This window comes from Camellia sinensis, chromosome 12, assembly GCF_055761805.1.
Source record: "Camellia sinensis isolate YWXY chromosome 12, ASM5576180v1, whole genome shotgun sequence".
Lineage (NCBI taxonomy): Eukaryota > Viridiplantae > Streptophyta > Magnoliopsida > Ericales > Theaceae > Camellia > Camellia sinensis.
This window is the reverse complement of record NC_138972.1, coordinates 99,965,497-100,037,585: the sequence shown is the minus strand read 5'-3', so window position 1 is coordinate 100,037,585 and position 72,089 is coordinate 99,965,497. Positions and strand designations below refer to the sequence as shown.

Below are 72,089 nucleotides of genomic sequence, written 5' to 3'. Positions count from 1 at the left end.
GCATAGTGGCCATACTTAGTCAAATTCCAGGTCCATGCTTTTACACCTCTCAACACTTTTTACATTTTTGGCTTTCATTTCCCAACTTAATTTTTTATTTATCAACACCCTTACAACATGATTTACAACTTCATTTTTTGGCGTGATTTGAAACTTCACATTTTTGACATTCTTACATGCTTCCTTTACAAGTAAGATTGTCTTCTTACTTATCAACTTTTACAAGTCAACCTTTTTCCTTACAAGTCAAGCCTAATTTGAATAAACCATTCTCATTCATTTTAGACTCACAAACATAAAGACAGCAGTGTGACAAACACAACATCATAATTTTATTCATTCCCAAACTTATACACAAGTTTATTACAGCAATTCAAAAAAGAAAAAAAAAAAACAACAACAACAACAACAAAAAGAAAAACAACCAAAACTTTGAGTACAAATTTTGTCCACTTCCATCATTCCTCCGCACTTGACACGAGATCTTCTTCTTCAACGCCCTCGTTTAGGGGGGTCTGGGCCACGTCGTCTTCGTCGATCTTGACACTGCTAAAGTCTAAGTCTGGGAGCAACTCTTCAGCCTTACGCTTGAACATCTTCCACCCACTGTCCCAGAACTCAGCCATTTCGTGTTTGTAGAAGTCCGACCGTTGGAAGCTCTGGATTATTTCTTTTTCACTCATTCTCCCAGCGGTCGCCCCCGACGGGCCAGCCCTCCCAGACCCTTCTCTCGCCAGGTGGCTGGCGATCGCAGCATCGATAGCCATCTGAAAGTCAACAGACCCCTTGAACTGCTCTACTGCTGCGATGGACATATCAGGGTATGATGCCCTCTCTGAGGCCGACTTGGTTTTCTCCTCCCCCAACTCCTTCTCCAGCGCTGCCTTTTCTACCGTAGCCTTGGCGCGTTTGTCCGCAAGATCTTGCTCCAACCCAATGATCTTCAAGTCTGCTTCTTCCTTCTCTTTGATCCACTAGGCGCGCAGATCTTCATTGTTAGTCATGGCCTCTTCAAAACGCTCGTTGGTGATCGTGTAGGCATTTTGAGCATCTTCCAGCTTCTTCTGCTCACCAGCCAGCTGGAACTCAAGCGACACCATCTTGTGACGTTCGTCCTCCAACTCCACCTTGGCCGCGCACAGCTCAACATGGGCACGATCGACAACATTGCCCTGCACGATCGCCAAAACCTCCATCTTTTTCGCCTTCTGAGCCTCTTCCAACCCCCTGGCACACGCACTTCGCGCAGCCTTCCTCCAACCTGCGCTCTCCTTCTTAAAACTTTCAAGTTGGGCCTTCGCCTCCTCCAACTTTGCCTTCACAGGTTTTACTTCACCCTTTGCAGCCGCCGCCTTTCTCAGAACCCCTACCAAGGTGGTCGCCTCTATTTGGGCAGAGCACAGCCCCCTTAGCAGCTCAGCCTCATTGAACCTAGCCGTAGAGCGCACGGCCACTTCATCCACCACCCCCAAAAGGCGATCTGCGGCCGCCCTGGCTGGGCCTTCTTCTCCCTCCAGTCGCCCAGACACTGCGCGAGCGTGGTAGATAGCAGTCGTCAGCCTGACCCCTTCTCCTTGGGGTGCAGGACCCCCCTTGGGCTGCTGCTCCACCCCTCCTTCAGGACCAGTTGACCCACTCTCCACTTGCATCTTGGGTGTGGCACTCATGTGCTTTTTTTCTTCTTGGTCCCCCTGACCTTTCTCCCCCTGCACCTTTGGGGCAACCACCTTTTCTGGGGTAGCCCTCACTCCCTCCTCCCCTGCCTTCTCCACCACAGGGGTGTCCTCACCACCCACCCTCGCCTTCTTCGATCTAGGCACATCTGTAGCCCCCTCAGGGGCAACCCTCCTCTTCTTCTTCTTCTTCTTCAAAGCCTCCCCCTCTTTGTTTGCCTTTTTCTTCACCGGATCAACTGGGGGCGGTCATGGCTCAAAACTGCCCAAGTCTTTTTCCCCCAACGGCTTGGGGCGCGGTCGGATTCGCTCCCTCGCGATCGGCTTCGGAGCAGGCCCTAGTTGGGTCTCTTTGTACTTGTCCGCTCGGGTGAACAATCTCCTCTGCTCCTCCTCTTGTGCCTTCCTCTGCACCTCTAGCTCCTCCCTTGCTGGGTCCTCCCCCAATGGTTGCGGTCCCAATTTCAAGGTGAACAACGTTGAAGGTAGGGACCAACTCATCCCACCTTAACCCTTTCTCTTCCCTCCATTCCCTCACCTTCTTCACTCGGTCTTCGGCCTCAACACCCAACTTAGGCTTGACTGATTTGGTAGAGACCTTCCACTTTGTACGCACCCCCAACTTCATCGTTCTCCGACACAAAAAACCACTTCGGTCTCCACCCCTTCACTGACGATGGAAGACCTGCCACCAGACCTCTCCCTGCCACCGCTTGCAACGTCACCCAGGTCTCCTGTTGACCGGAGGCCTTATAACAGGAGAAGAACTCCTCCACTGTCATCACCGCCCCTCCGGTCGCCTGCGGCCAAGCACTCGCGCAAGCCATCACTATCTTCTAAGCGTTCGGCATCAGTTGCCCTGGCGCCGCTTCTAACTTTTTCAGCACTTCCACCACTACTTGGGGTAGAGGCAGCCTCAAGCCTCCTCGTAATGCTTTTTCGTAGAGGCTAAATTTTCCTGGCCGCACATCTGATGCCCTCTCTGTGGTTGTGGGCAGTCTTAGCCCTATCTCTGATGGTATTGGTACTTTTTCCTTATTCCCTCTAACTCCTCTGCTGTCAGTACGGATTTATCCGGTTTGGTGTGCCAATGGTCTGGCTCCACCTGACTGATAGGTCTCGCGGCCGAGATTATTGTCTTGGGGCGAGCCCGTACCACTTGACTCACTCATTCCCCCTCCCTATGCTCTGTACGGTATTGTTCTGCTAGGTCAATCGCGTCATCGTCGCCTAGGGGATCAACCCTTGCGGTGGTTGCTTCCTCTTGTGCCATCTCTCTTGTATGTCTGCGAATCGCTTCAGATGCGGGCGCAAGAAAATTCAAAAAGTGTTACAGGGGTGTATCGTTGGCAACGAAGGAGTTTACACTTGGAATATTTTGGTTGTTTGCGAAGAGATACGTGAAACAGATAATCCCAAAAGCCCAAGATTTGCCCGTATTCCAAGGGTCCCTAATAAATTTCGCCAGTTTGAAATTTTTTCAAAAATCCGCCAAAACTGTCTTTTCAAACACCTTATAATGACCTATCGTTTCACTTATTGCCCAACGTCTAACCTCCCCCACTACCAAATTCTGCCACGTGTACGATCACGATCCACCACCCCTTTCCCCTCCCTTGTCTATTCCACTTCACTTCTACACGTACCATGCCGCCTCTCGAGCCTCGCTCCACTCGGCCACCTCTCGCGGTCGACCCTCCTCTTGGTCGGCCTCTCCACTCGGCCACCCCTCGCGGTCGGCCCTCTTCTTGATCGGTCCCTCCACTCGGCCACCTTTCGCGGTCAGCCCTCCTCTTGGTCGGTCCCTCCACTCGGCCACCCCTCGCTCGACCTTCCTCTTGGTCGGTCCCTCCACTTGGCCACCTCTCGCGGTCGGCCCTCCTCTTGGTCGGTCCCTCCACTCGACCACCCTTCACGGTTGGCCCTTCTCATGGTCGGCCACCCCTCTCGATTGGCCTTCACCCTGTCGGTCTCTCACAACCCTCATTTTCTTCATTATTCCCTTCGTTGGACTAAAGCTGCACTTGGGAATGGGGGACTACTGACATGGGTAAGCCCATAAAGATTATAGCCCACCATTTAGGGCCCAATACATATCTCAAATACTAGAGCCCAGCACTGCTGAAGTTCCGTGTAGCAATAAGAACCAATGACATCAAGACACATGGCAAGAGAAGGGCAAGCCACATCAGCAGACAAAGATCTGCAAAGTTATTGCCACAACACATGGCCATTAATGAGACCCCCTTACAGCATTTATTGCGATAACCCCTCTCCGTCGGGATGGCACGCCCTCACCCTGAACAAGGGAAGCTACAGCATAGACTTTCGGCCAAGGTAACAGGCCGGAAGGGACAACGAAATGATTACCAAAGGATATAAGCAGACGTTGGAGACAAGAAGAATGTTAAGCTTTTCTATCTCTAATCTATCTCTACAATCCACTTCTCTTTCTAACTTGCTCGTTGGAGGGTTTGCTGGGGGATTCCCCGTTCCCCGTCGAACTCTTGTGCAAGTTCTCTGGTGGACTTGATTACTCGGATACCGGTTAGAGAAGCATGGATGAGTCCGACTCGTCCAAGTCTCTTGTATTATCATCAATTAGTAAAAAATGCTCACGACTCTCTTATAGCTGGTTCACGTCCTTTCGTTTTTGGGAGGCCTAATTACTTGCTGAAATATTAGAACCAAGGGAAAGTATGTGGCAAAATACCGGAATGACTTGTGGCTAGGGATGAAAGGCCAACCAAGATCAGTTTTAGTTAATTGAAATTTATTTTTGTAGTGTATGATGTCGATAGCCCGATGGGTTAGGTTTGGAGTTATTTTAATTACAAAAAAATAAAATAGACTTTTTAACTCAATAATACAAAGTATTACATCCAACCTATAATCATTATATTCTTTCTCTTACAAAAAGTCAAAAAAAATTTCCCAAACTAAACTTTTTAACCCTAAACTAAGGGATTGTTTGAGATGATCTAACTTTCTGATTTTTTTATAAAATATGAGTTGGAATTAGGTTGGGTTTAAAGTAATGTATTAGAGAGATTTTTTATAAAATATGAGTTGGAATTAGGTTGGGTTTAAAGTAATGTATTAGAGAGATAATATGACTTAAATAAGATGATGTGACTTAAATAAAATATTAATTTTTAAATTTTTTTTAAATATGCAAATCAACCCTAAAATAACTAAAAATCAAAAAATTAAAAAGCCGATCCACCCCCAAGCCAATGGCCTAAAACATCGGTGTGGGATTCTTTATGCCCCTCTGTCTCATCGTTTATTTTTGTCCTTATTAAGAAGTGAGATTGACATATTTTCTGTGGGTTAAAAGTTATTTTTTAATTTTTTTAAAAAAAATATGTAAAAAAATTTAAAAAGTAATATGATCTAAAAAAATTAAAAAATTAAAAAAAATTGACTTTTAATTCAATTGTCAAAATAAGCCGTGAGAGATAATCTAAACTCTAAAATATTTGTAATTTTAGAGTTTTAAGAATTTAGAATGGCAAATTCTTTTATTTTATTTTATTTTTTTGATATATATTATTATAATGAAACTTAATGAATTATAATCATAATAACAAACATAAAAGCACAATATATAATTAACACAATTTATATAACTTTATACATTGAATTGAAGATCTTCATTTCTTGCCAGATATGGAAGAACCAAATGCAGGGAAGTACAGCCATAATGGTGACAACAAAACAAAAACAAAAATCTTCTTCTTTTTCACTGTTGGGAGGTAAGTAATAAATGTCATGTTTGGTTTGCATATGGGGATACATTTTGAAAGAAAAAAAAAAATTCAAAAATTTGTTTGATTAAAAATTTTTGAAAAAAAAAAAAAAATTTTAAATCACTTTTTTCTTTATTACACATCAATTAATCATTTTTTCTCTCTCATATCTCTTTCTCTCACATTCTACTTATCAATCAATCACTTTTTTTTTATCACACCCATCTCTTCTACTTAAAAATAAAAAATAAAAAATAAAAAATTAAATCATCCAAAACTCCAAAATTATTTTTAAAATATGCAACCAAACAAATTTTTAAATTTTGTAAGCTTTTTCTAAACAATTATTTTTTCAAAATTGCTTCACAAATACAAACCAATTATGGCCTTATGAGGATAACAAATTTTTTTTTTAAAACAAAAAACCATATCATTAACCAATCAAATTCTAATTAATTTGAGCACATTTTTTTATTTGATTTAGTTTGTTTTATTTTAACATCAAACAGGATTGCTATTCAAATTCAAAAATTAAACCCACCTTCTTGACATTTTGAGTTGCCAAAGGAGCTGTCAAAGCGATAATTTGTCAAGAGTGACAAAAAAAAAAAAGAAAGAAGATTCCTAATGGTTTGCTATTCTTCTTGTCAAAGATAACATATGTCATTTCTATTATCAAATTTGGCCGGTTAAATAGCAGGTGCTAAACATGCCACATCATTAAATATCAACAAATTTTTTGTTCCAAATTCAGTTGAAAAAATAGAGTTCATTCACCGGAAAAACCTCCCAAATTCGATTTCATTCACAAGTTTCACAAATTTCATACTTAAGCAAATAGAATCAACAATTCGATTTCATAACGATCATTCAATTTCAGAAACAAAATTAGATTTTAGTTCCATAAACAAAATTCGATTTCATAATGATCATTCAAGAACTAGTTCCACAAATTTCACAAATAGCAAAAAATTGTGCTAGTTTGTTCGTTAAAAAAAATATGAAGTTATTGAAATAAAGGCAATAATTTTTCAATGTATTTCATTTTTTTTTAATTTTTATATTTATTTAGTTGGGTAGAATGTAAATATTTAATTTTTTTTACAAAAAGTTCGAAAAAAGTAACGAAAAACAAAAAAAAAAAATAAACAAAAAAAAAATTACTAAAAAATCTATATCCAAACAATACCTAGAAAATTGAAGGGAAAGTTGGTTGAGATTTGCCAAAACAACATGTGACCATTATGCTGTGTTTGGTTAGGAGATTAGGGGAGGGATTTGAAAAACGAAAGGAAAAAGGTGTATGAAATTAGATGAAATGTAGGTGTGTTTTATTCACATTTCACCTACCTTTTCCAAATCCCTCCACAAATCCGCTAACCAAACACAACATTAGAATACCATTGCTATAATTTTTCAATTTATTACTGTTCATCGCCAAATTATAGCAATGCCAAATTCTATTATAACATTTGTCATTGGAGATGCTCTAACAATCAAAATAGAATAATGCTAGAGATCTCAAAATTTTACCAATATTTTTACCAAATGTGTAAGACTTACATGAGACCCACATCTAAATCCCACACCTATATAAAATATTTAATAAAAATATTAATAAATATTTAAAATCCCTATAGCCCCGTTTATTTTCAGAGGTAGAATGGAGGAGATTTATAGTTATGGGATTAATAGTGAGGGGATTGTTAGTGAGGGAATTGATAGTGAGGGGATTAAGTAAAATCGTGTTTGTCTTGATGATAGTTGTTAGTGTAAGAATTGTTAAATTATTTTTATAGAAAATAATAAAACAAATAAAAATATATAAAAAATTAAACATTAATATTTTTAAAAAAATTCCCAATATATTAAAAATAAAAAAATTTCTAATCCCCTCACTATTTTTTTAATACCATCTCCACCTCCACCTCCTCCTCCTCCTCCTACTCCTCCATCTCAATCTCCCTTCCAACCTCCATCTATATCACTTCCTCCATCCTAATCTCCTCCATAACTCTACAAACAAACACAACAGTAAATAATCTCAACTCTATCTTAATTTCCCCCCACCTATTTAACCCCAAATCAAACTGGCGTGACATTTTTCAACAAAGTATGATAGAATCACCTCATCGAGGCATTGGCAGGAAATAACCAGATTGCCCTTATTTATGATCCGCATCTATTTACACGCTTTGGTAGGCTTTGACCAAATTCCTTCATTTCGGGCACTCATGTCCATGACTACATTTAATTATATCCGAAAATTTTCAAATTAAAATTAAAATTAAAAAAAAAAGTCTATCAAAAATATTAAATGAAACTAATTTTTTTATTGAATTTTGTTAATCAATGGAGAGGAAAATGCATTTAAATGTAAACAAATTAAAAAATTTACTTTTTTATGGAAGTGTAAGTAGGCATGTATCCTGTATAAATGCAAATTATAACATGGAACTGGGCTCTCAATTACATTACACACACATAGAAAGGATGTGAACCATATTACTTTTTGGGGGTCAAATGTTAGGTTATCTTTTGATAATATTACAACAAATTATGGTTGAAAAATAAAAAATAAATAATATTGTCACAAAGATGTGTAATTCATAACTTTATTATGAAATTATATATCACAAAAATAAGCAACCTGTAACAACAAAAAGCGTAATAATATGCATATAATCCACATCGAAAGAGTTTCCCCGCATCTAACTAATTTAAATTTATTAACAAGTCCTCTTAGACATTGGTTAACAAAATTAATTTATTTCCAAAAAAAAAAATGAAAAATTACTATTCAGTCCACTTTTACAAAAATAATTACAAATTTATTGAAAAATTTATAAGTTTAATTATTAATATTGATAAAAATTGTCATTAATATGTAATTATTTTTTGTTAATCAATGTAGAGGAAAATGCATTTAAATGTAAACAAATTAAAAAATTTACTTTTTTATGGAAGTGTAAATAGGCATGTATCCTGTATAAATGCAAATTATAACATGGAATTGGGCTCTCAATTACATTACACACACATAGAAAGGATGTGAACCATATTACTTTTGGGGGGTCAAATGTTAGGTTATCTTTTGATTATATTACAACAAATTATGGTTGAAAAATAAAAAAATAAATAATATTATTACAAAAATGTGTAATTCATAACTTTATTATGAAATTATGTAGCATTTATCACAAAAATACGCAACATGTAACAACAAAAAGCATAATAGTATGCATATAATCCACATTGAAAGAGTTTCCCTACATATAACTATTTTAAATTTATTAACAAGTCCTCTTAGACATTGGTTAACAAAATTAATTTATTTCCAAAAAAAAAAAATGAAAAATTACTATTCAGTCCACTTTTACAAAAATAATTACAAATTTATTGAAAAATTTATAAGTTTAATTATTAATATTGATAAAAATTGTCATTAATATGTAATTAATTTTGTAAAAATACACAGGTGTGTAATTTTTCAAAATTAAAAGAGTAATGCTAGAGACCCAAATATTCTACCAAAAGTTTTACCAAATGTGGGTGTGGGACCCTGTGGGTCCCATGTGGGTCCCACACCCATGTGAGACATTTGGTAAAACTTTTGGTAGAATTTTAGGGGCCTTTAGCATTTTTGAAATTAAAAAGGATCAAAATTCAAAAACAAGTCGAATTACAGAGAGAGAGATTGGGAATGAGGTTAGTTTGACTTTGCTTGGGTTTGTGAGAGAAATGTGAGAGCGAGCAAAAAAGTAGGGAATATGCCTTAGAAGATACCCGAGTGCTGTGCCGAGCCCTTTGCATATAAATTTATGTCTTACATCTCACTCCCCCTCATGAATCCCTCTGTCTCTCTCTCTCTCTCTCTCTCTCTCTCACTCTTCCTCTCATTTTCTCTCTCTTGTTGTCCTCCGAGAAAGACAAACAGGTCAGGTCAGTGTGACAGAAACACACTCTTTTTCTCTGTTTTTCTATCTAATAAATCTTTATGTTTCTTTCATTATTATTGTTTAAAAAGCTTATTCTTGTTCTTCTACACACCCACGTGTGCCTAGACATGCATAGATTATGTTGTTCTTGTCTTGTTCATGCAAAGTTGGTGACAATACAGAGCTTTTTGCATGAAATTTCTTCTCCTTTGTATCTTGTTTAAACAAGTACTGAGATCGAATCAATTATTATATAGATGATACATGAAATCACTTTTCATTCTCTTTCCTTTCAATTATTGAAAAAGAAATTTAGTTTCCCCAGTATCACCTTCTTTCTAAAATTGATTTCAAAGCCCATCCTAATAGTTGCGGTGGAACAATCTGATTTCTAAATTTTATTACAATTTTCAGTATTTTCTTGTGATACTTTCTCTGGGATCTCTGTCTTATCTTGAATAGATTTGATTTTTTTTTAATAATTCGGTATCCGGCCTGTCAGACTTGCCGTCCATAAATGTTATAATACACATGAAGGATACAATTTTCAATAAAAATTTTATCTAAAAATATGAATGTATAATTCAGATCTACAACACACCATTACATCTTTATTCTGAGTAATATTTTTGACAATTTTTTTGAATACTTAGCATTAACTTGATAATTACAGATCCATGATATCTGTATTGTTTGCTTATGTGTATGTGGTTGTCACTGGAGAGGTAGACGTGCAATTATTATTCATGGCCAATTGTGGTAAGGCTATAAAGAAATTTTAACTTTTAATTTGTGTGGTTACACACACAATTAATAGTTTAAAAAATTAATGGTTAAAATTTATTTACGGTATTATTACATATGGCATGAAATATTTTTTCAATAAAGAGAGATATTGAGAGTTCTGGGCATTACACTTTATATTAAGTAGAGTGTTACAATTTTTTTATACAAAGATTGCTTCTATAATTATGTGACAGTGACGTATTAATAAATTATGATTTTAATGATAAAGATTGCGTTCTTAAAGGAATGAGTCATAATAAACCATATAATGGTTCATAACAATTCTATACATTTTTTTTCCCTGTTTTTATTGCATTACTTTTTCATTAATGTCAATTCTCTTCTTTCTTGTATTCATGTACTCTACACATGCTTTTTTTTAGAAGAATAGTGATTCTTTTCTTTTTCTTCTCTTTACCGTGCCAAGTTTTAGCATATGGAATCATTTGTCCCATTATTCCGATCTCCTTGTATAGAGAAATGGTTTGAGATAAGTAGGGGATAAAAAACAAATTTAATAGCAGAATAGAGAGAGATGATAGTCTCATATGCAAAATGAGAGGTCATTTAATTATATTAGCTATATTAGGAGGACATAAACTTTTCCTAGAATGAGACACTTATAAGAGAAATCTTTGCACTTAGATTTATCCTTTAACCATTATATGTGACAAATTAGAGAGAATTATTTAGTATAGTGAGTGGCATTGACGTAATCATGCCATAAATATATGAGTGAATATCATATCAAAAAAATATAAAGTTAAAAAAATTATTGTAAACTCATGAAAATACAAGTAGTTTATGCATTAAATTTGTGCAAATGAGTATTGCAATTATTTTTATAACTTTTACTTTTTTGATATTTTCTCTAAATATATCCCAAACCACGAGGGATCCTAATTACATCCGGTTGGTTGAGTTGAGTACACACACAAGATTTCCTTGAATTTGTAAAAAAAAAAAAAAAAAAAAATCATTCTCTTAATTGGGGTATATGCTAATATCATCCTTGTTCAATTCTTGCAGATATATCTACAAACACATTAAAAGACATTACAAAAAGAAGTGTTTGAGAAAGAGATCCATTTGGGAAGATAACTAGCCATGGCAGGCGACCAATTGCAGGTTCTTAACGCGCTGGACGTAGCAAAAACACAATGGTATCACTTCACAGCAATCATTATTGCCGGAATGGGTTTCTTCACCGATGCATATGACCTATTTTGCATATCTTTAGTCACTAAATTGCTCGGGCGCATATACTACCACGTTGATGGTGCACCCAAGCCTGGCACTTTACCCCCTAATGTTTCTGCAGCTGTTAATGGTGTAGCACTTTGTGGAACTCTTGCTGGCCAATTGTTTTTTGGTTGGCTTGGTGACAAGCTAGGTCGAAAGAGAGTCTATGGCTTGACCCTCATGCTCATGAGTCTTTGCTCTGTTGCTTCAGGTCTTTCCTTTGGGAAGGAACCAAAGGCTGTCATGGCCACACTCTGCTTCTTCAGGTTCTGGCTCGGGTTTGGCATTGGTGGTGACTATCCTCTTTCTGCCACCATCATGTCTGAATATGCAAACAAGAAGACTCGCGGTGCCTTCATAGCTGCTGTGTTTGCAATGCAAGGATTTGGGATTTTAGGAGGTGGGATATTTGCAATTATCATTTCTTCAGCATTCGACGCCAAGTTCAGTGCCCCGGCTTATGAGGTCAACCCTATTGCCTCGACAGTTCCACAAGCAGATTATGTTTGGAGGATAATTTTGATGGTTGGAGCACTTCCCGCCACGCTTACTTACTATTGGCGGATGAAGATGCCAGAAACTGCTCGTTACACTGCTTTGGTTGCCAAGAATGCAAAACAAGCTGCATCAGATATGTCAAAGGTTTTGCAGGTTGACATTGAGTCAGAGCAGCAGAAAGTAGACCAGATATCTGAAAAGCCAACCAATTCATATGCTTTGTTCTCCCATGAGTTTCTTCGCCGCCATGGACTTCACTTGCTTGGGACTACAAGCACTTGGTTTCTGCTTGACATTGCATTTTACAGCCAAAATCTATTTCAGAAGGACATTTTCAGCGCAATTGGATGGATTCCTCCAGCAAAGACTATGAATGCCATTCATGAAGTCTTTAGAATAGCAAGGGCACAAACCCTCATTGCTCTGTGCAGTACTGTCCCAGGCTACTGGTTCACTGTGGCATTAATCGATTCCCTTGGAAGATTTGCTATTCAGATATTGGGTTTCTTCATGATGACAGTCTTCATGTTTGCTTTGGCCTTCCCATACAACTACTGGACTCATCCAGACCACAGAATTGGGTTCGTCTTGTTGTATTCGCTAACCTTCTTCTTTGCTAATTTTGGACCAAATGCCACCACATTTGTTGTGCCAGCTGAGATTTTCCCAGCTAGGTTCAGGTCAACCTGCCATGGGATATCGGCTGCATCTGGCAAGTTAGGGGCAATGATAGGTGCCTTCGGGTTCTTGTACCTTGCTCAAAACCAAGACAAGTCCAAGGCAGATGCAGGGTATCCAGCAGGAATCGGGGTGCGAAATTCGCTCATTGTATTGGGTGTGGTCAATTTATTAGGCTTGTTATGCACTTTCTTAGTGCCTGAATCAAAAGGAAAATCTCTAGAGGAGATGTCAGGTGAGAATGAGGATGTAAGCCATGCCTGAATTGGTTCAGTGACCTATAATAGTACGATGGTTCCAGTTGTTTAGGTTGATTCAAAGCAGCTGCTCGGCATAATGTTGCCAGACTCTTCAGTTTATTATGAATGTGAATGAGCTCAAAAAAATTGATCTTCTCTCTCTGTATTTTGCATCCTTATTTTGAATTTTGTTCTTTTTTCAATTTTCTTTTTCTTTTTCTTTTTTATCAAGTGTCGTTGTAGCTCTTAAGGTCTATTTTGAATTTGTATTTGCAATATGAGAGAAGTATTAGCAGTTTGTTTCTTTTTATTTGGCATGAGCACTTGGAGAATGCATGTGATTTAATAGTCATATCAACGAAAACATTTTAAAAAATTACTTCACAGAATCATTTTTATAAGAAATAAGATGTTCCTTCATAAGAATCCTATAACACCCATTGCTAGGAAATTAGATCCATATCATTATGGGTTGAAAAGTCTTTGATCAAATTAATGCATTTTTAACGATCAGGAACTATTTAAAGACCATAATCAAAGATTTGGGAATGGGTTAGTAACCATTTTGGGGCTAAACAAACTCAAAAAAAAAAAAAAAAAAAATTGTACCTAGTAAACCCATGTGCTTTTTGTGATTCTAGACTACTTTCTATGTTCTCACTACTTTCTTTGTTCCAAAACAAATCTACTAAAAAGCATCTTTAATGCTAAATGTGAAATTAGGTATGTCAAAAACCATAAAGATTGGTAACCCGAATTGAACTTGTCCGAATGACCTAAATTTGTGCTTGCCAGTCGACTGCCCAGACGATCGGTGCAATACTTGTCTACTGCGGTTGTCACCTTATCGACCGCAGCTATCAATCTTCTTTCTGGACGACCAGCAAGTCAAAATTCAAGTCATTCGGAACAAGATGAAATTCAAACTACCAATCACGATTCTGTCAAAAATATCAAAATTTAGCAACTTTACTTCAATATTCATGCCATTTATTAGCAGAACCACCATCTCATTTTTCTAACCATCCTTAGATCTTTATAATATATATATATATATATATATATATATCTAGTCGGTGATAATGATCTCAAAATTTGATGATCTATAAAAATTTGTGCCAAATTTGACACCAAATATAACAATATCAAAATTTAACAATTTCAATAGCAACCCCATAAGAGCATCCGGCTGCTATAAGAGCATTCCTAAAACTATTCAAATCTAAAGTGTAAATTATTCAAATCTAAAATTTATGTCTTGAATTTTATTTTTTATTTTAAATTTTTGTGCATAGTATGGGTTTACTGCTAAATATAATGATAATGATATATATAATATTTTATGAATTTTAGATTATAAAATTATTTTTATTTTTAAATTTTGAGATATATGATAATGATATTTATTAACACTAATTGTATGAATTTTTGGATCATAAAATTTAGAGTAAAATCTATTTTACCCTATGACCTATCTAAGGTGCAACTTGGGTGAGCCCAACTTGAGTAATTAAGTTCGTAAAATTTTACGGCCTTAGGATCATTTTAAATTTTGGTCAAGATTAATGGAAATATTTACCAACACTCAAATTAAATTTAATCAATGCTTGTCACAGCACAATCAAAACACTATGATTTTTATTATTAATAATATTGAACCTGTGCATGCACCAAAACTTAAAAAAAATAAAAAAATTCAGAACATAAATTTTATTAGATTTTTTTTAATTAATATTATATTATAAAGGACGTAAAGTGTTATGTAGTTACTACTTTTAACTTCTATTTTTATCTATAATCATTTCATTTGAAAAATATATCAGATTTTAATTACAATTAAAGAACAATATCTAAGCATATTATATCAGTAATTAAAAATAAGTAATGAAATTTTGTTACTCATATTGTAAGGAATTTTATTAATTAATGAATCAATAATGACATATTATTCCGTTTTAAAACTTAATTTAATTTAGTTTCTATTAATTAAATATTTAAGAGAAGTTATCATATTATGAAACCCAATAATTTTATAATTTTTAAATTTAATAATTTGAAAAAATTACATTTAAACATCAAAGATCCAACAATATATTTGCTTATATATAATAGTACATATACATGATAATTAGGATTCCTTATCTTTTTGTTTTGCGATAATACCATAATTCAATTGAGTAATGTCAAAGATTTGGGATCCCTAATTTTACCCACAACGATGTGGCAAGAGGGGTAGATCCTATATAATTGAATATATAATAAATCAAAAAATAGCATGTGTCATGTCACATTAGTGTGAATCAAATTATGAGAGATTCTTTATGGGTCTTAAACATTTTTCAATTCAATTATTGAGATTTAAAATTTAAATAAAATAATTTTTATTTTTTATTTTTTAAACTACGAAGGCCCAACAAATTACTTAATTTTAAACTTGGATGAGTAGATTGTTGTAACAAGAAAATCCAAGATGATAAGGGAAGGAGAGAAAAATTGTTGAGGATCCTAATCCATATCTAAAGAGTTGAGAGATATACTGAATAAGAGGGAATATTGGTTTTAATGGGTTTTGACTGAGTGCTTATTGCAAAAATACTAAGAATATACCCCCTCTCTTTCTCTCCACATTCTAGTTTGTTACATAGTCCTCCAAAATGATTTAAATCCCCCATTCTCTCTCTTCTCCAAACCTTCAGTAAGGCTTGAAAACAGGTCAGTCTAGTGCACACTCCTTTCTCTCTTTCTCTGCTGACATGTTCAATGCATCTTTTTCCTTTTTCCATTAAAGAAATGTTCAATGCATTTTTTGTCCTCTTTCCATTAAAGAAATCTTATTTTAATTAGAATTAGCGAGTGTTTTTCTATTCAAGTTACGTTTTTTCTTTTATTTTCTTCACTCTGTTTTTTTTTTAATTTTCTTTTTTCTTGATGTTATTGTTGTGTGACCCATTTTGTGATCTGATTGGTTTCGCATTATTGAGACTTTACTTTTAATTTCTTGCACCACTTTGAAATGTATATGGAGATTTACATAATTTTAAAAATCTTGTATTGCACAGGAAGAGATTCATCACTTAAAAAAAGTGTAACGTCTGGAATAGTATTTGATTTATTGGAATGATTTTGGATAATAACGAAATGACTATTAATTAACCATTCTCCTAAATTAGTAAATGGTTATTTTACAATTTTTTTGCCCCTTTTTATCGAACCAAACACTGTCTAGGGTTTCATGAAATCTAATATTTACATATCAATCAACTTCTATGAGACATTCAAACACATTAATTGCTTCTGCTTATACCCTTTTTCCAATTCTTCAAACAGAAATGTGATACTTTAATATGATCCTCTATGATCCATTCATTTTTATTCTTTATGATGTCATATTTGGACCTTGGACTTATTAATGTTAAGAAAACTAAATGGAAAAGAAATAAATAAGTATAGTTTTTCCTTATATTTCTTGATTTTTTATTTGTCAAAGCACCTAATGGAAGTACCTTGAGATGTAAAATTTCAGCTTCTACCTTCAATTTCAGTCCAGACATGTTTTATGAATAATTCTGTAGGGCACAAAAAGTAAGTTGCCCCAAATTTGTATGAGGAAACAGCCACATCACAAGCTCATGTGATTATCTTCTAAGAGTAAAATTTGGGGAATTTTTTTAGTACTGTTAGGTCATATTTGTTTGGGCGGACTGGATTAGCATTCCCATGACTAATAGTCCTATCTTAACTAATAGTCAAGTTTAAAAGTTTAAAATAATTAGTCCGTACTTCAATTGTTTAACCAAACATCGGATTAATAATTTTATTAGACTATTAGTCCAATCCCAAGCTCATATCCACCCAAACAAACATGGCCTTAATGTACAATACTAGTGCTTTTATTCATACCTTAATGAGGTTTCATATTCCAAATGTTTGGTAATTCTTGCAGATATCTTGTAAAAAACTTAGAATTGTTTACAGAAGGGAGAGAAACAATGGCTGGGGATCAATTGCCAGTCCTGAAAGCACTTGACTCAGCGAAAACACAATGGTATCATATCACAGCAGTGGTAATCTCAGGAATGGGTTTCTTCACCGATGCCTATGACCTCTTCTGCATATCCCCTGTCACCAAATTGCTAGGCCGCATATATTTCCAAGTTGAAGGTGCAAAAAGCCCTGGTAGTTTACCTCCCAATGTAGCCTCAGTTGTGAATGGTGTTGCTTTATGTGGAACCTTAGCTGGTCAGCTCTTCTTTGGCTGGCTTGGTGACAAGCTAGGCCGGAAACGAGTCTATGGAATGACCCTATTGCTCATGATTATGTGCTCCATTGCTTCTGGTCTTTCCTTTAGCAAGGAACCTAAAGCTGTTATGACAACACTGTGTTTCTTTCGCTTTTGGCTTGGATTTGGCATTGGCGGTGACTACCCACTTTCTGCCACCATCATGTCTGAATATGCCAACAAAAGGACACGTGGTCGTTTCATTGCTGCAGTGTTCGCAATGCAAGGTTTTGGAATTGTAGCAGGTGGTTCGTTTTCACTTCTCATCTCAGCTTTATTTGCTGCCAAATTTCAATCTCAGCCTTATGGATTAGACCCCATTGGCTCAACTGTCCCACAAGCAGACTACGTTTGGAGGATCATATTGATGGCTGGTTCAGTCCCCGCTGCACTCACTTACTATTGGCGGATGAAAATGCCAGAAACTGCTCGTTACACTGCGCTCGTTGCGAAAAATGAGAAACAGGCCGCGGCTGATATGTCAAAGGTTATGCACATTGATCTCAAGTCAGAGCAAGAAATGGTTGAGAAGATGGCTCAGAAACCAGCCGATGAATTTGGTTTGTTTTCCGTGGAGTTTGCTCGTCGCCACGGGTTTCACTTGCTTGGAACCATGAGCACGTGGTTCTTGCTCGACATTGCATATTACAGCCAAAATTTGTTCCAAAAGGACATTTTTAGCGCAATTGGGTGGATTCCTCCTGCATATGCTATGAATGCCATTCAGGAAGTTTATATGGTAGCCAAGGCACAAACCCTTATTGCTCTTTGCAGTACTGTCCCTGGCTACTGGTTTACGGTGGCATTCATTGATTCGATTGGAAGATTCAAAATTCAGATTCTGGGTTTCTTCATGATGACAGCTTTTATGTTCGGATTGGCTATTCCTTACAATTACTGGACCCAAAAGGAACATCTAATTGGGTTTGTTGTACTATACTCGCTAACTTTCTTCTTCTCAAATTTTGGACCCAACGCCACCACATTTGTCGTGCCAGCTGAGATTTTTCCAGCTAGGGTGAGATCAACTTGCCATGGCATATCAGCTGCATCGGGGAAGTTAGGGGCAATAATAGGTGCATTTGGGTTTTTGTATCTGGCTCAGAACCAAGACAAGGCCAAGGCAGACAGGGGTTATCCAGCGGGTATTGGAGTGAAGAATTCACTGCTTGTATTGGGTGCAATCAGTTTTGTGGGCATGTTGTTTAGTTTTTTGGTCCCCGAATCAAAGGGGAAATCACTGGAAGAGATGTCTGGTGAAAATGAAAATGCAAATGGAGCAGAGGCAGGATTGGAGCAGGCACCAACAAATAACCAGACAGCTTTGGACATTTAGGTCGGGCTTTCATCCATTTCTTAGAGCATAAAACTCTAAAGCGTTCATCAGTTTTGGTGGAGATATCTCTGATGGTCCATTTTTTCTCTCCTGTACAAATTTTATTTTCTTAGCTAATTTACAGTTTTAGTTCCAATAGTAACTTGAATGTTTATTTTGTCAATTGAGATTGCTAGTATATTAGTTCCAGTTTCATTTTTGTTTTTGTATTTGTTTTTTTTTTTTTTCAATTTTCTTGTGTGATTTCCTTTGAATAATGCTTAGAACAGTCACAGCATATTCTAATCTAATGTTCTGTATGGCCATAGTAGTTGCTTTTTGCTTGCTTCTGCTAATTAGTTTGCACCATTGTTATTTATTTGGTGAAGTTTGATAATGCTGGTGTAGAAATCTGTTCTCTTTGGTTCATTACACTTTCTGGTGCTCATGGACGGGTTAAAATTCTTCAGCCTTATTCGTCATACATTACAACCATTTACAGACCACAAATTCTTAGACAAAGCTTTAACATTTCAGATAAAGCTCAGAAGTCTTTGCTTTCCATCGGAAATACTTACAATAAGTAGTATCTCTTTTCGTCCATATTGGCACAACACAACCAGAACTTTGGTACTTTTTATCTTTTATACAGAGCTATATGGTCCTTGAATTTAGCTTCCATCTTCTTAATCCCTTATTATTTACATTCTTCTTAGCAGTCCCACTGTCCTTCAATTGCAATGCAGTATGCATGTACCTGCTTAAATCAGTGTACATAGGGTGCAACCATGACTTATTGAACCCACTAAAGCAAGCTACTCCTTTTTATTATTATTATTATTACAATTGGTAGGAAGGGAATAAGGGACAACAAAATTGCATAGTGACTATTAGTATGAATTTAATTATACAAAAATAAATTAGTTTAGCAAAACAGGAAAAATACACGTCACAAATCACATCAAGATTTATGTGAAAAACCGTCCAATACAGAGGAGAAAAAATCACAAGACTAATATAGAACCTCCTCTGTTATCTAAAAAATGGGTATACAAAAATAAAAAATAAAAAATACCAGCTCCATTCACGGTAGGTACTTACGAACTCTCTCGGTATACCCTCCAAAGTTGGTACACACAAAAAGAAGCTTTTCACTGAAATTTTGTCCAAACTTGTACAAAAAAAAGCACTTCACTTGAATAACTATCATTTATTGTTACTCTACTCATCTCTACTTTGTAAGCATTTGAGAGAGGGTATTTAAACTTGAGAGTTGGGGTTGTGCAGCCAAGAAGTCCTCCAAAAAATCTTCCAAGTCAGTATCGCAAATTTCCTTGATCCCCATTTTGTAAATATATATGGGTAATAAATCTACATGATGTTGGCAACTCATTCATTATGTTGCACGTCTCACCCTCTTGTCAATATAGCCTACATTTCTTTTTGTTGCATTAGCCATCATTTATGATTGTTAAAGCCATCCCTCGTTTATGATAGTTGATGACATGGGTCACAACACGGGCCTGGTAAGGGAGAACCTCATTCGCTAGATCAACTCCTTGGCCTTTAAGGTACTGCATTTGAGTAGCCCAAAGAATGCTTCCTTTGGTGAACATGAGTAGAGGTGCCTAGAAAGAAAAAATAGGGAAAAAAATAACAAAATAGGAATAATAGGTGACTTGCTAATCAATTTACTAGGCCCTATTTGGTTCTTCTCTTTAAGTCCTTATGATGAGAATATAAATCTTTGCTTCAGGCCCCCAAAAAAAGCTCTTTGCTTAGCCAACAAAGACGAGGAAAAGGGGAAAGTGAAAACAGTAAGGCCATGTTTGTTTGGGCGGACTGGATTAGCATTCCCATGACTAATAGTCCTAGGACTACGAATTCGTTGGATTATATATCCTATCTTAATTAATAGTCAAGTTTAAAATAATTAATCTATACTTCAATTGTTTACCCAAACATCAGATTAATAATTTTATTGCACTATTAGTCCAATTCCAAGCTCATGTCCACCCAAACAAACATGGCCTTATTGCACTATTAGTCCAATCCCAAGCTCATGTCCACCCAAACAAACATGGCCTAAGGGGATTATGAGCATGCCAAGTCTGAAGGCAATTACTAAGGTTTCTATTGTAAAAAGAAACAAAAGAAACACAACAGGAGAGACTATAGTTGCCAGAAACAAAACATATAATTATCTGTTTCAGAGTACATAAATACTGTTAGAGAAGCAGCAATGATGACATAACCTTAAAAACAATTGAATAACATTAGCCCAGACCTTCATATCAGAATCCTCGGTGCCAATTATTTAAGCAATACATTCTTGTGCCAGAATATGGATTCTGCAGATGAGATAATAAGTAACTGGAATGGAAGCACTTATCCATAAATTGGCAAAATCCTATTCATTTTCTATTCTTCCATGAAACAAACCTTGCAGACACTTTAGTGTGCACGGTCTCTAATAACTTCAAGATCCATCTCTGTAGGGTCAGTAGCCTGAATCTCATAATGGATACCATCAAGCTCCCGTTTAAACCTGTCTTTGGATGTGGCATACAGCATCTTTGCACGAATTCGGGAGACTGCAGGTGACCTGATCAACATAAATATCACACATATGAAATTAGAAAATAAAAAATAAATCTGAAACTGAGAGACTAATGGCATAATTCTTCAAGCTGTGATAATGAGTGATAGAAAAACGCCATCACCATGGGAGTAGGAGAAAAAAAATAAGTAAAGACATATTAAAAAGTGTGACAGAGATTGATCCTCATCACATTACTCAATTTTACCCAAAAACATCTTCAAATTCATTCTATGTCTGAACCCCACAATACACGAATTAAATCTCAATCACACATTCTCATTACTGATAACATTCTTGACAAATTTCATGGTGAGTAGCTTTATCGCATGATTTGCATCCCAGCCCGAGGTTTGGAAAGTGCCAATCACAATGGTTGAAAAAGCCTATGTGACAACAGATAAATGATGACTCAAAACAAAATGTCAAGAAGTTATTGGAGAAATATAGACTTCTTTCCACAAAATGAAAAGGCTGGAATGTGCCATTTCCCTTCCTAGAATGCAAATATAGAATCTTAATTATTTTCCAAAAGCAGAGCATCGATACAAATATTTAATATATGATTCATAAAGATCGATATGACTCAGGACAAGGTATACTTTTAATTTGGGGATTATATAGGCATTAAAGCCTTAAATAGGACAGCATTGAGAAAAAAATTATACCAAAAGAGTGAACTACAGAACCATAAAGCATATCTCATTTGCAGGTGATAGCAATACATCAGCATAAAAAATAAAATAAATAAAAATAAGTTTCAAAAGAAAGAAAAAACTAATAGTTAGATATTTTAGCAACAAAAAAATATATATGTAGACACACCATATCAACATGTATGTGTGTTTATCCAAAGTTTTGATTTCAAGAATATCTTGAAAGCTTACCATGCGATGAAGAATATCTTGCTCTTCTGACAATTCTCAGAAGTCACAAAATCGAAGTCATAAATGGCATATCGGCAATCATTCTCAGGCAAGGACGCAGTGAAATCGTCATAACTCTCAGCTGGACCTCCAGTCTTCTCAACTACAACCTCATTTTTCTTCTCATCGATCTTGAAAATTACATAACGATAAACCTTCTTCCTCTTCAGCTCCAAAAATGTGTTTTTGCTGTGATCAGCAACACCCATGCCTGAAGAAGCATTTGGCTGACACCAAAACCAGATACATATAAGACGTTCAGAAAAATGGGAGAACAGAAGCAATATTCATCAGAAAAGATTGATGACTTTGAATCCCTATTTCACACAGCAAGTTTTCTTTAGAGATGTGATCACAATCTAATACACAAACACATAAAATGCTTAATCGCTCCTTGATTTGAAAAGAAACTTTACAAAGACACTCATGCAATGGTTACCAAATTTTGGGAACAAAGAATAAGAATGAAGTGCCAAAAACATAAAGGGCTTGAATTTGATCACAATTTGCCTCAATATATATTTTAAAGCATTATCTAAACCAAACTTTTTATTCAAAAATTAATAATCTCAACACAATCCTTTAGAATTTATGCAAGCAATTTATCTGAAAAACAAAAGGGGAAAAAAAAAAAAAAGTATGGTCCCAAAGAAAAATAAAATAAAATTTAAAATGTAAATAAAACAGAACAGAATTAGTTATAAAAGGTGGAGGCAAAACTAATATGGGAAAGCCCCTTGGCCAAAAAACTTGCATCTCATTGGGAATTCGGGATTCGACACCAAACCCTCCTAGGTCTTTAACAAATGTTTTGGGGGTTTTCTCTCCCACTCCAGCATGCTGTAGATATTTAGAATTTGCTTCATATGCAACAAGAACAAAAACAAAAACAAAAAAAAAAAATAGTGGAAAGCGGAAAAATCAATCATTTATTCATTGCCCCACTAGAATTTGCATAGATATCACAAAAGTTTAATTCTTTGCAAGTTGAAGACTAAATCATCATTTTTTTTTTCTTTTTTTCCTTTTTTTTTGTGTGTGTGGGTCTCTATCTGTTAAATTGGTCTACTTAATACAAGAAATCAAAAAATAAACACAACTTATACAGACAAATATATACAGTTATCTATGCCAGGAACTCTCTGTATATAAAGAAGATCACTTGTGATCCATATGGAACAAAATTTCATATAAACAGTGAGTTCATGATATACCCTGACAAAAATTATGAAATTCTAATTATTCAGTAATGCTAGGATGTGACAAATGGAAAATCAACCTCATAACATAAACTCTATGATGAATTGATATATATATATATAGAGAGAGAGAGGGGGGGAGAGAGAGAGAGAGAGATGTACCCCCCTGATTCTGAACGACATGGCTGGTATCTGTAATCAATGAAGAGAAGTCCAAGAAATTCAAAGAACAAAGAGAAGTGACTCTATAAAACCTGTGTATTTACTCTCATAAACTAAAATGTGGTTTTAAAGTTTTGGATGGGAAGGCAAATAAAAACAGAGTGAGAAAGAATAAAGGCAGAGCCATAGGAAGAGAAAATTGAGACGTTCTTATCTTTCTTTTTTTTTTTGGGTTTACCTTTTTTTTTTTTTTGTCTTACTTTTTCTGAGGCGAGAAAGTGAGACAGAAAAAGATTCGGATTGTGAGGGAAAGAGAAAGGAAAGAGGAAGGAGGAGCGTGTTGTTGTTATTGTTACAGGATGCCACTGTCAAACTTTGCAAGTTTTTGTATTCTTCTGCCAACGGTTATGGATCTCTTGCTGTTTGGGAAGTGAAATGTTAGCCTTTTTTTGTTTTTTATTAAATGTTAAAAACTACGAGATAAGATAGACTAAAATAATTAATAAAATAAAATATTATATTAAATTCATAATTATTTTATTTTTTCTCTCACAAATATCACATCTCAAGAAATCTAATAATCTTCTTAAAGATAAAAAATTTTGCTTACTAAAATAACAACTTTCCAAACACTCACTTTTTATCTCCTAAATTATCACTAATTTTTCTATTTCATACTTTTTATTTTCTGAAAATTATTTCATTCTTAAACTATTTATTTGGTCTATGCAATCTATGAAGTTTCTAATTTTGTCTATGTAATCCAATTGGAGATTATTGGCTTGTTTGTCATCCTCTAAAGAAGTTAAAAAGTCAAAAAGTCACTATCTCATTTAAGTTACATTATACCCAATTCATATTTCATAAAAAGTTAAAAAGTACACTATTTAGATTATTCCAAAATCTTAAAAAGAGATAGTTTGTCTCCAATTTACACAATAATTTGTGGCCCATCAAAAGATTATATATATATATAGATATAGATGGGCGACTCAAGAGTTATTTTAGTGATTCTATTTATTCAACTTTTAAATTTTTGAGTAAATATTTTTAAAAAAATTAATATGATAATAGTATACCCTTCACATATTTTTATTATATTTATTTTCAATTAAATTGATATAGTATTTTTTAAACTTATATTCATTTTTAAATTTAAAAAAAATAAATATAATAAAAGCATATAAGTACGATTGTTGAATCTAATAACTTTTTTCATGTCTCATGTACATAGAGACTTGAAAAACTATATGAATTTGATAGTTAAGGTGAGCTATATAGTAAGCCCACACAACCTAATCAGACATCCAATCTATTAGATGTGTAATGCTCGAAATTTTAAATATTTTATTAATATTTTTATCAAATATTTTATATGGATGTGGGATCCATATAGGGCTCATATGGTGTGGTCTGACACCTATATGAGATATTTAGTAAAAATATTGGTAAAAAATATTTGGCATCCCTAACATTTTTCTTAAGAGATAATCCTTCTCCAAAATAAAATATAAGGGTTCGTTTGGGAAGTGAGTTGACTTTTTGACCTTTTAACTTTTTGATTATTTTATCTTGAGGTTAAAAAGTCTCGTTTGATAAAACTTTTTGATTTCTTGGACTTTTTGTAAAAGATAGAATGTAGTGATTATAGATTGAATGTAATATTTTATTTTATTGAATTAAAAAATTTATTTTATTTTTGTGTGACTATTTTAGCCGAAAAAGCCCCAATCTCAACTTTCTAAACGGATGTTAAATATAAATATAAATTTAAATAAAAGAGTGATGATGTTAAGTTGATCTAGAGGATGAGGATTTTTCGGCCTTGTTTAATTTGTTTTTGGGAGAGTAATTTTAGAGAAAAATTTTTAAAATTTTGTTTGGTTTAGTGATTTAAAAAAAAAAAATTCAAAATCACTTTCTCTATCTTACACATCAATCAATCACTTTCTCTCTCTCTCTCTCCTCTCTCCTTCTCAATTATTTTTTTTCTCATACACATCTACTCAACTACAATAAAATATCAAATCATTCTAAACTCGCATACTCCAAAACTATTTTCAAAATATACAATCAAACAAACCAAAAAAATTTCTAAACTCTCTTCTCAAATTTTTTTTAAAATTTTATTTCTCAAAACCAAATCAAACACACTTCATCTCTAAATTTTTTTTTTTCTTCTTCTTCTTGTATCCCATGTGATTTTAGTTGTTCAATAAAAATTTCAAAACACAAAAAAGAAACGATCTATTGAGTTAGACAAAGATTTTTTTTTTTTGTTACAGGAAAATCCTCCCTACCCTCCCGCAAGTTCAAGATAGCGCCCTTTGCAGAGATTACTAGGGTGTCCTGTTAGCCGTTCCGAGCGAGGAGACTATAACCTGAGAACTTGCCCCGGCCTCTCAAGACAAGCTCCGCTTAAGTCGGGATTCGCACAGCGGGAGAGCATTAAACCCACACCAAGTGCTGATTAGACAACTTGAGGTCCAACCTCCTAACCATTAAACCCACACTGATTAGACAACTTGAGGTCCAACCTCCTAACCAACTGTGCTGGGCCCAAGAGATTGACCCAAGAGAAAAGGAATTGAACTTATGACCTTGGGGTTTAATCCCCAAATTTTAACCACAATGCCACCCACCCTTGGCTTTAGTTAGACAAAGATTTTGAGATGGGATACCTTAGTAAAGTGGACAACTATAAAATGATAATTTAAGATAATAACTTAAATTTATTACAAAAAGTTTGGACGGCTATTAGGTAATGGCATCAAAATGGACCCCTGGTCGGTGCGTTCAATTGACGCTTCCATGCCTTTGTAATATGGGAAACGTCATTGATAAGACTTCTCCATATCCTCATCCAGTTGGGCAGGGGTGGAATTGTACCGACAGATGACTTAGGATTCGTTTGGCAGGAAAGTTTAGGTTGGGTTGGAATTATTTTAGTTACAAAAAGATAAAATATTATAAAAAATTAATAAGACAAAATATTATATTTAAATCATAATTATTTCATTTTTTCTCTCACAAAAATTAAAAAAGTCCAAAAAAAATATTCCAAGCAAGACTTTTTAACTCTAAAATAATCAAAAAGTTAAAAAATCAACTCATATCCCAAACGAAGGCTTAGGCTAAGTTTGGCATAACTTAAATAATACAAAAAGTCAAAAAGTCGCTATCTTATTTAAGTCACATCATCTTATTTAAATCACATCACTTCTCTAACACATCACATCAAACCCAACCCATATAAATCAATAAGTCAAAAAGTACACTTTTTTAGAACATCTCAAACCAAGCCTTAGTGTGTGTTGTGAATTTTTATTTGACAACGTATTATATATGTAATATGATTCAATAATTACTTAATAATTCTTCAATTGTAGGAGAAGAATAATGGGGAAAAATTGTAAACTCACGTCTTGTTTGGGAACAAAAAAGTCAATACAAAAGTCAATTTATTTTCTCTATTTTTTTAATATTTTTTTTTTTGTGAAAAATTAAAAAATTACTAAATAAAATCAATTCACAAACCAATTCTCAATCAACCTTAGTTGATGTCCTAAAACCTTAATCAAACTTGGGTCTTGTTTTTGTTCAAAAAAAACTTGGATCTTGTTTGGAAACAAAAAAGTCAATACAAAAATCAATTTATTCCCTCTAATTTTTTTACACATCTTTTTATATAAAAAATTAAAAAGTCACTACAAAAATCAATTTACAAATCAATTCTCAATCATGGGTCATGTTGCAGTGTGCACCCCCTAAAGGGTTGCACACCATATGCACCTTCATTATTGGCCATTGGATTACACAAATACATCATGACCATTGAATTCTTTCATTTTGAAAAATTGGACAACCGGAGAGCAACCGGTTGACCATCTCTCTTCTTCTTTCACAGGGTATTCTCTCTCTCTACTTTCACTCTTTCGTTTCTCTCCCTCCCTCTCCCTCTGCTACTCCCTCCTTCGAGTGATCTCTTCCCCTGCTCCTCTCTCTCTTCTCTGTCTATTGCGCTCATTCGTCTGTCTTCCTCTAGTTCGACTGACTGCAGATTCTAAGTGGCTGTTCGGTTTAAAACTCTAATCTAACCCAGTGAGCCTTTGTTTGGTTTGTCAGAAAACGAAAGGAGTTTTTTTTTTGAAGAGCAATCAACAAGGTATGCTTCCCTCTGATTATTTCTGAAACCCTAAACCCTCTTTTAAAACTCTCTTATTCCCCAATTTTTTACTCTATGTGTATATTTCTGAAATCCCCCCTCTTCTAAAACTATACTCTCTAATTTTTACCCTATTTTCTATCTCTAGTGCTATCTGAATTTCTATTCCAGTCTCTCTTGGCTCACACTGATTCAAAATTTGTAGTGAAGCAAAGCTTGGTAATGATTTTGTTCTATTTTGTTGTTTATATATCTCGGTTGACATTCTTAATGAAATAATCCATTTTTACATTAATTAATATAGTATTTTGTAACTATATTGTTGCTTCCATGACTTGTTCTTGAGTTGTTGCAAAATATTTCATAAGAAATTTTGGCATTAAAATTATAGGTCTAATTTTGTTATTTGAATTTTGATTGCAGTTAAGATGTTTGTAAAAATGCCTAGTTTGTTAGCAATTTAAACAAATGTATTTTGGAACTATATTTTCATTGCATTTAGATGTTGAAAACTTGTGATTGACTTTAACATGTTCTCCGAAGATTTATCCCAAAATATATTTAGTGATATTCACATGAAGCAACTATAACTTGTGGTTGGGACCTCCCAATTTGTAAGTGTTTTTGGTAATGTTTAATACTTGTTGTTCTAGTTGAATTAAATAGCCATCTCAAGTAAAGCATTTGTTTAATTGGTTTGTTAAAAACATACATATATATATATAAGCGAACGTAGTTCACATAGAATAGAAATACTTCTAAAAATGCTAATCAAATAGTGCTTGAACTTCACTTGTATCCTTGTTTAAGGATGAGCAGTTGACAAGATAATGGGGAAAAGACTCTAACCAACAAAAAAATGTGAAAAGCTAAAAAGAATTGAAGTATATGATTTTAATCTTAGCTAAAATGCAGTCAACATGCTTATGTTTAATAAAATGAATTTCCTCTGTTATACGATTTTAATTTTAATTTTTAATCCACATGAAGCTTATGTTTAATAAAATAAATTTCCTCCGCATACTTTTTTCGAAGTGTATTGATGCTAAGACAATCCATGAATTACTGTCTTCCCTCTAAGTGTGGAGGCTTTCTTAGCAACCATGAAAGATTAGTGTCGAACCTTAGGTTTGAAGTAGTGAAAAGTGTGAAAAAGGGAAAATTTTGAATTTTTTTTTCCCCTTGTTGTTTTGCGTGATAAATGATAATGTTGGAAATGTAAGATTGTTAAATTTTGTGTACAACTCATAGCAACATGGTAGGGTGCTTTTTAATTTCTTGCGAAATATACATAAATGTTTCTTGCAAAATATAAAGAATATCTTTTTCACTAGTTTGTCACTTTTGATTTTTGGGTCCTGTTACCATGTGCACCTTATATCTTAACCATTGAATCTCCACAAACTAATCTGAGCCATTGAATAATGTAATGGAAAAAACTTGAAACCCTCTCAACCAGTTGCTGTCTTGACTGAACAGCTCCTCTCTCTCTCTCTCTCTCTCTCTCTCTCCTGCTCTCTCGTGTTTTGATTGCATTTTTTTTAATTTGAAAAATGATTTACAAACATAATTGTTATACAGAATGTCACAAAAGCAATGTCAAAACAATATGCTTGAACAATCATATCGTTCAATTTTATGTATGAATTTTATATTCACATAGCATTAATCATTTTATTTTCCAACAGTGCCCTTTTTAAAAACCTTATCAATGAAAATAGCTCTGCAATTCGTAATGCTAATAGTGTTTTGTTTATTTCTTGGTCTAAAACCAAAAATGACCCAAAAATTCAAAGACATTTTTTTTTTTTGGAACAAAAATACAAAGGCAGTTGGGTTCATATAATATGGTCATTCCCCATTTGAAGTCTGTTTTCTATTCTAGGAATTGGAAGAGGTTATGGTCTCTTTTTTTAGCCCTAGTTAAAACTTAAAACCTATTTTGCAAAACATGGGGACTTTAACGTAATTGCGGATCCAGTGGCAATGATTGTGGAATATATATTTAAAAAATAATAAATTATCTGTTTATATTCAATCTATAGAAAATTTGAGCTCAAAGTAATCTTGGATTGGATTTATATGCAGTTTTACAATATATGGTGAAAGTAAATGTATTACTTCAAGAGCTAAATGATTATATTTGTGTGTGTTAGTATATTTGGTTTAGATTATATTTGCTCAAACCAAACCAAGCCTTAAGTCCCATCAGATTATATTTACTCAATGATTTTTAATTCATTTTGTCATTTTTTTTCTCTTGTTTATTTATTTTCTTTTGTGTATCAAATGCTAGTTTACTTATGAATTGCACACTATGTACACACATACATACATATATGCATATGTTCTAGACTATGTGTTTAATGAGTTGAATTATTTTTATTTTTTTATTTTTTTTAAGCCAGCAACAAAAGCCTTTTTATGTTGTTGGCATGCTAATGTGTGGCCCTGCAATCAAACTCAAGTTTTGGCTTGGTCAATACCTTTTGACAACCTTACTAATAGAAAAAAGGGCAAAATGCTCTTGGAATCTATCTTATTAATAATAATAACCACGGGCCTTTTATATGCCATGTCATTGTAAAGCTACAACTTAGAGTAGGCCTTACCTTCTATGAAATACAATTTCATGCACTTTGCACCCCTTTACTTTGACCTAAGTTTCACCTTGTTTTTAGTTTCAATTGTAACAATCAAAAGTTTACATAATTTTGGTCTAGTTTCAATGTCAATCCTCTATCGAATATCTCCCATCAACTTTGACGGGGTGTAAGCATATGAGTGGATAACACTTTCACCCCCAAGTTTGACTTTAGTGTTTAATGAGTTGATTTATATTGTAAAGTAGCTCAAATTGTCAGAAGTCATGTTATTGGGTTTACTTGTCTATATTCTGCTCTGTTTTCTTTTAAATTGTATTATTCTGGTCATGATTTCTTGAACTAGTAAATTGTTTGGTTGAGTTGTTATTTAATTGTAGCCTCAACTTGAAATTTTTGTTAAGCTGGTTTGTTTGAATAGGAAACAAAACAAAACAAAACAAACTGAAAAGACTAAAATGTTTCGCTTAAGAAAATTACTCCTTTTAATGTTATCTTGTAAACTTGTTTTAGAGCTTTATTTGGTATGGATCGGACAATTATTTGCTATGTTTGATGAGACAGTTTGTAATGGTGGTTTGTAGGTTTGGTTATATGTATCCATTGTTGAACTTTTTGAAGGCATACATAATGTTGTAATTATTGAAGTTATCGTTGCTTGGTATTTATTTATTTATTTTTGTTTCTTTGAGATTCATATGTTAGTGGAATTGCAGGTAGTGGCTGATTGAGTGTGTCTTAGTCTCTTGCCTACTAGTGAGGGTAGTTGGGTTATTGCTGCAAGGGCATTGAGGTATTTTTCTCTAATTATTTTATAGTTCGTACCTCTTGATGACTTATTCATTCCTGGCGCCTTAACGTTATACATTTCTATGCCATGCTACTTTTTTGGGTTTAAACTTCTTTCACGAAGTGTTCAAATGACCACTGAAATTTGAATTTCATTCAATGTATGTGTTCTATCCTCCCAAAACTACTCTATTATTAGCCTAACAACTTTGCCTTGCTGCGGAACTTGTTATTGTCTGGTTGGGCATTCTCTCAAGTATCATCACCAATCTCATCTAGGTAAATCACATGTTTTGAATCCGATGCATCTGTCTATGTTTGGTATAAATTGACTGGTTCTGTTTAAGTGTGCAACCCTCTTAAGGTTGTACACCATATGCACCCTAAGTATTAACCCTTGGATTAGAAAAAAAATGATCAGGACCATTGAATTGTTTAATTGGGGAAAATGGAAACCTGGGCAACCGGTTAACCCTTTCGTCTCTCTCTCTCTCTCTCTTCCCACAACAACTCTCTTTTTCTTCTCTCGCTTTTCTTCTATTCCTCTCTGCTGCTCTCACCGTTTGTGTAAGGTTCACTGTGTAACCCTTGATTTCCAACAACAACTACCAGCCTCTGTTGGGTTTCATTGTTGAATCTCTACACTACCATTGATTTCCATCGACAAGATAATAAGGCATTCTCTCCAACCAGATATCAGGTATGAAGCTCTGTCTCTCTGTCTTTCTCTCTCTATATATATATTTGCCCTCTTCACTTCAGCGAGTTTCCCTAAACCCTAAGCCCTCATCCTAACTTCAACCCCTCTACGATTCCCTAAACCCAAAACCCCTCCATCTGCAACAATAACGTCTATCCCTTTCTCAATCGATTTCTGGACTAATTAGTTTTTTGTTGGGAAGATATAAAAAAGAAGGCAAATTTTGGCCTGATTTGTAGACTAAGGAAATAGACGTTAGTAAAATTTTTTTGTTGAAAAAAAAAAGGGTAAAATTTGAACTAATTAGTTAAATTACTAAATTGATAAAATTTTGTGAATCTCTCATCATAATCTTAAATTAATCCAAATTTGGGATAGAATACACAATTTTAATAGCATAGTTTTAATATTGTCTATTACATGGTTTATTGAATTGTTCATGTTTTAAAACGTTAGATGAAATGAATCAAAGATCTTGAGCAACCAACTTCCAGTTAAGTGTTAGCTGTAAATTATGCTTCCTTATTATTTCTAGCTTCGATTCACATTTTCACTGTTAAGTGTTAAGAACTTAAACTTGCGAAGTCTTGCAAATCATGGGCTTGATAGTTTTGATTTTTTTTTTTTATGTCAAGTGTAAATAGTTTTAGGAACATCCTTCTATCTATGGTCTAATTCGACAAATTTATTGAACAATTTTGGAGGAGCTTACAACCATATTCAGACTAGAAGCCTCAACTACACTCACTCTTTCCATGGAGCAAACTAATTTAAACAATGAATTAAATCCCGATATGGCATACAGAAACTTAGGAAACTAATGTGTCTCTATTCTAATTATTTATTTTCCCTTGTAAGTATAAATTACCATTTTTTATTTTGTTACTCTCTCTCTCTCTCTCTCTCTCTCTCTCTCTATATATATATATATATATAAAGTAGCTCTTCACATGTTTGTGTTTGTGTACATGTGTCTTTTGCTTCTTTCTCATTTGTTAGGAACTGATTATGTAAGTTTATTTTCTTATTAAAGTAGACACATGTTTGTGCTTTATTTTGCTTGCTTTTGCCATGATCTTAACTTTTTCATAATGCAAAAATCATCCATATTGTGATAAGTTTGGAAGAAACAATAGAGGAATCTAGAAGTGAAACCGAAAAACAAGAGCAAACATGTGCCCCTATACTAAATGTATTAGGGCACTAATTTTATATTTTAAAAAGAAAACTTTAAGTTAACATGGGAATTGGCGTTATTATTGCATTATTTATGATGTGCATGATATGTGGGCTTAACTTGTGATTTGAGAGAGCTGACACTGGCTTCCAACTTTGTAAATTATTGATCTGAAGTTTTCTCATTTTCTATAGCTTGTATAGGGACATCTGTTTATGTTTCTCATTTTTCCATTTGTTACTATGTTTTTGTATGATATAATGGTTTTGGTCCATGGTGCATTTAGGTTTTTGCTAACTATAATATTCCCCTTTTGCAGTCATAGGATTAGATGAAAACTATCTGTAAATTTGATATCAGTATTATACAACATTCTATGTTTTTTAATTGGTCCATTTGAGAACCATTTCTAATTTTGAGGCCACTAGTCTGTAATATTGTTTGTTTTAGTGTTTTTCTTTAGGTCACTTGTGAAATTATATGAGTTTAATGCAAAATGGATAGTGTTTAAATAATTGTAGTGCACATTCTTAGCTGTTCTCTGAGGTTTAAGGCCCCATAAGATCACATTACAAATTCTTTCAATTCTTAGTTGCACTTGGTTGGGCCAGAGTTTTAGCCTGCCTTCTACCGAATATAAAAAACTTTATAGTTTCTTAACTTGCTGACGTACCAGCGAAGATAGTTAGTGCTTGTGTCACATCTTCAAATTTGAGAGGGGGCTTTCTTGTTTTTGCTTAAATTATAGGCGTTGAGGTGATGGAGCTAGAGAATGAAACAAAAGATGTGGGTTTCATTGACCAAACTGTCCAAGTTATTTACATTTTCCGTTTCTTCTTAAAATGGTAATTGTTACAATTTCTATGTTCAAGAAGTTGTCATTTTGAGCAATTGGCTGTCCTAGTTAACAATCTCATTATGTATAGTTGGTTATATGCACTTTTTTAATTTTATTTTATTTAATTCTATGATTAAAGGCTTGGGATGTTTATGATGAGGCTTAAAAAACTTGTACATCCTACATGAACCTTTCAAGAGCACTTTGAGGCACTTTGACCAATTATAAAACTCAAAAAGACTTTTGTACCAAATTTCTAGCACATTGCCTACACAATAGTCCTCTTTCAAGGTCATAGCTCTTACAGTATTTTCAACCACACTTTAAAAATTTTACATCAACTAGTCTCCTTTGTTATCTTTATTTTGACATAAGATGGGCCACTTTTGACTTAAATTTAAGGGAGAATTACCTATTTTATTATACTCGGATGGATTCTAACCCATTCCCATTGGTTTTTTTTTTTTGGCTATCAAATATCTTTCGAAACACAATGAATTCATGCAAGATCAATGGGGTTAAAAACTAGACTCAAATATATTTTTGGAAAGTGTCATAATTTTTCAATGAGGCAATTTGGAGAAAATGAATTCAAAGTCAACACCTCAAATATGTTTTTGTCCAAAATGACAAATGTGTGCATTTTAAAGTCAAACTTGTACTTATTCAAAATTTTAGGTGTCACTTTCTCCCTGTCAAAATTTGACAAATTTGTTTTCTTGGTGGTTTTTCATGATTTTCAATGACACATGGTTATCATATAGGCACAATTTCAATGTTATTGGAATTTATTTGTTAAATTTGAAATCATTTGTTCATTAGGTTTTTGACATATGAACTCGTGTTCTCCTCCTCTTGTAGTGTGTGGTCTGCTGCAATTGAAAAGGAACGTCAATTTGGAAATGATAGCAGCATTTGAGAAGGCATATGGAAAGGTACAAAATTTTCGAAACTTGTATTTTAAATTTTCTTACTTTGTCAAATCATACAAATGGAACTTCTTGTTGCTGGAACTTTGTGTTTTGGACAACCTATATTCTGCTTCTCCTATTCATTTGATGCGAGTTCTCTACTTATTCTTGATCCCAATCCAACTTGTACTTGAGTTCCTTTAAATTGCTTGTTGAATTGAGCTCTGCAAATATGTAGGAATTGCTTTTTGTATAATGTCATGAGTTGAACTGGAAGTGAGTGTTGATAATTATTTTTTAATTGTGCTTCTTATGCATAATTTATGAGGTTTTCTTTAGGGAACATTTCACTTGGGTTTTAGAGGGCTTGTAGCAAAATTCTAATTCTTTGTTAGAGTTCAACATAGTTAATGTTACAACTGTTGGAACAATCTTCTGTGTAAATAAAATAACTAGAAAAAAAATTCAAACAAAATAAATAAATAACATACCGGATTTATTTTGTCGAACCAAATAAAATTACAAGACCAAGTCGAGTGTGTGACACTCTGTCCTTAAGACAGATTCGCCCCGCTATGGTACTTACGGTTGAGTGGCGTCTATCTCCCAGGATACAATGATCTTCACAAATTGTAGTAGTACTCCAAACAACTTGTTCGGCGAACCAAACCTGTGTTCTAACTCTCTGAATATTTTTTCCTAAAATTATAAATGAAGAATAAAAACAAATGCAATATTTTTTGGACAGCAAGAGGATCATAAAACAGACTGAATTTTTCCCGGGGTCAAAACTGATGGACAGGTTGAATATAAATAAGGCCGAACCGGTGTGAAACACATCTGAAACTCAAGCCGAATAGGTGCAACATTTCAAACAAATACCCAGCGTTTGAAATTGAACCTCAATATTCAAATAGTGATTTGTCCGTTAGTGGACAAATAAAGAAACTGAGGCAACTTTACTATATTTAATCTATTTCAAATATATATAAATATATATAACTAATGAAATAGTTAAATAAATAAATAAAGAGGTACAAACTTTAGGAAACATTTAAGGAACCTAAAAATTAAATTTAGAATTAAATTAAATTCTAAAATTACACATCTTAAGAAACCACTTAGGAACTCAAAATTTGAATTTAGAATTAAATTAAATTCCCACAATAATTTTTATTGAAAAAATTCAAAAGAATTTTATCTAAAAAATTAATGTTAAACCCGAAAACGACGTCAACTACCCATTCACTCATAAATGGTTTTGACGTTCTGTCTTCACCACTTCACCTCTTCGGACCCACCCCAAAAGACGTTTGGGGTCCACCCAAAATGGGCTCAAAATTATGCCTATATAAAACCATTTTCCAACAACAACAACCCTTTGAAGTTGAACTATGCAATGGCTACCTTGGCTAAAGTTTCTGTTTAGTTCCGAGTATCGTTATGTTATGGATTATTTCTCTCAAATAGAATATTGAAATACGATACTCGCAAATATAAAGATTGGAGAATAATTAATGAGGACCCAGGTGAATGAATTTTTTTGGGTCAATTTAGGCAAAAATTCAAGAATAATTAATTAAATTAAAATTTTGGTTGGATTCTTTTGTTGTTTGGTGGTTTGTATTGTGGTATAAGATTGTGAAAAATCAAATTTGGTACTCTTTTATGTTTCTTTGATGTTTGCTAATTAGAAACAAAGATAATTTTGAACAGGAAATTAGGTGGATGTCATTGTCTTGTTTAATGTTTGTGTGGCTTGGTTGGTGAAAGCAATTAATTCTTCATTAACAAATGGAGTCATTGATTTTGTGTTTTGATCTTTGAAACTTGGATGATGGATTGGTGATTTTCTAAAAAAATGTGATCACAAGGTTGAAGGTTCATTGGGTGTTTGTTTGTTTTTCTGGTTCTTGGGCTTTTGGTGACTATAGTTGTTATGGCAACTTCTTACGAGAATGATATTCTTACATTATATTGATCAATTCTTCTACTCTAACGACTAGAATAGGGCATCAGCTTATGCCATCTTTTAAAAATCTCAATTTTTAGAAAATTAGTCTAAACCAAACAAGGTGACTAGTTCTGCAAAAACTGAACTAAAATTTTAGATTTTGAAGTATCTTTTGTATATGTAAAGCATATCCATGTTCACATCAGAAAATGAAATCCACTACCCTAGTACTGGATTTGGATGGTAAGAAAATTTAACTCCTTTGATCTATTTACTATTAATCTTGATATTATTTCATTTTATCTCATCTAATTTATTTCTCGGTTATATCAGTATAATATTTATGATCCATACCTATAGTGAAATTTGAACAAACCAGCTTGACATGCTTGTCATGACGTGCTCTGCTAAATCCACTGATAAAATGGTAAACATATATATGCTTAAAAAACATATATGTATATATATATATATATATATATGTTTGTATATACAACCTACATATTGATTGATTTTGTTTAGTTAATTTTGTGTTTCTGTTTTTGGTTGGCAAAGGTAAACTAAAATTTTTGTTGTTAATTTGAATTTTTAATTATGTTTGTAATTTTAATTTTTCTGGTACTACTTCTAGTTGGAATTATGCTTCTCACATTCCATTCTTTTATTTGCAATTGTAGCAGAGACTTTCCAAGAATTTTGATTGTAGTGGAGCTAGAGATTGATCCTTTCAGACCTGATCGGTTCTTCCAGAAAGAGTGCAAAATCCATTCAAGTACCACTTCTTCAATGAATAACAACCTAATCTGATTTATTTTTAAATGAATAACAACCTAATGTATAACCATGAATAGGTTAGGTAGCTGTAATAACCCACATTCATGTCTTAGTCATGTTCATGTACATTTGCATGATTTTGTTTTGTTAAGCTTGCATTTGTATTTTTGTGACTTGTTTTGCCTAAGTAAGATCCATGCCTTGTTTTGATGTCTTTGTGATTGTCTAAGTGTTATGTGCATGCTTTGCTCCTTCCTTGATGTTAAGCCTAGATCATTCCAAGCCGAGGTCATCTTCAGTCTAGAAGTATCTTGGAACCCCTTCGTTTGACCTCCACCTTTGCTTTGACATATTGGCCGAGATGTCATTATCTAGGCCGAGGTGTGAATCACCAAGGCCGAGATGTGTATTATCTGGGCCGAGATGTTACCTTTTACACCTAAGTGATCTTGTCCTGGAGTGGTATGACCTAGACCGAGGTGTGGCACATCTAGGCCAAGGTGTGGCACAGCTTAGTCAAGTGTTGTCCTTCCTAGCCGAGGTCATTGTCACCACTTGCCGGAGTGCCATTTCGAGTAGCTTGTTAGATACGCTTTGTCAGAGCCTTGTCTTGTCAATCCATCACCTTTTTGAAGAGAACCAACCGGCCGTTGCCACGTGTCCGAGCTGAGAGTTAAGTCAACCGATAGAGAGAGAGAACCCACCATTTTGTTGTATACTTGTTTTGAAGAGGAGAGAGAAGCTCTAGGAGAGGAAGAAGAGTTCTTGAGAGAGAGTGGATTTCTAAGCTTGATTCCTAGAGATTGAACCGTTAGATTCGTGTTCTAAGGTTAGATTCTTGATCTGCTCTTGTCATTCTTCGTGTTTATGTTATTGCATTGCATGATCGAATATGATTTGCAAGCCATGCATTGCTTTGAAGTTCGGTTTTAGAAAGAGAAAATAGCATTCATGTGTTCTTCAAGAAAAGCCATGTTTTGATCCGAAAGCTCATGTCAAGATCCATGTTTTTTTGTTTGTTCTCACATGATTTTCAAGTATGGGTACCCAGGTCCATGTTTTCGAACTCATGGCATGAAACCTCAGATTTTTGTAACTAGTTACGATCTTGCATTCATCTTTCTCATGATCATGTTCATCACGTTCTTCATGTTCTTCAAAGGGAAACCCAGGTTTTCCCGACTTTGCTTTTGAATGAGGCCATCGGGACCACACCTCGGCAAGGAGGTGTAGGACCTCGGCTTAGACCTGGTTGGTACCCAGCATGTCTTCCTGACCTGTAAAACAGTGTTTTGACTTCTAGCATGTCTTTCCGAGATCATTTGCATGCATGTAAGACTTGTTTTGAGATGTATGTTCAGTATGCTTTGCCATGTGTTTGTAGGACTTGGACCTTTGCCTTGATCCCGACGTCCCAAGAACTAGAGTGAGTGGTATTTTTAATAAAGATATGCTCTTAAGGTTTTGATAAAGCTTTGCCTTGTTTTGATAAAAGTATTTGTTAAGCATGAATGATATCCCTATTTTATGTATCAAGTATAAGCTTTGTTTTGAATGACAAGTTATTAAGTAAGCCTTGTTTGATGACCTTCTCGGATAGTCCTTTGTGCTGGAGGACTCTAAATTTTCGCAGTACTAAGTATAAAAGGATACGGTCCCTTCTTGGAAAGACCATAGTGTTAAAGCGGGCTATGGGCCTAAGTAACACGAGCTCCATAGTGTTAAAGCGGGCTACGGGCCTAAGTAACACGAGCTCCATAGTGTTAAAGCGGGCTACGGGCCTAAGTAACACGAGCTCCATAGTGTTAAAGCGGGCTACGGGCTTAAGTAACACGAGCTCCATAGTGTTAAAGGGGGCTACGGGCCTAAGTAACACGTCTTGTAAGTAAGTAAGTTTTGAAGGACCAAGGTTATGCCGAGGTTATGTTATAAGCTTTGACACATGTTAAGTATGTAAGTTTTGCAAGATCAAGTTTGATGAACAAGATTTACCACATGTTTTCTACAAGCTATGATAAGTATGGTTTTTGACAAAGATATATATATATATATATATATATGTATTGTTTTGACAAGACCTCGGGAATCATTCATTTAACCCCTTTATTACTTGTACCATTCACTGAGTATCCAAGCTCACCCTCCCTATGTATATATGTAGGTATCAAGCAAGAAGTCGGCTACGCCGAGATGTGTGTTTTGTATGCATGTTACGTCGGCTTTGAGGATGTCGGCAAACTGTAGATTATGTATTCTTGATTTGTATTTCATGTGTTATATTTATGACGGCTTGAGAAGCCTTTTGCCAAGATGTAATATGTACTTTTGTATTCAAGTTTTAAAGCTATGTAAAGATGTATGCCATTCCATTTGACTTATGCATTGCTTTTATGGACCACTTGTGTTTTGAATTATTGCTTCCGCACTTGTAAGCCTCGTATATTATACTCTGATTGTGTGTGAATTTTGGAAGTTGGCCTTCGGTAATTACGGATTACTGGCCATCACGGCACCAAACTACTAGGGGCGGTTTGGGGTCGTGACAGTAGCACACTAGAATTCTTCATATATGGGCATGGGCAACAAAGAAGAGCAATCAGGTAACTAGTTATGTCATTTTATGTGCTTTTCCTGAATATAAGCTCTTTATATTTCACTTATTGTGATAAGTTTTGGAATGAAGAGGCTCCTTAAATATGTTTCAAACAGGTGATATATGTAGACATATGTATATCTATGCACATATAGTTTATAAGTTTCTCACATATTGTGAAGCCCCTGAAAAATGTTTTCTCTTTAAAAACCCTAATGTTTAAATTATTTTCTTAAAGCCCTCAGTTACTTGAATTATTTCGATTCTTGTCGGTTAGTATTATCAAAATCGGAACATCCTAACTGGATTAGGTTCCTTAGCCTAATTTAATCAAATTCTACATAAGTAAGGTTCCAATACATGAATTTAACTTCAAGCCCTCACTTCTTTATTTAAATTCAGAATTTCTCCAAAACTAGTACATGTATCTTATACTATAAGTACCATCAATTAATTGAGATCTATATAAACATATACATTGAGGAATGTGCTCCTAGTACCTAGATTGATTAAAAAAAATTGGCCCCATCACCCTTCCCAATGACCGGCTACCCTAGAGAGAAGTGAGAAGCCTATTTTCAAGATTTATAATCATGGTATTCTAGAAACCCCAAAAAAAACTATTCAACTAAGAATTAACTAGGTGTTGCCTAATCTCAAGGTTAAGCTCCCTAATCACTCCTAATTCATTGAACTTCCCAAGGTTAAGCTCCCTAATCACTCCTAATTCATTGAACTCCAAGTAAATTCCTTTCTTCCAAGTAAATTCCTTTCTTGCCCACCAAGTAAACTTTATTTTATTATTTTCCGTTTCTTTTGTCCCAAGCATCCTTGCCTATAAATTGAGCTCACCTTTCAACCATTTCTATCATTCTTCTTCTTGGTCCATCCATATCTCTATCTCTCTCATATTGTTCTCTCTTAAATTATAGAAATTTTGAGTTTAGATTAAGAGTTTATAGAGTGAGTGTAAGCATTATCGTAAAGGAAGAGAGTTGTAGAATCTTACATACCATATGCCACTTTGGAGATTCATGGAGAAAGATCGAGATTCGAGTGTTGGAGACGGAGGAGATTGATTTGAGGTAATTCGGTGGTATACAATATGCTTCCCTAAATTCTCTTTGCAAAGAGTTTATTTTTAATTCCCATAAATTTGTACTCCTCTTGATTATTTTGATCGTTTGATAAATTCTGTGGAATTATTCATTGTTGATTCATTTGATTACTCTAGTCATTTGATGAACTCTGTGTAGTCTTTCTGTGTTGGAAATATTGATTTGTCTGGCTAAATGACGTGGAAATGCTTCGTACATGGATCGTGTGGACTTTGCCAATATGCTCTGTACCAATAGCCCGGATAAGCAATTGTGCTTGGGTGAAGGGGGTGAGGCCAGTCACTGGTCATGTACCGAGTAGGACCAGGTATTTGGTTCTGGATAAATTATCATATGTCGAGTTGACTTGTTTGTGCAATTTGATAAATTGCTTGATTATCGAATCTAATTGGTTGTGTCATTGTTGGATCCCTGTTGATTTATTTTCTGTCCGAGCCTTGTTATTCCTGTTGTATTGTATACTTCCCGAATTAATTTATTTTTCAGGCATGGAGCAAATTTAGTGGCGATTGGAGTTGAAGCATCTAAAAAGATTATTTGAGTTGGAGATTTTTTAGTCCACAACTATATATTATTTTTGAAGATTTGTATAATTTATGTTTTGGAGACATTTGAGTTAATTATTTATGGAGACGATTTGTATATTTGGCCACTATGAGTTATTTGCAATTATAAATTTGTGGTTAATTTGATTTATTAACGACCCAGAAGTCAGGGCGTTACACATATACAGTAAAGTTCTCACTTATGTTGGATATGCGTGAGTTGTTTCTATATGGTTCTTGCAATTTGTAATATACATGTGATTCTCTTTCAGGATGCCATATCTAAGTGCCCCCCATTACAGCCATTGTATTTCATCTTGAAAATTTTTCTGCAACAAAGAGAGTTAAGTGAGGTGATTCATTTACTTGTTCTGATTAGTTTTCCTACAAACTTTTCCTTTAGAGTTGCCTAATTTTAGAGTCCTAAAAATATACTGGTGTATACTGGTGGAATTGGCTTGTATGCGCTCCTTGTGATGCTCATAGCAATGATGCAGGTAATTGAATTATAATAAGTTTTAGCCTATCAAATGTTATAATCTATCAATCAGATCATACAAGTTTAATCCTGGTTGGCATTCTGAAATGGACAGAAGACGATTTGCAGAGGAGAAATTATCAGTTGCAGCTACCAACATATCTAAATGATGCGAGAAGGATCTGGACCCTTTGCCCTCCTCCTCCATCATCATCATCATCATCATCATCTTCATCTTCCCCATTTTGTTTGCTCTTTTCCTCCTCTATCTAACCCGCAAGATGACCCCAACTACCAGAATAATGCCACAACCACCGCAACAACCAATATGATACTTCTCTCTCTTTATTACCATCTCCTCCGTCACCAGCAGAAGATTCTAAACCACCATCATCCACCGGAGCTGATGGCTCAGTCACCAATGCTGTGGCGGTCGCCACATTCGTGTCAATTTCTGGTGGATTGATCCAATCATCATGAACTGGGTCCATGTTAAACTATATGTTACAAATAGGAGTAGCAATCCAACCAGCCCATTTGCCTAAACAAGAACACGGTATTGAATCAGTAGCGCCTAACAAGCACGTGGTGCCATCCTGACCATTCACATCTCGTGTGCAATCTACATAACCGTAGATAGTCATGTTGCCAACCATATGAGTCATCCCAACCGCAGATCTCTGATCAGATACGCTGGCAGTTTATGACAGGTTCTGCATTAACATCCTAACATGAAGCATCACACACATCGAATAACATGAAGCCGATAGAATAGTCTGGCTTGGATATAAAATTAACTGAAGAGTACCGTAGCATGCACAATGTATACCAAACTTGAGCAACTGTTTTGATTGAAAAGAAAAATGTTTTGCTATGTTCTGTATATAAATTCTAGTTTAAATTGAATATAAATGCTAGGTTTTGTTTGTGGTTACAAATTGATTGGTTAAAGAACTTTATTCCCTGTTAGATAGAGCATCTCCAATCCTAATGCATGATTTAAAATGTTGACAATATGAGAACTCTAATATTTTGTCACTTTTTTTTTTAATTTTTATTTTAGATGGAAAACCAAACAGAAACAAAAGACACTTACAAACAGCATTAGCAGCAACAACTTCAATCAAGGCCTACAGGACCTCCTCCATCCACACAAGCTGGTGGTCCAAATCTCTAGACATCCAAGCTAGGCCATGCGCCAACATATTGCCCATTCTCCCCACATAGCAAACTTGAAAGCTCCGAAACAGTCGACTAGCACCCACCACTTGTGACACAAGATGACCATATCCTGGTAAGAGCTCGACATCCTCCCGCAAAGCTTTGACAATATTTAAAGAATCCCTGTCATGCCCCAAAATTCAGGCAATTAAATATTGAGAAATGTTAGTGATCATGAAAAAATTTTCATGAAAATGATCATGAAAAATTTATGATCCTTAGATTACCTTGATTAGTATGTGGTGCTTTATTGTAAGTGTAATCCAAAAGTCACAAATCTTTCATGACTATTTTCATGAAAGACTTTTCATGATACCTAGCATTGTTGTTAAATATTATATTAGGATTAACCCCAATCAATATTCCATCATCTAAATCCTAGGGGTGAACCAAAAAAATTAAACGCAAACCAAACCATCCACCATAAATTCATAACTGACCAATACCTCAACATCAACGTAACAATAAATAGTTAAAACAACTTAAATAAAGTACGGTTACAAACTATGCCAAATTATTCCAATACTAAAGTCATTAAAAAAAATAATAAATACATAAACTAATATCAACCCTAAGCTCAAGAAAACAAAAGAAATCCAAACGACATGTCCTACGATCACAGTTATTTCTTGTCACCACCAAAGCCTCTACTAATCCTGCGAAGGAAGCTCGACTGCGCTCAAACAGAACGCACCCGAGGTGCCAAGAGACAAAACGGGTTAGTATACAGGTATACTGGTATGAGTACAAGATTCAACACTCACGTGTCCACCAGACACAAACAAAAATACATCAAATTCTTATTACGAGACAAGACGAGTAGTTCCAACCGTACCGAGACGAATGGGTAGTTTCTCGAGATACGGTGGCATTTAGTTTCTTATCCGTACACAACGAAATATAAATTGATTATAAAATAGACAAAATAGAAATAAAAATATAGTGGGTCAGCCCTGCATAAAAAGTTAGTAAGACCCACCATCCTGCAAAAAAAATAATGTTAGTATAAATTAATCATAAGTAACTTGCTGAATATGTATAAAAATGCACCGTTCCCTGCTTAAATAATTTGAATTGACCAAAACTCAAAGAACGAAAGTTGTACAGAATCAAATTTTCTAAAAGACAACGCGAACGAATTTAACAGAAACTGAACAGGTTAAGAGAAAACCTTGATCTAAAAATCTAGACGGAATTCAATCGAAAAATCTGAAGCTGAAAACGAACAAAAAACTGCCATAAGATGAATTTTTTCGAAAAAATTCAAAACATGAAAAGTGTGTAGAATAATGTTTTACTTTAGTTTACGTGAAACCAATAAAAATGAACTCGTTTCGTGGGTTAAAACAGCCTATAAAATCTGCATTACCAAAATGAATCAAACCAACAATAACCAAGGTCATCCGATTATAAGTTCTAATCGATCTTTTTAATAAAAAGCTACAACAAAAAAGTTGTCCAAAATCACGTATACATGCCTCTCCTCAAATTTCATAATTTATTGAGGTCGATTACTATTTTTCAAGATGTACAAATCAATAAACTCATAATTAAATTTTTGTACCTTAACTCCACCACTTCGGCCCTCCCCTTCCGGCCTACACATATATCCCATGTGCCTCTCGTATACCTAACACCGCTCCGAAGCCAAACTTGCATGGGGATATCGTCCCGAGTTTGACTCACACTCTCCGGATGGTTAGCATATACGTACGCGCGCAAATCAAAGCACTCGTCTACTCATGAGAACGAGGCAACAATATATATATACACAACATCTCACACATGAGAATAAACATAACAATGTCAAGCCTAAGGCATTCAAATAAATCTCATAATCCTCACTTTTTTTTATACACTCTTTCTCACCATCACTCAAATAAAACAACAATACATGGAGTCATGGTGGCGTATAAGGAATTTATCTATAGGTTCTTAATTAATTTTAATTTCATATGACCATGAGTGTAAAACCATAAAATAAATCCATATAAAAATCCTAAACATGGCATACACAACTAATCAAAATAATTAAAATCAATCCATCATCTACATGCAAATACAAAATCAATCCACAATCAAATAAAAATAAATAAATAAAAACAACAAATCAATCCATCCTCTAACCAATATCTATGGATTCTAAGTTTATTTTAATTTTATATAATCATGAGTGTGATTACAATCATAAAATCAATCCATATAAAAACCATAAACCTTGCATATACAACTAATCAAAATAATTAAAATCAATCAATCCTCTATAAACCCTAAACCTTACATACACAATTAAACAAAATAATTAAAATTAATCAATCATCTAAAAACCCTAAACTTTACCTGCACAACTAATCAAAGTAATTAAAATCAATCAATTATCTAAGAACCCTAAACTTTACATACACCACTAGTCAAAATAATTAAAATAAATCTATCATCTTTATGTGAATACAAAATCAAAATAAAATCAGATAAATAAAAATAAATAAATAAAAACAACAAATTAAACATAAATAAAAGAAAGTAAATTTTGTACTCACAATATTGTTTTAAAGATCAAAGAATTATTTAAAGAACTAATAGAACCACCAAAATAAAATCCTAATCTTTTCTTCCTTCTCTTTTCACGGCACACAGCACAACACTTTCCATCTTGATTTCTCTCTCTCTCTCTCTCGGCTCTCTCTGCCGTAGCAGAGCACTCTTTCTTTTGATTTTGTTTTCTTTCTTCTATCTTCTAAACCTAATCCATATTCTAATCTAATTTGATTATTATATATTATTATATTATATTAAACAACATAATTGCACTATATATAAATATAAGATTAGATATATATATATATATATATAACACCTCTCTTCTTTTTTTATATAACTTAATATAAATATTTAAGTTAAATATATATAATTAAATAACACATTAAATTAATTAATTATCACATTAAATTCATTAAATATCACATTAAATTCTCATGTGACCACACAATTAATAAAGTCAAAAATAAAATAAGATAATAATAATCATAATAATAAATAAATGACTTAAGAAACTTAGGGTCGCTACAATCCCCCTCTAGAATAATATCAGAAAAGCCCAAATATTTTGCTAACTCTATTGCCTTGGCAGCAGCAAATGCTTCAGCACAGTCGGCATCTACCCAGAATTGTAACGCCCTCAAAAATAAACCCATCATAGCATACATTTACGATAAGTAAAAGAGTTCTCATATTTTAATCATCAGAGTATTCTTACAAAATGTATTACATGTTGACAACAAAAGTAAATGCCCTATAGGCTTACAACTTTCCAAGTCAACACTTGGTTACAAAAGAAGAGTACTAACTCTACACAAAAGAAGCCCTTGGCTTGATATACATGTAATACAAAAATGTAATCACAAAAGATGTTCCAGCCACTAAGCCTCTCAAGCTACGTCATTAGAGGTGGCATGCTACCTGTATCTGAAAATGATGTCCCATATAGGGTGAGCCAGCGCCTAGTAGAGATATGCTAAACATAATATGAGCAATAACTAAAACATTAGCACTTGATAAATTTTCAGCTTAACAAAACTCAACTTATAAACATGGCTCAGAACCTGGCTAAATAACTGAAATGAGGCTACATCTCATGCCAACAATACTACAACTTGCCCTTTTACGGAAATTGCGTCCGCGGGATTCGGCACCCATGTATTTTCATTCTCTTATGGCCATTTTACGGATATTTCATCCGCGGGACTCGGCACCCATGTATAGATATATTCGAATTGCCATTTTACGGATATTGCGTCCGCGGGATTCGGCACCCATGTATAATTATTTTCAAACGGCCATTTTACGAAAATTTCATCCGCGGGATTCGGCACCCATGTATTCAAATACACAACTTGATTAGTTTCAATTTACCTAATCATCATGCAATGTCTACAACAATCAAGATTATCCTCCACCGATAGCCTAAAGCAGTTATTTCTAAACAGATAATAAATGCCTCAACAGATATATATATATATATATATATATAATTGACATTTTCAAAAGTGAGCGATTTATAAATCCAACTCCACCATTCTATCTCTTAATGATCAAATTTTATTATCCCCAACTCAATTTCATAACAAATGTCATTAATCCAAATATGGCATTTTTCCCTTTAAACTCAATATTGACCCAAAGGTCCAAATATTACCAACAACATCAATGATCTCTTTTTATGACCCCAAATTTACACATATGAGTTAAAAAGACAAAACCCCTCTTGAAATATAATGCATTACAAACCTTAACTTCCTAAACCAAACCAAACCATTTATACAAAAGCTCTACATTTAGGTTAAAGATCATAAAGATGAGTAGGAATCCCTACCTCAAGAGATGAAACCCATAAGAAATGATGAAGAACTCGGAAATGCTCCAAATCCCAAGATTCTTGGATCAAAATGTAGCCCTCAACGATCAACACACTTTTTACAAAGGCACAAGGGTAGAAAATCACTCCTACTAGATCAATCCTAAGAGAAAATGAAGAAGGTAGTGAGAGAAGCTCTAAAAAATGGCTTTTCGGAAAAGTAAGAGAGAGAGTGGAAGTTGAAAAGTGATCTAAAAAGATCCAGCTGCTATCTGATATACGTATGACCCGCTCGAGCGGAGAACAGGACGCTCGAGCGTCAGACACAAAAACTGGACCCGCTCGAGCGTAACGACTTCCGCTCGAGCACCAAGACACAACTGCAGAACACACCCGCTCGAGCGCAAAGGGAAGGTCGCTCGAGCATAGATTCCCCCCTTCTAGAACTTTTACAGACAAAGAACTACCCGCTCGAGCGCCAAGACACCTGCTCGAGCGCTACCCGCTCGAGCGTAAGGAAATCCGCTCGAGCGTGAAAAACACACCTGCAGAAGTTTTACAGAGGCACGAAATGTTGAGAGCGTGAAAACCCCGCTCGAGCGCAATAAGGCCCGCTCGAGCGGACAACCAAAAATCAAACTTCGCTCGAGCGTAAAGGGACCCGCTTGAGCGTACCATCAAAAATCTGGGCAACAAGGAATGGGACTAAAGCTCAACCAACCTGTTCGAAACACGCCCAATACATCCTAAAACTCAAACACATGGAATTAAAGGATAACAACAAGATATACAACCACCAACTCCACGGAACCTCAACAATCAAAGGAAGAGAAACCGGGATCGCTATAACCTCCCCCCCTTAAAGAATTTCGTCCCCGAAATTAAGTACAAGTTTTTCAAAAGCATGTTTTCTCAATTACCAACATTATTACAATGTAAAATTCAACAACTTGACCCATTACCGGTCATTTCATCTCTATTCAAGAGGCAAACTTCTAACATAATCTCCAACATGCATTATCAACATGCATCACAAAACAAATCCAATGCCAAAATTATATTTGCATTTCTACAACAGAGTTAACATATGCAATGTTAAAATAAACTTCCATTATAAGGCAAGTTCCACAATATTCCCATAAACCAAAACATTCACAATGTTTTACAACTTAATACATATTTAATGCTCTTAAAGTTCATTAATATTACAAAATCTCAATACATGGTTAAACATTTACAAACAAGTCCGAATATTTCTCGCGGACATCCGCCTCACGTTCCCAAGTGGCTTCCTCCACTCCGTGATGTTTCCACAAAACCTTTACCAAGGGAATGGTCTTGCCTCGCAAAACTTGATCCTGCTTATCCAAGACCCGTACCGGTCTCTCCTCATACGAGGCATCCTCATCTACCTCTAAGTCGGTCCAATCCAACACGTGCGATGGATCCGGCTCGTACTTCCGAAGCATACTAACATGAAATACGTTATGCACTCCGGACAACTGCGGCGGCAAAGCTAAACGGTAAGCAACCTCCCCAATCCTCTCAAGGATTTCAAAGGGACTGATAAATCGAGGGGACAACTTCCCACTTTTCCCAAACCTCATCAAACCCCGCCTAGGTGATATTTTCAAGAAAACATGATCACCCGTCTCAAATGCCAAAGGCCTCCTCCTACGGTCGGCATAACTCTTTTGGCGACTCTGGGCTGTAACAAGCCTCTTACGGATAAGCCCAACTTTCTCCATCGTTTCCCTCAGGAACTCCGGGCCCAACAAAGGTGCATCACCCACCTCGGCCCAACAAATCAGAGACCTACACGGTTGGCTATACAAGGCCTCAAACGGCGCCATACCGATACTAGACTGAAAGCTATTGTTGTAGGAAAATTCCACCCAGGGCAAGTGCCTCTCCCACAGCCCACTAAAGTCAAGGACACAACCGCGAAGCATATCCTCAAGGATCTGAATAGTACGCTCGGACTGTCCATCAGTCTGAGGATGGTAAGCTGTACTAAAGGTCAGTTTAGTGCCCAAGGCACTCTGCAAACTCTGCCATAACCTAGCAGTAAAACGAGGATCCCTATCAGAGACGATCGACACTAGGACTCCGTGTAACCTCACTATGTCCCGAATATACAAGTCGGCAAGATGATCTACCGAATCTCTCACGCGCATAGGAATAAAGTGTGCTGACTTAGTCAACTGGTCTACAACCACCCAAATAGCATCACTACCCCGCTGAGTCCTCGGAAGACCTACAACAAAGTCCGTAGTAACATGCTCCCACTTTCACTCGGCAATAGGCAAGGGTTGCAACAAACCTGCTGGCCTCTGATGCTCGGCCTTCACTTGCTGACAAGTAAGGCACTTAGACACGAAAACTGCCACATCCTTCTTCATACCCCGCCACCAAAACTGACGACCTAGATCACGATACATCTTAGTGCCTCCCAGATGTACCGCAAGGCGCAAATGGTGAAACTCTCAGAGTACGTCCTCTCGGCAAGACTCCGGCACAAACAGACGGTCTCGGTATCTCACACTCAGGTCGAGATACACAGTCAAACCCTTCTCAGCCTTCCCACTGGAGATCTTCTCTCGGAGGGATTCTACTTCAAGGTCACCTCTCGGCGCTGTGCCCGGCATTAAATCAATAGAGAACTCTATCTCTCGATGTGGTGGCAAACTAACAAGATCTTCGGGAAAAACATCCGAATACTCGCAAACCACTCTCGGTAACTCAATCCCGGTCTCATCACACTCACTACTCATAAGACTAGCGAGAAGACCACTAAGCTCACTCCGCCCTCGCGGATCATACACCGATGGCAACACAGTACCAACCCGATCCCTCAAGAAATGGAAACACTTCCCGCTCATGGTACAAACTGTGACCCTCTGGTGGTAACAATCAATAATTGCCCAGTATGACGATAACTAGTCCATACCCAAAATAACATCAAAACCCGACATGGGCATAACTACAAAAGGAAATGGAAGTCGGCGGTCGGCGACCTCTATGTCACAACCTCTACATCCGTGTTTCAAAATCAATTCGCCCCTAATAGGCGATATAACACAAATAGGAGATGCTAACTGTGCCAACTCCAATCCCAAAACAGATATGAATGCAGCAAATGTAAATGAATGAGATGCACCCGTATCAATCAATACATTGGCAACCGAGTTGCAAAACAAAAAGGTACCTCTCACAACAGATGGAGCCGGTACAAGATCCTGCGCGGTAACAGCATACACGCGCCCTGTAGGCCCCTGATCAACCTGCTCACCTCTTGGAGCAAAGGACTGATGCACAGACTGAGACGATGAAGCCCCCTGATTAGCCCTCGAGGCCTGAACAGACTGTGCTGGCTGCGAACTCTGCGTCTGTCTCAAACCAGACGCACCGGGTGTACCACCCAACTGCGGACAGAACCTCTTCAGGTGTCCTGTCTGACCACACTGATAACAAGAGGATGGCCGGCCTCTGCCCTGACTCTGGCCCTGAGGTCGAGTTGAAGATGAAGCTGCTCCCTGACCTCCTCCCCTCTACGGGCAAGCTGGAGACTTGTGGCCCAGCTGACCACATTTGAAACAAGTAAAGTCCCCCTAGCTACCTCTCCCAGAACCTGAACTCGGCACTGGAAAGGTGGATCTCGCTAAAGCACTCTGGGACTGCTGAGGGTTAGAGCCCCTCTGCCTCCTACCATCCCCCTGGCCTTCCTGACTCCTCTTGGAGCCCCTCATCCTCTCATCCTCCTCCTCCATCATAGACTCCATATGGGTCACGGCATCCACAAGACGCCCATACTCTCAGATCATAGATCCTCCAACCCTCATCTTGAGGCCATGCCTCAACTTCCTTTCGAACTCAATAAAACGGTGTTCCTCCGATGCCATGAGCTCAAGTGCGAACCTGGACAAACTGGTAAAGGTGGCCTCAAACTCGGCCACTGACAAACTTAGCTGCTTGAGCTTAGAGAACTGGTCTCTCAGTTTTTCCCTGATAGTTGGGGCAAAGTACTTCTCCTGGAAAGCATCAACAAAAGCCTCCCAGGTGCCACCAATACGGCCCCTTGTGAACTTCCACCATTGACCCGTATCTCCCTTCAGCTGGAAAGATGCCAAGGTCACCTTTAATAACCCGTCCTCGGTGCCAACCATCTCAAATGTCTTGGTCATCTGTTCTAACCACTCATCAGCCTTGAGTGGCTCCTTTGGATCCCCAACAAACTCATCCGAATTAGACCGGAAGAACTCCCTCTTTTGAAAGGAAGGCCCTACATCAACAACCGGGGCCTGAACCTGGGCCTGAATTGGAACCTCACCTCTGAGAATGCCTATAGATTCCCTCAAAGCATCGGCTATCCCACGGGCTAAGGCGCCCATAGCCTGCTGACCTGCTGGCTCGACCACATTGGCCTGACCAACCCCTTCCTGCTGCGTCGGAATATCGTCCAGTATAGGCATTTCCTGCCTCCTAGGCCTGCCTCACCTACCACCACGTCCTCGTCCTGACATCCTAATAAAGGTAACGAAAAACATTAGCACATTCATAAATGTGCCGAAGCTAAAACACTTGCGTCCTAATGCACGGACAACTGTAATTTACTCCACGTAAGCACATAATCACATAAGCACTTACGAATTTCATTTCCGGATAATGATAGTCCCGAGGCGTTACTAGAGTTCCGGTTAGAAACAACATTGATCAAGTGCTTTTCCAACAAGACTCACAGAAACCCAAGGATTCAACCAACATCCTAGAAACTAAATCCCATACCCATATAGTCACATAATCATGTTATCACATAAGCATATAACACTACATCTAAGTCTCTATCAGGCGAGACGAACCCATTGTGGTACTAACCACTTCTCGCGTACCCAAAGTATTCGAACCCGGTACGCTCTGATACCAAGTTGTAACGCCCTCAAAAATAAACCCATCACAGCATACATTCACGATAAGTAAAAGAGTTCTCATATTATAACCATCAGAATATTCTTACAAAATGTATTACATGTTGACAACAAAAGTAAATGCCCTATAGGCTTACAACTTTTCAAGTCAACACTTGGTTACAAAAGAAGAGTACTAACTCTACACAAAAGAAGCCCTTGGCTTGATATACATGTAATACAAAAATGTAATCACAAAAGATGTTCCAGCCACTAAGCCTCTCAAGCTACGTCCTTGGAGGTGGCATGCTACCTGTACCTGAAAATGATGTCCCATATAGGGTGAGTCAGTGCCCAGTAGAGATATGTTAAACATAATATGAGCAATAACTAAAACATTAGCACTTGATAAATGTTCAGCTTAACAAAACTCAACTTATAAACATGGCTCAGAACCTGGCCAAATAACTGAAATGAGGCTACATCTCATGCCAATAATACTACAACTTGCCATTTTACGGAAATTGTGTCCGCGGGATTCGGCACCCATGTATTTTCATTCTCTTATGGCCATTTTACGGATATTTCATCCGTGGGACTCGGCACCCATGTATAGATATATTCGGATTGCCATTTTACGGATATTACGTCTGCGGGATTCGGCACCCATGTATAATTATTTTCAAATGGCCATTTTACGAAAATTTCATCTACGGGATTCGGCACCCATGTATTCAAATACACAACTTGATTAGTTTCAATTTACCTAATCATCATGCAATGTCTACAACAATCAAGACTATCCTCTACCGATAGCCTAAAGCAGTTATTTCTAAACAGATAATAAATACCTCAGCAGATATATATAATTGACATTTTCAAAAGTGAGCGATTTATAAATCCAACTCCACCATTCTATCTCTTAATGATCAAATTTTATTATCCCCAACTCAATTTCATAACAAATGTCATTAATTACACTAATGACCCAAATATATCCAAATATGGCATTTTTCCCTTTAAACTCAATATTGACCCAAAGGTCCAAATATTACCAACAACATCAATGATCTCTTTTTATGACCCCAAATATACATATATGAGTTAAAAAGACAAAACCCCTCTTGAAATATAATGCATTACAAACCCTAACTTCCCAAACCAAACCATTTATACAAAAGCTCTACATTTAGGTTAAAGATCATAAAGATGAGTAGGAATCCCTACCTCAAGAGATGAAACCCAAAAGAAATGATGAAGAACTCGAAAATGCTCCAAATCCCAAGATTCTCGGATCAAAATGTAGCCCTCAACGATCAACACACTTTTTACAAAGGCACAAGGGTAGAAAATCACTCATACTAGATCAATCCTAAGAGAGAAGGAAGAAGGTAGTGAGAGAAGCTCTCAAAAATGGCTTTTCAGAAAAGTAAGAGAGAGAGTGGAAGTTGAAAAGTGATCTAAAAAGGCCCAGCTGCTATCTGATATACGTATGACCCGCTCGAGCGGAGAACAGGATGCTCGAGCGTCAGACACAAAAATTGGACCCGCTCGAGCGTAAAGATTCTCACTCGAGCGCCGAGACACAACTACAGAACACACCCGCTCGCGCGTAGATTCCCCCCTTCTAGAACTTTTACAGACAAAGAACTACCCGCTCGAGCGTAAGGAAAACCGCTCGAGCGTGAAAAACACACCTGCAGAAGTTTTGCAGAGGCACGAAATGCTGAGAGTGTGAAAACCCCGCTTGAGCGCAATAAGGCCCGCTCGAGCGGACAACCAAAAATTAAACTCCGCTCGAGCGCAAAGGGACCCGCTCGAGCGTACCATCAAAAATCTAGGCAACAAGGAATGGGACTAAAGCTCAACCAACCAGTTCAAAACACGCCCAATACATCCTAAAACTCAAACACATGGAATTAAAGGATAACAACAAGATATACAACAATCAAAGGAAGAGAAACCGGGATCGCTATAAGAATGGTAATTGCTCTGACATTGCAGCCATAACTTCACCCATCGAATTTCGAATAACGACACCAACCCCAACTGTTTGCAATTCTTTGAACCATGCCCCATCAAAATTAATCTTGAACGAACCTTCCGCCGGAGCGCACCAACGAACCACTCTATCCCGCAGCATTGGACCCTGAATTCTTTGTTGCACTTGACCAAAATCACTTACCAAATTGCAAACCATAGCCACCGTTGCCTCAACCGAAACATGGGTTTCACAAAAGATTACTTGGTTGCGCCGCTGCCAAATACCCCAACATAGAGCAATAAACAAACCGAGATTAGACTCATCTCCATGGAACATTACCTGCCAAAACCACTCTTTAAAGTCCTGATTATGGGCCCATTGTACCAGATTCCTCAATATACTTAAATTCCACACCTGCCCCGCAACATCACAATAACAAAGACAATGCATCAATGATTCCCGATCAATCCCACAACTTGAACACATGTCATCAATAGGAATTTGACGCCTTCGCAACAATGTCTTTACCGGGAGAATATCATTGCACGCCTTCCATGTAAACACCTTAATTTTGTTTGGTAGTTTAAGCTGCCAAACTTCCTGCCATAGCTTGTCCCAACATGATCGACCCATAGAAGACTCCATTGATTGGGCTGCATTAACAATATCTCGACGTAAGTAATTGGCCGAACAAACAGAAAAAGCCCCATGCTTCATATAGTGCCAGACCATCATAGTGTTCATTAAAGAACATAAAAAGGGGGAGAAAATGAATTGGGCTCAATTTTTTGAATGCGATTCTATTTCTAAACTTTGCACATTCTATTAAAATATTTATTGAATGCTATAAAGGACTGTCGTGAAACTGCATGATTTTTATTTTTTATTTTTTAGCTTTATTTTGAAGTCCTACTTTAGGATAATTGTTCAGTACCTGATATGAATATGGAGGAAGTACTTGAATTTGAAATATTTGTTTAGAATAACGTTCTAGTGTTTAAATCAATCATGAGGTGTGTCAACAAAATAATTTTCAGTTTTTCTATAGGCAATTCAAGGCAAAGTGTTGCCTTACTTTATTGGGAATTTCAAATTAGCTAGCAATTAGCTAATTAGTAAACAATGTAATGTAGAACAAAATTTCTTATTTTGGGAGGGTCTAGAATATTCAATTTCATATTTTTACTTCGTTAAGGTTGGCTTATACAATAAAATACGCCTATAAAGACAGACGGCATGTAATTAGGACTTGTAGGTTGAAAGTTAGAGTAAAATACACCTTAAACTTTGTCAAAAAAGGACGTGCAGGGGTGAAAATGTGAAACAGCCCGTAAACCACTTTTGGGGATGTCGCGAGAAGATTGCTCGGTGACAAATACGACATGTGGGGACAAAAGACATGTAATTAGGACACGTAGGTTGGAAGTTAGAGTAAAAAACGCCTAAAACTTTGTTGAAAATGGCGTCAGGTGGGCAAAAATGTGAAACAGCCTGCGAACCATTCTGGGGATGTCACAGGAAGCTTGCTTGTGATAAATACAACCTGTGGGATAGACGACATGTAATTAGGACACGTAGGTTGGGAGTTAGAGTTGAAAATGCCTTAAACTTAGTTGAAAAAGGGGCGTTGAGGGGGCAAAAATACGAAACAGTGCCTAAACCACTCTAGGGATGTCACTGGCAACTTGCTCGTGACAAGTACGACCTATTGGGACATATGGGATGTAATTAGGATACGTATGTTGAGAGTTAGAGTAAAAAATGCCTTCAACTTAGTCAAAAAAGTGCATTGGGGGCCTGAAAATGCAAAACAATCTCGAACCACTCTAGGGATTGCGCGAGTAGCTTCCTCATGCCTAATAGAACATATGGGGACATATGGACTGTGAGTAAGACACATAGGTTGGGAATTAGACCTGAAAATGCCTTCAACTTAATTGAAAAATCGCATTTCGGGAGAGGGAAACTTAGAAGAAACTTGTTCGGACATGCAGCATATGATTACGACTATAATTATACAATTTTGAAAAGATTATATACATTTGAGTTTTATGTAATTTTCTTTTATAATTTGAAATGATAATGTTATTCAATCAATACTAATGGTTAATTTATTTTTACAGATGGCTTTTGGCGTGAAAATGTGGATATTCCTTATTTGTGTGCGGAGGACGTTGTTTTTATATAATCCGTTATTATGTTGTCCTTTGTTTTTTTGTGGATTACTATTGTTTGTACATATAACTATTGGTGTGGTACAAATTACTTTTGGCATATTACATATTACTTTTGGCGTCGTATAGATTACCATTTGACATGGTATTGTGGATATTTCTTTCTTGTGTACAGAAGACATGATTTTTGTATAATCCTCGGTTTTGTATAGAATTATTACTTTAAGTTGGATTATGCTTGGTTTGTATGGAATTTCTATTATATTTCAAATTTGACGTTAAAAGTTGAATTTTCTTGGATTGTTATTATTTTGTTTATATACAGGGTACAGGTTGCATAGAATAAATACAGGTTGTAACAAAATTAATAAAAAAGACACTAAATAATGTTTTTGGCGACTAAACATGTAGTAGCCAAAAACAAGTGAAGATGTTGGCAACTAACCAATTGATAGCCAAGGAAATCAAGGGTTTTTCACAACTAAATATTTGGTAGCCAAAAGAAATAAAAGATTTTTGGTGATTAAATAGTTGTAGCCCAAAAAAAATAAAATGAAAAATAAATTTTATTTGGTGATTAAATATTTAGTAGCCCAAAATATTTGAAGTTTTTACCTACAAAAAATTTAGTCGTCAAAAAAATCGTTGATGATTATTTGGTGACTAAACATGGTTGTTATGGTTTTTATATTTTTTTTGCAATGTATACATTATTTAAAAGTCATTTTCATAATTTGGTGGTGTTCGTATAATAGGCGGCACCCTTTCTCCAATCCATTTGAATCCAATTATAATTGAGTTTGTACGATAAAAGTCATTTAAATTATGATGAATTTCTCACATAAAATTACATAATTATTTAATACTAATTGAATTTATAAATTTTTATACACAAATATCACCATACACAATTATAACCTTAAAATCGCTACAATCATCACTAATATTGTTGCAACCATCATCATTGTCACTGTCATCACCACCACCATGATAGCTTTAGGAAGGTCAAATAATACTAGGGCTGAGGTAAGAAATGCATAAAATCTATAATTCGATCCGTTTCAGCCTAATCCGGTAGGTTTGGATTGGTTTTTTGAATCCATGGTTCGGTTTCGGATTAAAAAATTAAAAAATCGTATTCCACGGATCAATTTCATTCGGAACTGATTCGGACCGTATACAAATAACCTACATCTATATTATACACTCTCCCGCATAAATATCTTCTCTTATTCCATATAAAACCTAAACCCGCATAGTATCTTCTTTTGTTGCTTTTGTTTGTTAGTTTTTAGTTTTAATTTGTAATGGTCTAAATACTTATGGTAGAACCAGTTTTCTTATGATTGTTTAAATTCTAAAACAGTACGTCGCTATTATGAAAAGACATGTTGCTATTATAGAACTAATATGATGTTATGTTCATATTTTAATGAAATTAAAATGTTCTATATATTTTTTTGTTATTTAATTATGTGAATCAGTGGTCCTAAACCGATCCAATACATGTTTAAATTGATTGGTTCGGATTGGTTCCACGGTTTAAATGGATTGGATTGGTTTCAATTTTTCAAAAATCGTAGAAAACAGATTGGTTCTAATTTTACCCCAATCCGAACCATGCTCACCTTTAAATAATACAAGGGGTATGGGACATTTTTGTATAGCAGAAGAGAGACATACAATGATGTAGAATTGTAGAAGAATCACAAGTTCAATGAGAGAAAAGTATGTTTTGAACCCTTTGGCAATAGCCTCTACAAATTTTAATTTTTTTATCGACAAAATAGAGACAAAGAGACATCGATCCAGAGAAAATTCGACCCAGATAATTTCTGTGGACAAATCATAGAAAAAATTCCAAATTTCTCTGGACACATTACAGAGAAAATTTTACACATCACCGATACCGAATTTCTCTAGACACATCACAGAGAAAATTTTAGACATCACCCACACCAAATTTCTTTGGACACATCACAGAGAAATTTTACATATCTCCAACACCAAATTTCTCTAGACACATCATAGAGAAAATTTTAACACATCACCAACACCAAATTTGTTTGGGTTCAAACCAGAGCAAATTGAAATTTCTCTGAGTTCAAACTAGAGAAAAAAATTTTCCTTTTCCTTTTCTTATTTCAACTTTTGTTTATTAACAATATTGTTGTTGTTAACCATTACTCCATATCCAGTTTATTCAACCATTTATGTGTAAACTAATATTTTTACAAAACCCTTTACAATGACATTAGAATTAAACATCAAAAAATACAATGACCAACCAACATTTCAATCCTTAGTGAGCATTTTGTGTTGTATGATTTTCCTACCTGGCTAGATTTGGATAAACTTGGCCGCCTTGATCTCGCACGTCTCTAAACATCGAAAGAAATGAGTTGAACCCTTCAGATGAAGCCCCGCCCAAGATCCACAGTAGCAAGTTACTAAACTAATTCATAATCCCAGCTTTGTTCACATTTTTTTCTGGCTTTGTTCACATAGAATTGAAATTTCTCTGGCTCTATTCACAGAGAATTCCTCTAACTTTGTTCACAAATTTCTCTGTGTTTGTTCACAATTTTAAACCAAAGAAAATTATTTTAACTAAATCAGAGAAATTTTAGCACAATGATTTTAAACCAAATAAATTCTTTTAACCAAACCAGAAAATTTTTAATCAAACTAGAGAAATTGTGTTTGTTCACAATTTTAAACCAGAGAAAATTGAGTATAACAAAAAATCAAACACCTTCTTCGTTGAATAATAAAAATTCTCTCATTGGCAATTCATCAAACACCTTCTTTATTGAATCTATGTCCCTAGCTCCCCAATACATCTTTTTATGTGGATTTCTTCATTAAATGTTGTATGAGGATTTTAAGATTTAGTTTATTGAGATCAACAATAAAGATAATGAAGAAGAAACAATAAAAAGGTAAGAGAAGCAATGATGAATATTTTCCAGTTGTGCTTCTGGATATGTAATTGATGCATTTTGTTTTTGCTTTCATATCTGCTATAATACTTTATAAATCTTACTAGTGCTCTGCTTCTTGATATTTGTCCTCCGAGGGTAGTGGTATTTGTCGACGCAGGAATCTTCATCGGAGGACTAGTGATCGAAGGAACAACAATGAGGACTAGTGCTCTACTTCGTATAAATCTTGCTGTATAAAGCACTACCAGGAATCTTCATAGAAATCGATGATCTTCATCGGCAAAGCTTTATAAATGTTGCTAGTGTGAATTCATCCGTCGTAGTTAATGCCAATGAAGCTCTGAACAATGTTGCAAACAAAGAGTAAAGAGAGAAAAGTTGTTTGGTGCAAGAAAAGAGAGGAGAGAGAATGAGAGTGTGTTATATATATGGGAGTGAGTGAGGGACCTCAGATTACAAAAAAAAAGTTATTGTGGACCTCTCCCATTACTAAAAGTTAGATAGGGATGTTAGACCAATTTTTTCTATAAAAAAATCTATGAATACAAAAAATAAAAAAAAAATGATTTTTTTTTATATTTTTATATTTGGTGTAATTTTAATTTTTTTAATGAGATTTATACTTTAAAATGTATCTAAAATTTATAATTCCCCCCCCCCTTAAACTGAGTCATAAAACTCCAATAAAATAAAAATTATAAACAATGAATAATAATTAAAAAATATTAATTTAACAAGCATAGTATATTTTGAACAGCTACAAAAAAAAAAAAAAAAAAAAACACAAAATTTGTTCTTAATTTAAAATTCCCTCTCAAAATTTAGGACCTCAAAATCTACTTCCTCTCATTCCTCCTCCCTCACGGACGATTTTGTTGGTCCCATTCCACCGTTGTACCGCCTGAATCGAAAGTCGATACCGCCGATTCACGAACTTAGACTATTTCATTCTGACCAGGTAAGTTGATTTCTCTCTCTCTCTCTCTGTGGATCTTATTCTCTGCCCTAATTTCTCACAAATCGACTCCCTCTCTTAGCAATCTCTACCTCACACACTTTCACCACCCTGTAACACTACCGCAGCACACCACCGTTGGCACCGTCTCTCTGCATATAGCGGAACCCCCACATTCGCACGACCCATCGCTCTTGCAAGCCAATCCCACCGGTAAGCCTGCTTTCCATTGCTTTTGTTGTCCCTCTACATCCTCTCTTGCTTCCTGCCATCGTGCCCTAATCTCTCTCTCTCTCTTAGCCACCATATTTCATTCTGGGTATATGTTAATTTCAAGATTTGGTAATTCAAGGAGTATTTTGTGTTGGTAGTTCACAGTTATGTTTCTTTGATCAATTGCAAATTCTGTTAAACACACAATATATTTATGTTGGATGTACACATGAATTATTGGAAGAAAAACCTAATGTGATGTGAACTAAGAATTTGGGTATTGTGCTGTAGTCTATTCAATTTATTGACTTGCAATGCAATAATGTGTGTAATTTCTTATGTATGATTGATTTTGTATATTATTTTAACAAGAGGAAAAAGACTAACAAGGCACCTCACAACAGAAAAAATGTATGCAATTAGTCCACCAAAACAAACATTAATCATCCTAAAACCTTTTGATTAGTGTTTAAGGGTAAAGGGGTAGTAGTTCAATTCAGGTTTTCAGTTTTATTTATTATTATTATTATTATTGTTATTATTATTTGTTTTGGTTTGGTATGATGCTTCGGATTGAATCCTCCAAATATCTTTATAAGAAGTGGGTTTACAATTCATTGATTTAAAAGTTCATAGTTTGGGGAAGGTTTATAGTTTAATTTAGGTGGAGTAGTTTAATTCACAATGAACAAATTCTTGCAAGTGTTTGGATTGTTCAAAGTAATTTTGGCTAATAACATCATCTTTCTTCATCTTACATCTCTACGTGTAAAGGCATTGCATTTTGCTTTCCTCTTTTCTCTTTTTGTATTTATTTACTTTTTTAAGGTTTTTACAATTAGAGTTGTTTGCCATTTTGTGATTTTTGATTTACAGGCGTGGTATGAGCACTTTGAGGTTGATGAATGAGTTATAGCTATAAAAGGTAAATTTATTAGTTGACTATAGTTGCATTCTTTTATTTTGTTTTTACGAACCAGTAACTAAGTTTAGTCATAACATCTTTTATGGTACGAACCAGTAACTAAGTTTTGTCATAACATCTTTTATGGTATTGATTTTTTGATTTTAAAAAAAGAAAAAGAAAAAGGAGTTTGACTATAAGTTTTGTTTTTTCTCTCTACTTTTGATTTAATTTTAGTTACATTTGTGCCAAGAGATTCAATTGGATCATGCAACCCACTAGCATTGTATTCAAGTCCAATTATTCGTTTGTTGCCTGCTAACTGTTAGTAAAAGAGCTTTGTGTATTATTTTTTGGTAGAGAAAGATGATTTTGTCATTAGTCTCAAGCTTTTTCGGTCTATGCTCTACTGAAAAGAAAATTTGAGCCAAATGGGAAGCTCTCTCAAAGCTGTTACATGTGAGAAATTATAATGGTGATCATTACATCATCTTTTTCGTTCATATTGTTTGTTGCATCTAATAATTTGTCACGTGCATTGTTTGGTATTTTATTTTAATTTTAATTTTTTAGAATTATAGAGTACTTGCTGGACAAATTCTCGCCCACTGTTGTCTTTTCTCTTATGCTTTTTCCTTCTCCCACCCCTAATCTCTCTCACCTCTAATCTCTCACCTCTTGCACCAAACCTCCTCTCAGATCCATTTTTTCTCTCTCTCACCCTCTCTCCCACCGCAGCTCACCTATGCCCCTCCCGAATTTGGCCGCAGCAAGTGGTACTGTTATTCACCACAAGGTAACCATAAGAACATTATCATATCCCTTCGATTTTTTTGGAGTTCTTGAAGTGGTATTTTTACTTAATTTTCTTGTTTAAACCTTTATTTTTGTATATTTTGTTGACATTAGAAAATGAGTATTGACACTGGATTTCCATATTAAAGTTTTCACATTGCTTAAACTTTGGGGGGTCAGTGATTGCATAGTAATAAGATTTTTCCCCTAGTTTTAGAACATTAGGAGGCATGATAGCATGTTTATAATTTTTATTGAACAATTGATTAGTGATTGCCAATCCATCCAATTGATTGGTGTATCGATACTTTTGCAAAATGTTAGATGTGCACTCGATTAGTGAACTAATTTTGCTGACTTGTAGAAAAGTGATCTTGGGTCTTTACAGGTGGCTGCCACTATTATGATAGGATACATGGCTTCAGAAACCATGCATCATCTCCAATTCATGTATATTACTTAACTCAGGTATATATTATGCCTTTCAAGCGGATTTTTATGTATTAAATAAAGACTCCATCCCATTTTGTTGGTTCACTTTTTAATTTTTGAATGTCCCAAAATAAATGTCCATTTTGAACAATCAATGAACAAAGTCTATAAATTGGATTATTAGTGTGATAATTTAATAAAATGCTAGGCTACAAAAATCAAGCCCAACTTCAATCTTAACTAAGTATAATTGGTCATAAAAAGGGCTGAATGTAACTATCTATATATTGGAATCCATTTTTATCTCTTTAATTCAATTCTTTTTTCCTTCTCTCTGTTAACACTGCATGCAACATTGTTCTAGTCACAACATGCTCACATAACCCTTTTGCTCTATATTTGCCTTTGGTTTATTCATTACAGAAACTTAGTGAGTGAATGTTAGTAGGTTATGTAGACTTAGGCTACACTTTATGGTTTTTCTTTTTATTTGTTTTTGTCCTTTTTCTTTTGGTGTCCACTCCTTCAAACTATACTACCATTCTGGCATATTTGCCTGTTTAATGTGTTATTTCTTCTTTAGACTATGGTATCTTGATTTCTAGATTAACTCCTTTTTTTTTTCTTTTTTCTTTTTCTTTTTGGTGCATCATAATTTTATAATTTTAAATTTTGATAACTTAATTGTGGATGTGCTTTAGGTTTGTTTGGTAATTGAGACAATGTAAAGAAAGTGTAAAATTTAAAATTATTGAATTGGTGGACGTGTGATCCTTCTATTTGGCTTTAGTTTTAGGAAATTATTTTCTTTCTTGTTTTTATTTTATATTTTTTTTTCATTGCTGCTTGTGACTTGTGATAGTAACTTTGGTTATTTGTTCGCGATAGTAACTTTGGTTGTTTGCTCTTAAAGAACCACAAAACACACCGACTTATTCAATGTCTCTCAACTACCAACCAACAAAGGTGGACCAACATTATCCCACATGTAAAATTTTTGTCTATGTCATTCATTAGGAGCATCACATACTAATTGAAGCATAAATTTTAATAGTACTAATTGTTCTTGCTTTTTGGTGCTTCAATTGAAGTTTGAAAGCTTAAGTTCTCATTAAGGGAAAAAAATCTTAGTATCTTTGCAGAATTTCCACCAAGGTTGTTCACAAAAATTGCAGGGTAAGTCATTTTTTTTTTTATTTTATTTTTTTTTATTTCTTCGCATTTGGATTGTAACCCATTAAGTATTTTCTATCCGTGACACTTAATTATTGAAATTAATTTTGGGGACATTGCAAATCAGTGTTAAGACCAAAAAACATAAAATAAAATTCGCAAAATCACGGGAAACTTTACGTCTTAAATTATTAAAGTTGATAAGCTTTACCATTGATTTACAATTTTTTTTTGAAAACTTACAATGAATTGTAATTTCCCCATTAATTTTTAGATTTTATTATTGATTTTGCTATGAATGGTTTTACTTTGAAAAGTGGAGAGAAGAGTCGACAATTTGTTTCTGTAATATAGTGAATGTCTTCTAAGCCTTGCCGTTACTTTTAGCTTTAAATTTGTCATGCTCTACCTAAATATGGGATTTTCGTTGATTGACATTTGTATTTGATTTTAATTTTTGGTAAAGTTTGAATTTGAAGGGTTTATGCCCTAGCTCTGCAAAATTGCCTCTGCCTGCAACTTTAGGTACTCTTGGCTGGGACTTTGGTTTATCGCATGGCTGATTGATAGGTCCTATTCACAAACAGCAAGCTACAAACAATAATGGATAACTCTTTTGGTCCTCTTTATAAACATTCAACATCTTAGGTGAATTTTGCTTCTTTCCATCACTTCAGTAATTGTTGATAACTATGGAAAATAGCTCCTAGTAAATATTTAAATCAGAATTGTTGCAATGTTAATTTTTGTTAGTTTAAGTGTTAACATGTTTCCATGGTGAGTGGACAAATGTTCTAAAATTGAAAATCAAATGGAGAGGAAAGGATTTTTAGGACTCAAGTCTAAGGACTGCATAATTATTTATCAAGCTGTCTTGTCAATCATTCTTTGTTTGATGAACACTGCTTGGTGAATGCGCATTATGGGATTGACTTGGGATTTAGTTTATAAATCTTCAGGTACAACGTTTCGGATTTTTAGATTCATAAATTATTATCAGTTAAAACAAGCATATGATGTTAATTTATTTTTTTGTTTTGTTTTTAAATATGTGGATTTCATGGTATTTATTGATTCTTTTGCTCTTTATTCAGGTTTTAAAAATGAAAATGTTTGTTTCAAAGATTGGTGGTTGGTTAAGGTAAAAAGGTACTTCCAAAGGACAAGAGTTGCCATTGCAGTGTTCACCTTTCAATGGTAAGACTTCCAAAGAGCTTTTTTCATTGGTTGCTATTGTTTGGATAATGATTAATTTGGTCTTTGAGATAACCTAGAGAAATGTAAGTAGAAATAAAATTATGGGGAAAATGGCTTAGGGGTTTTCAATGTTTAAAAGCTATGTTGTTTATCGTCTGGGTTGTCCAACTACTGAGTGGGTTCTAGTTTCAAAATATTGCTTTAAGTGTTGATCACAAAACCCGTATCAGTTTTCTTCATGATCTTCTGGAATGAGCAGGCTATATTTCTTTTGTTACTATTATGATGGTTTTGTTATTGTTGTTGTTATCATTATTATTATTACAAAAAAGGTAAGTTGTTACTATTATGATGGATTTTTATTTCTTATTTAGTTTGAAGGTTGAATGAATGTGATTTGAATTTTGCATAGATGAATTTGCAACAACTATTAGTGTCGCTAAAAGTGGGAAGCTGGCATATATTTTTTAATATTACATTAGCTAAAAACCTAAAATACTTTGTTTTAGAATTGCATTCCTTGCTTCATCCCAATTTTGCTATAACTAAAACTGTATAATTAGACCAATGTTGTGTACGTAGGGTTATGGTGAATGCGGTTACGAAATTGCCAACGAAAAGTTTGCTTTTGTTACAAATGAGGTACCTGCTTCTCATTTATTTAAACTTTTTGTTTATAATAATGTATTAATGAGTAGCAAATTAAAGCTTGCATCCTAAAAAAGCTGCATGAAAACACTTTGAGGTTAACATACCTAATGGTTCACATCTTGCCTAGAGTAAGGTGCAACCGAGGTCCATGCCTTACGTGACCACCTTTCCTTATTTGAGAAATTAATAGATTTGACCAAAATATGGGTTGCCATAATATCATTAACATTTGAAGACAATCTAAACAGTTGTTGTAACAATAAGGAGTGCTGAGTGAGTTGAATTGAGCTCGGTTTCTATTACCAGTTTGCTGCTACTGCCACCATGCTCTTCCTATATTAGTGATAGTAGTAATATCACACATTTAACTTAATGATTTATTTAATAAATTTTAATGGTTTCTATTACCAGTTTGCTACTGCTGCCACCACGCTCTTCCTATATTAGTGATAGTAGTAATATCACACATTTAACTTAATGATTTATTTAATGAATTTTAATGCATTTGGAGTTTTACATAAGCTATTCCAATTGGAAACAGAGGCATACTTCTATATGCATGTGCTTGCAGAAGTGTTTTTGCACGTGGATTAGTGTAACGCCCTCAAAATAATAACATTAAACCCAACAAATAAGACATGCATTGATATGTAAAAGTTCCACATTCTTCCATTTATCAGAATTCCATTACATAAGTATTACATGTTAACAACAAAAACAAATGCCCTAAGGGCTTACAGCTTTCCAAGTTAACACTTGGTTACAACAAAAGAGTACTAACTCATACACATTAAGCCCTTGGCTTGAATTTACATGTAATACATCAAAAACTAAAACGACAAAAGTATGTCCGCCTCTAGCCTCCCAAGCTATGTCCTTGGAGGTGGCATGCTACCTGTACCTGAAAATGATATTCCCATATAGGGTGAGCCACAGTCCAGCAGAAATATACTAAACCAACCGTGAACAATGACTAAAAGATTAGCAATTGATAGATGGCCAACACTGATACATTCACATAAATCACATATTTACGTCATACGACTTATGAGTCCAAGTTACTTTTCATTTTCCCTTTTTCAACAGATAGGCATATAAACTCTATCCACATTCTCAACAGATATGTATAACAACAATATCCACATTCACAGATAAGCATATAAGCTATATCCACACTTCACAAAGACAAGCATAAGAGCTCTATCTTCACTTCTCTAGACAAGCATATGAGCTGTATCTACGGAGTTCATCCCCTCTTCTCCCAACACTATCCGGTTTAGAGGTACATCCCCCATCTTCCCCTAAACCGCGGAGTACATCCCCCATCTCCTCCTCTACACATAATGTATACAAACAAATTGGTTCTATATACAATCACTCAATACATACAGTTAATGTATTCTATCAACCGTCAAGTTCCATGACACATTCCATTGATTAGTTTCCGTTTGCCTAATCATCATGCATTGTCTACAACAATCACGACTATCCTCCACCGATAGCCCAAAGCAGTTATTTCTAAACAGAAAATAAATGCACAATGGATATTCAATCAATATTTCATTTCCTCATTTCTCATAATTAATTATCCCAATTAATCAAACAATGTAATTAGGTCATTATCCATAATTAACATTTCAACCCTTAGGTTCCATTTTCACCAATGATTCAACATTTATTCCATTTCTCTATGCCAAACATGCATCTAGGTTCATTATGAATAAAACCCCAACTTTTGTAAAATAACACAAAAGCCCCAAACTTTCACAAAATTACCAAACCAACCCCAACATCTCAAAATACTAAAATTTAAAGACAAAATCCATAGAGAGGAGTAGGATATCCCTATCTCGAAGTTTGAGCCAAAAAAGAGATGAAGACTCGAAGATCAACGTGCTCCAAATCCAAACTTTTTCAGATTAAATCGAAGCTCTCAACGCCCTCTATCTTTTTAACAAAGGCCCTAGGCTAGGTTCACACTCTAGGGAGATCAAATCTTAGAGAGAGTGTAAGTTTAGAGAGAGAGACTCGGATCTAGGGTTTGATCAAAAAAGAAAGTGAAAAAGTGATGTTCAAAAAACGCTACTGTCCGCTGATATAAAACACGCTCGCTCGAGCGAAGACTTTGTCGCTCGAGCGACCAGACACAGAAAACTCTCGCTCGAGCCAATAAGTTCTCGCTCGAGCCAAAAACTCAGAAGTGCGCTCGAGCGAAAGAATGTTCGCTCAAGCTAACAACTCAAACCCTCAGGTCTGCAACCAGAAGTACGCTTGAGCGACAGACCTCTCGCTCGAGCGAAGAACAAACCAGACCGCTCGAGCGAAGAAAGCTCGCTCGAGCCAAGAAATGCAACTCTCAGGTCCAGAACCAGACGCAGTCGCTCGCTCGAGCGAAGCCACTCTGGCTCGATCCACCAGACACGAACTCAACTCTCGCTCGAGCGACCAACTCCTCGCTCGAGCGAAGGTCCAAAAATCTGGGCAGCAGCACTAGGCTCCCAAACACAACCAACCTGTAACAAACCTGCCCAACACATCCTATAACTCAATATACAAAGTAAAAAGGATGTAAAAAAGATAATAAACAACTACCAACATCCACGGACACATGTCCGGATCACTGTTCGACAAGGGTAAACCCGGGATCGCTATAATTAGTGTCTAGGAGTTGTAAGTCTTATCACATGATAACAACAATTGGCTTTTGATCTACATTTTTATTAATAGACTTGCTTCTTGTTTTTCACACAGATACTATGATCAAGCATTTGGAAGCAACTGTATCTGCTACCAGATTGGATATGGAGAGCTTAAACTCAAAGATGGAAGAGTTGCATGTTGGTTTGAAATTTAAGGAGGACGACATTCAATGTTTGAGAATCTCAGAAGAGATCTAGGAGAAAGAAAAGAGTGATCTTCAAAAATCTGTGTAAGTGACATTGAATGAATTGACAAAAAAAATGTAGATACCCCGCACGATGATGGAGGACAAGGTGAGGGTGAGGGACACAAAGAAGAGTTAGGAAGAGATGAAGATAATGATGATGAGGGAGATGAAGAAGAGTCGGGAACAGAAGATGTTGAAGATGGAGATGAATTTTCTAAGGAGCCTTGACGTTGGCCTTTTTATTGTTTTACTATGCTTAGACTAAATTGATAGTTGAATATGTTATGGGTTTTGTGGTTGTCCCAATTTGTTTATGAACACTTTTGCTTATTTTTGGGAGTTTAGTATGATGTTTCGTGTGTCAAAAAATTCTTATGGTGGGTGTTTTTGTGACTATGACCTCACTAGGTTGTTTATTGTTTGAAATATGGTAGCATATTGCCTTTTCTTTTTTCTTTTTCTTTTTTTTCCTTCTAAATTTTTGAAAATTGTCAATGAGGATAAGTTGCTTGATGTTTGAAATATGATGTATTTTGCTTGATGTTTAATGTATTGAATAGTAATTTATGAGGAGATTGTGAATGATACAATTTGTTAACTTCAAACCTTGTCATTATATTCATTTCTAATTTGGAAGCCCATAGCCTGACTAAACACTCAAGATTTTGGCTTTTACCTTTTATTTGGATTATGGCCAATGGATTGGCCAATTGATTTCTATCAAGGCAATGCGTTTTCCAATCGATTTGAAAATTGATTGGGGACCCATTAGTCAATCAATTTTTGCGAAAAATGTGAAAACACCAATCAATTAGCCAATCATTTTGGAGCCCATGGCCATGACAAACAAAAAAAAAATGCCAAAGTTTGGCGTCCATGTATAATTTGCTTCAAATTGTTTACAATCAAATCATAGTGAATCTATTACACACTAGGCATGTTCCAATCTCACAATCATTTGTGTAATCAATTGCTCTGTACTCTTGCAATACGAATGCATTGTGTTGAATAGATTGGCATTCAAAATCAAATTTACAACTTCACACATCAATAATCTACACATACATGGATTACCAAAATCAAATTTACATCCACATTACATCATCCATAAAGAAACCATCCAAATTACATAACATTTATAAAAAAGAATAGTCACTGGTCACGTTTATAAAACTTATTTTGCGTTTTTTTTTTTTTTTTTGCTACTAATTATTTAGTCGCCAAAAATCTTTTATTTTTTTTGGCTACCAAATATTTAGTCGCCAAAAAACCTTGATTTCCTTTTGACTACCAATTTGGTTCGCCATCAACAACTTCACTTCTTTTTGGCTACTAAATGTTTAGTCACCAAAAAATTTCTTCAGTTTTGTTTTATATTAATTTCGCCCTATATTTATTTTACGTAACCTGTACCCTGTATATAAACAAAATAATAACAATCTAAGAAAATTTAACTTTTAATGTCAAATTCAAAATATAATAGAAGTTCCATACAAACCAAGCATAATCCAACTTAAAATAATAATTCTATACAAACCAGAGAATTGTACAAAAACTACGTCTTACGTACACAAAAAAAAAGAAATATCCACAATACCATGTCAAATGGTAATCTATACCACGCCAAATGTAATATGTTCTATGCCAAAACTAATTTGTACAACAACAATAGTTATCTGTACAAACAATAGTAATCCACAAAAAAACGAAGGACAACATAATAACAGATTATAAAAAAAGCAATCTCCTCCCCATACAAATAAGGAACATTCACATTTCCACGCCAAAAACCATCTGTAAAAATAAAATTTACCATTAGTATTGATTGAATAACATTATCTTTTCAAATTATAAAAGAAAATTATATAAAATTCGAATGTATATAATGTTTTCAAAATTATATAATTATAGGCGTAATCATATGTTGCATGTCCAGACAAGTTTCTCCCAAGTTTTCCCCTCAAATGCAATTTTTTAGTTTAGTTTAAGGCATTTTCAACTTTAACTCCCAACCTATGTCTCCAACTTTAACTCCCAATTTTAACTCCCAACCTATGTCTGCTACTCCCAAGTTTTCCCCTCCCGGGGGCTGTTTTAAATTTTTGCCCTCAGAATGTTCCTTTTCGACTAAATTTTAAGGCGTATTTGGCTCTAACTCCCAACCTATGGGTCTGAATTACATTCCGTCTATTGTCACAGGTCTTATTTTTCATGGGGAAGCTGTTCGTGAGAGCCACACGGTGGTTTGGAGGCTGTTTTGAATTTTCACCCCTGCAACGCCCTCTTTTGACTAAATTTAAGGCGTATTCGGCTCTAACTCCTAACCTATGAGCCCGAACTATATGCCGTCAGTTGTCACAAGTCCTATTTGTCAAGGGGAAGCTGTCTATGAGAGCCACACCCAGGTTCGGGGGCTGTTTTGAATTTTTGACCCTAAAACGCCCTTTTTTGACTAAGTTTAAGGCGTTTTCGGGTCTAACTCCAAGCCTACGCGTCCTAATTACATTTTTTCAGTTGTCACAAGTCCTATTTGTCAAGGGGAAGCTGTCTGTGATAGCCACACGGTGGTTCTAGGTCTGTTTTGAATTTTCGACCCCAAAACACCATTTTTCGACTAAGTGTAAGGCATTTTCGAGTCTAACTCCAAGCCTACGCATCCTAATTACATTCCTTCAGTTGTCACAAGTCCTATTTGTCAAGGGGAAGCTGTTCGTGAGAGCCACACGGTGGTTTGGGGGCTATTTTGAATTTTCGAACCGGAAACCCCATTTCCGACTAAGTTTAAGGCGTTTTCGGGTCTCCAAGCTTACGCGTCATAATTACATTCCCTCAGTTGTCACAAGTCCTATTTGTAAAGGGGAAGCTGTCCGTGACAGCCACACGGTGGTTTTGGGGTTATTTTGAATTTTAGACCCCAAAATGCCATTTTTCGACTAAGTTTACCATTTGAATGCTTCTTCCTTATTTTTGTTATCTTTCTATATAACTAGTAGCCTTTTTATTCAAGAAACCTTCAAGGAGGGAAGAAATTTTTTTTCACACGGTTGATATGCCTTTGTGGAGGAGCTATTACTCACCGGTATACTCTGCAAGTGCAGTAAGTGCAATGGAACTTGCCTTTAGTCCTTCCTTGTTACATATATACTTGAGCCTACAATAACCATTTTTCAACAAATGAGGCTGCATAATTACAATCACAAAAAGGTGACAGTTCAAATACAGTAGGGGACAATCATCAAAAAAACACCCAAGCAGTGATCAATAGACATGTTCAGACCACACCCTCCAAACACAAGGGCAAAACATATTAACAGATGGTTTACTAATTCACCCTCAATATATTAGTTGACTAACTTGGATGCCAAAACA

At 35.3% G+C, this 72,089-nt stretch overlaps 3 protein-coding genes and 4 long non-coding RNA genes across 9 annotated transcripts; 6 read left to right on the top strand and 1 right to left on the bottom strand.

Moving 5' to 3' along the window:
• The first annotated feature begins 9,266 nt into the window (after window positions 1-9,266).
• On the top strand, window positions 9,267-13,116 carry LOC114260194 (inorganic phosphate transporter 1-4). Of its 2 annotated transcripts, none has more exons than XM_028200248.2 (2): window positions 9,267-9,367; window positions 11,179-13,116. In XM_028200248.2, exon 2 carries the CDS (start codon window positions 11,257-11,259, stop codon window positions 12,829-12,831), a length of 1,575 nt encoding a protein of 524 aa, XP_028056049.2. In that variant the 5' UTR covers window positions 9,267-9,367; window positions 11,179-11,256; the 3' UTR covers window positions 12,832-13,116. The 2 variants fall into 2 exon arrangements, with proteins under 2 accessions (XP_028056049.2, XP_082755528.1); XM_082899402.1 differs by having other exon boundaries at window positions 9,268-9,362.
• A 2,263-nt stretch (window positions 13,117-15,379) lies between these two features.
• LOC114260192 (inorganic phosphate transporter 1-4) lies at window positions 15,380-18,711 on the top strand. Its single transcript, XM_028200246.2, has 2 exons — window positions 15,380-15,518; window positions 16,750-18,711. The coding sequence occupies exon 2, from the start codon at window positions 16,796-16,798 to the stop codon at window positions 18,419-18,421; it is 1,626 nt and encodes a 541-aa protein (XP_028056047.2). The 5' UTR covers window positions 15,380-15,518; window positions 16,750-16,795; the 3' UTR covers window positions 18,422-18,711.
• Window positions 18,712-19,214: 503 nt separating this feature from the next.
• LOC145804660 (uncharacterized) lies at window positions 19,215-21,006 on the top strand. The gene is made up of 2 exons (XR_014346876.1): window positions 19,215-20,222; window positions 20,491-21,006. It is a non-coding gene; the product is annotated as an uncharacterized LOC145804660 (long non-coding RNA).
• LOC114260193 (actin-depolymerizing factor) lies at window positions 20,579-23,718 on the bottom strand. Its single transcript, XM_028200247.2, has 3 exons — window positions 23,287-23,718; window positions 21,887-22,152; window positions 20,579-21,005 (listed from the first exon to the last, which is right to left on the bottom strand). The coding sequence occupies exons 1-3, from the start codon at window positions 23,305-23,307 to the stop codon at window positions 20,855-20,857; spliced, it is 438 nt and encodes a 145-aa protein (XP_028056048.1). The 5' UTR covers window positions 23,308-23,718; the 3' UTR covers window positions 20,579-20,854.
• Window positions 23,719-27,568: 3,850 nt separating this feature from the next.
• LOC114260215 (uncharacterized) lies at window positions 27,569-39,646 on the top strand. 2 transcript variants are annotated; one of them, XR_014345851.1, is made up of 4 exons: window positions 27,569-27,670; window positions 30,771-30,847; window positions 34,420-34,493; window positions 37,104-39,646. It is a non-coding gene; the product is annotated as an uncharacterized LOC114260215 (long non-coding RNA). The 2 variants fall into 2 exon arrangements; XR_014345852.1 differs by having other exon boundaries at window positions 37,101-39,646.
• Window positions 39,647-39,742: 96 nt separating this feature from the next.
• LOC145804228 (uncharacterized) lies at window positions 39,743-41,608 on the top strand. Its single transcript, XR_014345850.1, has 2 exons — window positions 39,743-39,797; window positions 41,395-41,608. It is a non-coding gene; the product is annotated as an uncharacterized LOC145804228 (long non-coding RNA).
• Window positions 41,609-43,066: 1,458 nt separating this feature from the next.
• Window positions 43,067-56,852, top strand: LOC145804227 (uncharacterized). Its single transcript, XR_014345849.1, has 2 exons — window positions 43,067-43,225; window positions 56,518-56,852. It is a non-coding gene; the product is annotated as an uncharacterized LOC145804227 (long non-coding RNA).
• Window positions 56,853-72,089: the final 15,237 nt, after the last annotated feature.

Coding starts and splice junctions, on each gene's coding strand:
- LOC114260193 (XM_028200247.2), bottom strand. CDS start 23,307: ATGTCGTTCAGAATCAGGGGG. Junction 22,153..23,286: donor TGTCGTTCAGAATCAGGGGG/GTACATCTCTCT, acceptor TTTTGGTGTCAG/CCAAATGCTTCTTCAGGCAT. Junction 21,006..21,886: donor AAGATATTCTTCATCGCATG/GTAAGCTTTCAA, acceptor TATGTTGATCAG/GTCACCTGCAGTCTCCCGAA.
- LOC114260194 (XM_028200248.2), top strand. CDS start 11,257: ATGGCAGGCGACCAATTGCAGGTTCTTAACGCGCTGGACGTAGCAAAA.
- LOC114260192 (XM_028200246.2), top strand. CDS start 16,796: ATGGCTGGGGATCAATTGCCAGTCCTGAAAGCACTTGACTCAGCGAAA.